The 72,089-nt window shown below is 37.9% G+C and overlaps 3 protein-coding genes across 3 annotated transcripts; 1 reads left to right on the top strand and 2 right to left on the bottom strand.

The window, feature by feature from the left end:
* Positions 1–1,147: 1,147 nt before the first annotated feature.
* On the bottom strand, positions 1,148–3,949 carry LOC121243014 (patatin-like protein 2). Its single transcript, XM_041141061.1, has 6 exons — positions 3,774–3,949; positions 2,622–2,808; positions 2,285–2,446; positions 1,881–2,183; positions 1,606–1,781; positions 1,148–1,486 (listed from the first exon to the last, which is right to left on the bottom strand). The coding sequence occupies exons 1-6, from the start codon at positions 3,872–3,874 to the stop codon at positions 1,441–1,443; spliced, it is 975 nt and encodes a 324-aa protein (XP_040996995.1). The 5' UTR covers positions 3,875–3,949; the 3' UTR covers positions 1,148–1,440.
* Positions 3,950–38,079: 34,130 nt separating this feature from the next.
* Positions 38,080–40,858, top strand: LOC121242185. The gene is made up of 5 exons (XM_041140079.1): positions 38,080–38,583; positions 39,172–39,348; positions 39,935–40,390; positions 40,508–40,624; positions 40,730–40,858. The coding sequence occupies exons 1-5, from the start codon at positions 38,080–38,082 to the stop codon at positions 40,856–40,858; spliced, it is 1,383 nt and encodes a 460-aa protein (XP_040996013.1).
* Positions 40,859–42,169: 1,311 nt separating this feature from the next.
* LOC121242184 (patatin-like protein 2) lies at positions 42,170–48,454 on the bottom strand. Its single transcript, XM_041140078.1, has 8 exons — positions 48,327–48,454; positions 44,842–44,932; positions 44,554–44,735; positions 43,402–43,588; positions 43,065–43,226; positions 42,658–42,960; positions 42,383–42,558; positions 42,170–42,263 (listed from the first exon to the last, which is right to left on the bottom strand). The coding sequence occupies exons 1-8, from the start codon at positions 48,347–48,349 to the stop codon at positions 42,170–42,172; spliced, it is 1,218 nt and encodes a 405-aa protein (XP_040996012.1). The 5' UTR covers positions 48,350–48,454.
* Positions 48,455–72,089: the final 23,635 nt, after the last annotated feature.

Raw genomic sequence — 72,089 nt, 5'->3', positions numbered from 1 at the left:
TATGCAAAAGAGCGAATATAATATCATTGATATTTTTATACATGTAATATGAAATGATTTGGATCCTTTTTTTTTTCAAATGGAAATAATATGAATATGTTTAGCACGTGTTTTGATATGATATGGATATGAAAAACCATTGGTATACTTATCTGTTTTGATTCTGATTCTGAGTATGGTTCTAATATGATGATATTGGTTCACGTGATATAGTTGGTACTATCATGATATGATATGATATGAGTGCACCCACTTTGGAAACAAAATAGTCTTTTATGTGTTCTTTCCTGTGTGCACACTCGGGGTTCCGAGATTGAAAAAGAGGAAGTTTCACAATATGATACTGTCTGGTTTGGCCACCGGGGATAGCCCAAAGTGGTCTTCATAATATTTTCAGATGATGTGGATAGTCCAACTGAGGACCGGGTTTAGTTTGGTGAGGATGATTAAGCCGAGGAGGGGATGTTAAGAGAATGAATTCTGATGTCCTTCAGATTTAATGTCTCTTAGATTTAATTTTATCTTGGGTTTGTAAGACTCGTTAAGTTATCAGTTTAGTTTGTTATGACTACCGGGAGATTGTGGATTCCTTAGTTTATTTTTGTTGCGGTAATGACTTTGTGGAGTTTTCAAAGTCTTTATTCGTTATTTAGAAGACATGAGATTGAGTTTTGCTAATAAAGTTTTGGAAATTTATTTTAGTTGTGCTGGGAAACATATTTATAAGTGACAGGTAGTAATTCTCCAAGCTACCCGGATTTGGGGCGTTACAATGTGCGCACACACTTGTTGTGGCAATGAATCAATCTATACATATTTTTTTGATCTTTAATTGATTATGATTGGCAACGGGCTTTTTCTTTCTCATCCCAATATATTATATGGGATCGTACCGTTCATGCATGGAGGTTGTGCTTGGAGCCAACCAGCACAGCGATCAACACATTAGGGTTGGTTTCCACCCCTAATTGAGGCTTTTTCCGAAAGGATAGAAATCCTTTAAAAATTCCTAAGCTATTTTAATTTATTATAATGTACAATTATTTAGATCTTTACGATAATAATTAACTTAAATAGCTTAAGAATTATGGCAAACATAAATTTCCAAGGAACTATGGCAAATTAACCATTATTTGAGATATGTAGCTAATTATATAGAGTAACACATGTTCATTTCAATATAAAATTTTCAATCAAATATAATATGATTAGTCATAATTTTTACATCAAACACGTATTAATACAAATTTAATACAAACACGCTTCAAACAATCAACGAACAATGGAATTCCTTTCATGGGTCGATCCGACACATTACAAGAAAATTATAGAATGAAAAGAATAAGCTGAATTACAAATAAAAGAACTTTGACTGCACATGTAGATTAGAGGAGATTAAGCACGTACGTGCTTAGCCCGACTTAAAGACGAGTGTCGACTTCAACCCTTTCGACACTTTCTTTCTTGTGAAAGTTTTTTTGCTAACCTGTAAGAAGAGTTTTATGTACAATTAGTTTCAAAATATTATGATCACAAACGCGATATTTTAACTAATTAATGACAAGTGCATGCATGAATGCACATTCAAAGCATGTTTCACCATACATTCTCAAAGCCTCCTCATTGGTGCCACAGTTTTTGGCTGGTTCTGACAAACCTGTCTTCAAATTCACTCTTGATACTGGTTTCTTCAACAGTTTCTCCCCTATCTCTACAAGTTTGTTCAAGTTCTCTTTCGTCGAGTTATCAACTGAAGCTGCTGTCCCAGTCAAGGTGTCATCCTAAACAAGTATTTCATAAAAATAGTAATTAATAACATGAAAGCGTAATCCCCTTGCAAGAATTCAAATTCAAACCCTGAATCAGAAGAAATTTCTTACTTGAATTCTAAGGTAATTCTCTTCTGAATGAAGGGTTTGGAAAACCACAGCTAGATTTAAATCAACCATATCTGCACTTGCTTGAGTAAACACATCCACTAATGGAACTGAACCTCCATGAATTAACCAATTCAGAAGGCCCCATTTGGCCGCCATTTTAGCATTGTATCTTTTCTCTATCTTCCCTGAGCCTGTTCCTATTGAGATCACCAGAAAACGACCGTAGTCTGTGGACTTCATTGGAAAGAAATCAGGATTTGCATCGAAGATCTGTTTGATCACTTGGTTTATGGCAACAAGAGCCTGGTCGACCATGGTTCCCAGAAGACATAAAGATCATCAACTTAAATTTTGGAGCTTTTAAGGTAAATAAAAAGCACATGAAAGATTATTATATATTATACCGGATTGTTTGCAACAACACCACCATCTATAAGATTGAAGTTACTAAAATTCCCAGCACTGGTTTGGTGGTTGAAGTGGTGAGCAGGAAGATAAGTTGGAGCTGCCGACGTGCCAATGCATATGTCGGACAGTTGAGCATTCAAACAAGAGTCATTTTTTGCCTGCGTGCATGAACTCAGATCATGATCAATATTTTAATAAAATAATTCTTTTCAATTTGTTGAGATCCTAAGAATTTAATGTTTAACGTAAATAACTTATATCATTCGGTCTAATTCTACATGAAAGGAAACTGACATCTGGATCTAGAGAGAGAGAGAGAGAGAGAGATCATACCTCATAGGACGAGAAAATGGTTGGCTGTAGGTGCTTGATATCAAACGTTGGTATAACGACATTGGTCAATGTGTTGTCTAGCCGAGTTTCCCCTAATTTCTCCTTTAGAACCCCATGAAGATATTTCCCATCATACTTTGGTCCTATAAGAGATCTGAACATTTTTCTGATTGCTCCAAACAAGCCACTGACCAGCACATGCATGGATGCTCATTTGTTAATATTTAAATATCGAGAGTTTTCAGAAACACTACCATATATGCACAAAACATAAATAGAGCGCTGCTTTTGTGTATGTGAAGGAGGGAGGGAGTTGTCAAAATAGGAGGAATTTTAGAACATACTATTAAGAATATGACATAAAAAATAAAATTTATATCTCCCAATCAACTTAAGTTTTTGGAATAAGTGGTGATTTCAAACGATATAAGAGCAGATGTTTTGAATTCGAGCTCTGACTTTACACTCTACCCCATTTAATTATGAAGTGAGTTGAGTTGAAGTGAAGTGAATTGAGTGGAGTTGAGTTGAGATGATAAAATATTGTTAGAATATTATTTTTTAATATTATTATTATTTTAAAATTTAAAAAAGTTGAATTGTTTATTATATTTGTGTTGAAATTTGAAAAAGTTGTAATGATGAGTTAAGATGAGTTGAGAGGAGTTGATGATCCAAACTAAACTAAATATCTCATGTGTTGGACTACTCATTAAAAGAGTCTGGCCCACATGTAAGGAAGAGTGCTAAGAAGATGATGAAAATAATAAAAAAACTAATTCTTCCTGTTTGCATAAATTTTTAAGACAAATGATGATTTCACTCGTATATACTTGGGCAGCTAAGCACAATACTTACTTTTTATGTTTATCTCAAATTCGAAAGTAGCTAATAATTGGTAGCTTTAATCTAGATAAGGCGGGACTGCCCAGCTTTAAGCTGACAATGATCTTCTTATATATGTCTCATTTTTAAGTTGTTAATAGTTCATACTTAGTTTATAGCTTATATACAAGCTTGGTTTTGGGATTTCTTCACGTAATCCTTACCAATATTTTACTTGAAAAAAGGTATTCTCCTCTGTTAAAACAGAGGGTAATTATATGAAATCGCTTACTTGTTCTTAAAAAAAGAAAATATGAGTAGCACTACCTGTTCTGTGGGAAAATTCGAGGACCATGCTCAAGATAGAAGGGCTTGATATCCTTAGCATCAAAGAGTGGTCGATTATTTTCATCTGGAGTAGCTAACATGGCAGTAACAAGACCCCCTGTGCTTGTTCCTGCAATCACGTCAAAGTAGTCTGCAAGCCTAGCTTCTTCTCCATCCAACTCCTATGCCATGTTTATATGAAATACTTGTTAGTACGTACATGGTAACATTAATATAACATAATTAAGAACTGAAACTTTCCTGCAAACCAAAGTATTGCACGTATACCTGAAGTTGTGATTCAAGGAAAGCAAGTATAGTAGCAGGGATGATCCCCCTGATACCACCCCCATCAATGCTTAGAATTGTGATCAAGTTCCTGTTTGTTGAGTGTTGAGCCTCATGAATCGGCATTGTTTTTTCCATGGAAAATCTGGGAAAGGGTGTGCAGGTGGTGGTCGTAAGATGAGAAGAAAAGATTGCCTTGCTGGTTGTTATGTGGAAGATCGAAGAAAGCTTAAGTTTCTGTTCTGGCATTTGATCCATCGACGAACCCCTATTTATAGAGAATAAATTATAGCCTTATTAGGTCTGGACTTGGCCATGCATGGCCATTCTCAAAATTTCAAATGTCCTTATCTTTTCCCAGTTGCATATGTTCATGAGTTGCATAACTGAACAAGAGAAATTGTACTAGTCTTGCGTTGAAACTTTCCAGGAAATTGTAGTAGTCTTGCGTTGAAACTTTAATATTCTACGTATAATATTCTATGATTTAATATTGTCGTAGAACTTTCCAATATGGTTCAAACATTCTATGATGACCCAAAAAAAAAGTTAGAAAAACGTAGTCTTTGCTTCTATTTAGAGGACAATTAATATATAATTAACTCAACATCATGTCTAGATCAGATCTGCAGCAAACTGCATATATTAGTACGGAAAATTAGTATTTTCAACGATCCTAAAGATCTCAGAATAGTTGATTTCCATCTTGGACGCGCTACCTCATGAGGCGCTAGACATGACTGATATTTTCCAGGAAATTCTGTTATGATATACTGGTTCATGACCCAGATTACTTCGGCCACCGCCAGGGGTGACCGACCCTTCATTACAGGATTTCATCTGCCCGGCCCAATATATATCTGCAATATGATCGATCTATCTGTAGTACTTTCAACTTGCAGCTAGCCCACTTCTAACACTGAGTAGAATAATAACTCAATTATTAGTTTAACAAGAATAAAATAAAAAAAAAAATATTTTATATAAGGTATATGGTATGAGATGATGAGTAACATCCTTCTCTCTCTATATATATATATGTGTGTGAGTGTGCGCGCACGTGTGCGCGTCTTAGGGGTCGTTTGGAAAGTGAGATGAGATGAGAATTTTGTGAATAGTAGTAAGATAATTTGTGAATAGTAATTAGATAATTTGAGTTGAATATTTTTAAGTTTTGGGAAAGGATAGAGAAAACGTTGAGTAAAAAATATTATAAAATTAAAATATTGTTAGAATATAGTTTTATAATATTATTTTTATTTGGAGATTTGAAAAAGTTAAATTATCTCTTATTTTTTGTTTGAAAGTTTTAGAAAGTTGTAATTATTAGTTTGAAAATTTTGTATTTGAATTATGTTTGAGAATGAGATGAGATGAAATTTTTGAAATGAAATCTATTTTCAAGTAAGTCCTAACTGTGTGCATGTGTGAAATATATATATATATATTTAATTATTTATATTATATTTTAGCATTACCCAACCTCATATGTGGGCCAAACTCTTCTACGAGCATTGGCACTAGTGTAGCCAAATGCAAATGCCAAATCATATGTTTTGGAGGTTACCTTTACCATTCAAGAAAGATTATCACACTGGATTATGTATATTTTAGCCAAAATAATAATAATATATTATTTTTATTATTATTATTTAATTTTGTTCCTATAATTAATTTTTTTATATATTTTACAATTAAAACCCACTATATAAGATCTACAAAACATTTTCACTTATTTATTTATCTCAAAAAATATATATTTTTATATTAATTCATATTTGAGTCTTAACAGCCTCTTTCGTTTATAGTAGGATTGTTTAGCTTGCAACACTTTGGTACAGTTAGAGTTGGTTGGCTCTTTCTTCCTATTGTTCCGCTTCGGTTTCTCTTAGTAGGCCTAGGTTTCAATTTTTTTTTTTCCCTTCTAATAAGGTTTATTTTCCAATTTGTCTAGATGATAACATAAAATCGTTTAAAAACGGAAAATCAAAACCCATTAAAAACATATTGAAATCATCACAGAAATCATCCGTGAAATCATCCCTATAAATAGAAAATCGAAACTCTACATTCATCCCTAAAATCATCCCTAAAATCAAAATCTTAATCTAGATTAAGTAAAGCTTCCAAACAACAATTACAATAAACTGAAATCTATGTAATAAAAAGCCCTACGAAAAACAGAGAAGATTTTTTTTACCCTAGCCATCAATAGAGAACATCAACCAAGCAAGTGTTTTGGGAGGGGTGATGAACAGTGATGTCAATGGAGGAAGTGTAGCGTCCTCATGGGAGATCGAAAACCTAGAAATCATAACAGAGGATTAGATTTTTGGGAGGGAGAGATAGGAAACTTCACTCGGTCAATCCAATGCAGAAGAAAAAGTGGGATTGTTAGCTAAATATGTGTTTGCATTTGCATTTGGCTACACCAATACCAATGCTCTAATGGGCATAATATAGGGAGTATATATATAATTAATAGGTGAGGTGTGAAATTATGATTTCGAATTCAGGACCTCTCATCTGATACCAATGTAATATCACTACTAGTTTAAAAAATTTAAACGGAAGAGAAGAGGTAAATTTAATTAATTATATTATATCTTAACAATATAGAGCCACCTCTTTTTCTTTCCTTGAGCAATTAATTTTGTTTCTTGCTACTTGTCTTTACAAACTGACTTGGAACAAATGTGACACCACATTTGCCGCTAAACTGGTGCACATAATCATCTTGCCATAATGCGCCACATCATCACTTAGGGGCCTTATATTAGACACATGAAATCTCAATTACAATATTTATTGCTCATTTAATATTATTTAAAATATTTATAAGGATGACAATAAATTGTGTATTGGCCATTTAATGTGTCTATATCTCCAAGTAAGGGTGTTCATCCGGGTTCCGACCCGGGAACCCGGGTATACCCAGACCGGAACCCGGGTTTCAAACCCGGACCTGGTTGGTCCGGGTAGACCCACAATGCACTTCCATTGACTCTTTTATATCAAAAGACTAATTTCTCTGCTTTAGACTCAAATGAAAAACAAAAAGCCTATAAAAAGCTAAGCTACCCATGCGTATGAATGGGATTGAGTGGACCCTAGGTAAACTACTCTCAGTAATTGATTGTCTCAACAATTACTGAGATGAAGCCCAACAAGACCTTCCATTGCAGCACCTATATCAAGGACCCCAACATAACTTCTAGTCAATACCATTTTCGCCATTTGAGTCCAGTCTCACAAATTCAATGACAATGCAATAAATTAGACATAACAAATGCAAATGTTTACCTTTAATGCCCAAAGAAGAGTTCTTTAAATCTTGGATTCTCTGAAGTTTTTCGATTGCCTCGCCAAAATCCCCTTTAAAATCCACCAAACTCAAATTTAATATAAATTTCTGAAACTAAAAATTTCACAGAAAAATAAAAGGAAAAGTTAAACCTTTCCAAGAATAAGGTAGACATAACCAGGAAAACCAATCCCCTCGAGTTTTTAGCATCTGGGACCTCACTTGACTGAGTGGAAAGACACTGTTTCAATATCAATAGACCTTGTGCATAGGATTCATCTGAAATGAAAATGGAAGAAGAAAGTGAAAGAGTAAGTATGCGTACATTTTTCAAGAAACCCAACAAAAGAAATAGAGAAATGGAATCATCCATTTTCTTCCCATATCTGCTACTCCTCTCCATCAAGTAACCATCGAGAGTCATCGATGGATACCCACCTGGCCAAGTTCGACACAGGGCAGTGCTTTGAATCGACTTCACCAAGTAGTCGCGGTCCCACTTTGAATGTAGTGAAAAAAGTAGCAAACCAGTCGATGGAGGAGAACGAGAAGATGGAGGAGGAGAACGCGAAGAGAAGATGGAGGAGCTAGGGTTCGATGCGAGAGAGAATGAGCGGCAGGAGCTAGGGTTTACTGTTTAGATGAGAGAGAGAGAGATCTTTTGGATGTAATTTTAGCCGTGGGTCAGATTTAAGTGTTATGTTTTGTTTTGGTTTTGAATAGAAACCGGGTACCAGGTTTAAAATCCGGTACCCGGATTGCATAACCGCATCCGGGCTGGATAGAATTGGATAAGTCAATCCGAGTTCCGGCCAGGATTATATCCGGTCTGAAAACAGCATCCGGAATCCGGTTATCTGGGTTCCGGACTGGGCCGGAAAAAGACTCAGGCTGGATGAACAGTGCTATCTCCAAGACTCTCAAATCCATGCAAGAATTTGAAAGGATATTTTAAATCCCCTTTCTTATTGCCACCTTCAAGCCCCTCCTTGTAATTAGGGGTACTGTGCATACAACCCAGAGGCCCGACCTACCGACTCGCCCAACTTGACCTAATTCGGCTGATATCGGATCTAATATTCAATCAGACTAATAAACTGTTGGGTCGGGTCTTATGGGTTGATGGATTGCATCATTTCAATGCCAGGAACTTATTTGTCTGTAAGTAGAAGAAGATCGAAAGGCAGTTCAGACGTTATGGAACCAATAAGGTCCATAGGAAGCTAAGTTACACACTATTATAATTAAAAACAATGTTAACATTTGAGGAAATTAATCTCTTCTAGTATTACCGTTGCAAGGAAGAACAAACAAATATACATACATGGATGGTAAATGGTTGTCTATGTGGGTATATATATATATATATATATATATATATATATATTTATATATTCTATTATAATAACTCGCAATCCAGCATTAATAGTAATGAACAGTAATTTTCTTGTCCTTCCGTGTATAATCCATATGTATTGTGTGGTTACTTCTTTATCCTTCTATTTTGTTCTTTTGTGTTTGTTTATGTGAGGATATAAATGTCTTTTGAGTTTTTTTTTCCTATTTGTGTCAGCGGGTCAGTAAGTGTCAGTGCATCATTTAGCTATGGGGAAGGGGATGGTTTTGCTTATGTCTCCGTCGAGTGCTTGTGTCTCTGTCGAGTGCTTGTGTCAGTGCAAATTTTTTTTATTTACTTATGTTTCTCTTCTTTTCATTATTATCTCTCTATTTTCAGGTGAGAGGATGTTTTCTCTACCGAGTCCAGTGATATTATCTAAGAATTTGAGAGTATACACAAGCCTTTCTCTCATTCTTGATTCCCTCACTCCTTTGCATTATCTCTCAACCTAACATCCTCTTCTCTCTCTCCACCTCCTGTCAGCAGCCATGGAGCACAGTAGCCCCTAGCGACGTTGTGTGTTGCCTCCAGCCACCAGTTGCAACCCCTCATCCCATAGTTCTCTCACTCATCTATTTCTCTCCTTTTCCCTGTCAGTAGCAGCTAGCGACGTCATGCGTCGCCTCCAACCACCAACTTAGCCACCCACAGCAGTAATGCTGCCAAACGCAACCCCCGAAGCCATCGAAGCCATGAGATCTAGCCACAACGCCTCTCTCTCCCTTTGTTTCTCTCGTCTCGATCACGAGCTAGGAGATTTCCAGCGCCACCACCAGGCAGCTGCCTCATGCCTGCAAGCTCCTTTCTATAGATCTCTTTCTGACAGCCTTGCCCTCTCCATATCTCACTCTCTGTTTCTCTCTCTCAGCTCTCAGCTCTCAGCTATCAACAACGTCACATGCCTCAGTGTTGTAGTAGCGGCTCCACCATACCAAGCCTTGTAGGCTCCCTTCTGCCGTGATCCAACCCCCTACTCAACCCCTTTTTCCTTACTCTCCACGCACAGCTAAAATATTGGACAATAATTAGTGTTCTCTAATATATTTATGTTCTTATTTTTGAAATTAATAGATAGTTATTGCTTTTTGCAATAGATTTGGACTCTTTGGTTTGAAGTTTATGCTGCTTTGAGGTTGTATGTCGTGGTAGATATTCTACTATGTATGAAGAAAAAAGATGCTTTTTAATTTTTTTTGTTAGAAGTTGCTATGTTATTTTTTTTATATATTTGGTTGGATTTGTATATTTTGAGAAATTGCCATATTATTTTTCTTTTATATATTTTGTTGGAATTGTATATTTTGTTAAAGATGCTTCCATCTAAAATTCTGTTTTCCAGCTCCAAATCTCTATGGCGTAATTGGTGCACTTTTACGGGCAGATGTTGAATCTTTGGTGGCTGTCATTTCCTCTACTCATGTTGATGTTATGCAGACAATTGGATCCTATAGAGTCTCTTTGCTTTCAAGGGTGAGATTTGCATTGTTGATACAACCATTTCTATTGCTTATATTATATTGTAGGTTCTATGTGTGAGTAAATTTCTCTTTACCCCACTTCTTTTTGTTACTGGACAAGTCTCATTTTTCACTCAATTGGTTTGTCCTATATGTGTGTGGGACTCAAAGTTACATGCCATAATTCAGAACTTTCATGTGTTTTTGTAAATTGATTGTTCCGATGTTTGTAGTTGGATAGTTAAGAGAATATATGAACCTAACTCGTAAGATTATAACCTGTTTTGGAATATTTGATTGCTCTTCTGTGTTTTGCCAAGTTTAATATGTAGCAGGAAAGGTTGATGATAAAGGTATCAGGTGCAATATTTGCCAGTGATTTCCTGCAATATGTTTTTATATCCAACAAAGCTTGATTTAGGGGGTTTCATTGTCCCAGCAACATTTCACGCTTTCACCTCTTGAGCCATCACACAAATGGCAAGACTAGTGCTACTCCTGTGTTTACAAGATGTCATGACTACTATGCTAATACGTGTTTTTCTTGCTTATTACTTCTCTTCTCTTCCATTTTCTTTGTTTACTTCTTTCTTTGTTTTTTGCTTTGAGGTTGTATGTCGTGGTAGATATTCTTCTGGGTATGAATAAGAACGATGTTTTTTAATTTTTAATTTTTTATTTTTGACTAAAAGAAGTTGCTATGCTATGTTATTTATATATATATATATATATATATATATATATATATTTTTGGTTGGATTTGTATATTTTGAGAAATTGCTATGTTATTTTTCTTTTATATATTTTGTTGGAATGGTATATTTAGTTAAAAATGCTTCCATCTAAAAATGTGTTTTCCAGCTTCAAATCTCTATGGCATAATTGGTGCAAAATAAAGATAAAGAAAAAAAGTATCTTTAAACTATGCTTTTAATGGTAGAGAAATATATAGGAGAGAGTAAGTGAAAAAAGACAACTTTTAAGAGTGAAAATGTAGCATTTTCAGTAATGACTCTATTTTTATATCACATCCAGGGAATCCTGCTACATGAGATGGGTGAGTTTGGTAGACTCTATTAGGAGTTTGTATTCTTTTTCTTTCACAACCCAAAGTTCTTTTATCATGAACTACATAAAAAAATTGGTGTTCTTTAATATGTTTATGTTCTTATTTTTTAAATTAACAAATGGTTATTGCTTTTTGCAGGAGCTATGACATTAATAGTTTCTAGAAAGAAAGAGATTTGGTTACCATACAAAAAAGGTACTGCCATTATTGATTAAATCCACTCCCTCCCTCCCCCTTCTTTTCTTGTTCCCCAGCTTGTCACTCTTCTTTTACTTTGAGATGTAGAAAAGAATATGATAAGCAGCGGAAGCGATGCCTGTAGATTTTGAAATGCAGTGTCGAGACTTTAAAGCTTTTGGGATTTGCAGCAATGAGGGCAGTGGGGATTTTAGTCAAGTTCTAGATTCTCCTAGCTTAGAAGATGTGGTCCATGCCAGTTAAGTCCCTTCTGATTGAGGTATTGTTTTTCCATTCTATAAATCATACATCATTCATTGGCATATAAGGATTGATTGGGGATTACGGTTTTATTTTTTGTGTCGGGATTTACTAATTATTGTATTGAGGTGATGATTAGTGATTTTTTTGTATTAATTTATACTTTGATGCAAAGTTAATGGTATTTTGTGTAAGGCTGAATCTAACATCTAAACACTCAACTCTTAAATTATTAAACTCATCTCAAGTCAAAATTTCCTTACACGTGAGACTCACAACTTTTTTCAACTTAACACATCTTTTTAGATGGGACTCACAACCTTTTTCAACTTCTCATAAAAAGTATTAAACTCATCTTAGCATCTAAACATATTTTAAACTCAATTTAGACGGGCTATACATAACTCCCTCCACTACTCAACTCATTATTATTCATAAAGAACTGAGTTTAGCTCAATATCCAAACGCAGCCTAAAGCACCTATGTTCTTGTTACAAATTTATTTATTTGTATTTAATTTATCCCTAAGTAGGGGACCAACAGCTGGTTGTCGTGACAAAGTTGTTCTTGCTTTTGAAGAAAATCATGGTAATTCAAAAATTGAGGTTAGATATGATAAATCAATTCCAGATTGGCAACAATCTCAGTGGCCTTTGTGAAGAAGACCATGGTTTTTTTGTTCTTGGCAAAAGGACTCAAGCCAAGAATGCTAAACCGTTGGGAAAAGCAATAGTATGTATGCAAAATGACAATGGCATTCATTTAATGTAGATATTCACAGTGTATGTATATTATTTGTAAATAGCGTATATTGAAGGACATAACGTTAAAGATGTCGTCATAGTGACAACATTGATTGCCCATTAATCTAATTCTTACGCAGAAATTATCATCTAAATAAAATATGTTAATAGTTTGCATTGAGAGCCGTGGCTATTTTTTCAAATCAGAAACGATATTTATAGTTATAGAGTGTGTTTATTTTAAAAAAAATAAAAAAATATGTGATCTATATGAAAAAATTAATTTTTAAAAAATAAATCTAATTTTTTTAAAAAATAAAAAAGAATACACGATGTTTGCACTAACCCATAACTATATCTAATATTACTTTATATGACTATTTAATATGACTATATCTAGTACTAATCCTTTCAAATATACTCTATCTAATATCACCAACATATTATTAAATACAAAAGAAGATATAGGTCAGTCTAACAATATAGAACACAGTCATCAACAACTAAAAGCCTCTAACCCGCATAATACGAGGATTATTGTACATGTTGTATATGAGAGAGACCAACTTTATAGTAAAAAAAATTTGAAATCGTTTATATGGCGATTTATTTGACTAAACAATATAAAGGATGAAATAGTGCATCTGAGTGAAGACTTGAATCGGTTTATATATTTATATGTAAGAAAAGATATGATACTTAAAAGTTACAATAGTTTTGTGAGGGAAGGCCCGCTCCTGAAGGGCCCATGTCTAAGAAAGCCAAGGCCCATTTCTGAAGGGCCCAAGCCTAGGAAGGCTTAACCACGAAGCTCGGGCCCGAGTAAGGAAGCCAAGGATTCGTGGTGAGAGGGTCGAGAAGTCAAGTAAGCGCAGGACCAGTCTATCCGGGCCTGCCAATTCAGGGTCTGGGAGGACCGGGTTCTGCAAATTAGCAAATCAAGTTATCGGGTCAGGTGGGCCACACATCATCATGCCCCCGACCCCAGAGTCCTGAATCCCAGGCACAAACCAACCCAGATTGATGTTAGGCCTGACATCTGACACGCTACGATCTCCCTCGACTGAAGGGCCCGACTCATATATAAATAGGGGATAACCTTCTTATGGGAGGACCTCGATTCAACTTAAATAACTCTTGTTTTGCATTGTGTTTTCCTTCTCCAAAGAGCAATCGACTAACTTAGGCATCAGAGTGATCTCAGAGGCCACGGGAGCCTCACTTTCTTCTTAGTTGCAGGTACCTGGAAGCTTGGGCTTTGTGGAACTGTTCGGGCTGCGAAACACGACATCAACAATGGCACCGTCTGTGGGATTAGTTTTCCATAAAAACGTGTACTTCGCATGCCGGCAGCGACGCGATCCCAGGCTACGAGAGGGAAGACCCCAAGGAAGAAACAATGGAAGCATGACTTGCAAGTATGAAGGAGACCATCAGGAAACTGACGGAGGAGGCCGGCATGCTTCACCCAGAAAATGCGGCCCTCAAGTTTGCGAATGAGGAGCTGGCGGGAGGCGCAGAGCCAAGTGGCAACGAGTAAGAGGGTTTGCGAAGAATTTCGGCAGACACTGCGGCAGAAGAAGAAAGGTGTGAAATGCACCTCAAAATCCGAGAGTTGGGAGACAAATGTGTAGAAATGGAAAAGAAGATGGACACCCCTTTAACCGTAGACCAGTTGCTAATCAACTCTGACCTCCCTTACAGTGAGGAAATCTTGGCTATGCCCCTTCCTCCCAATTCAAAGTTCCCCAGATGGAAGCCTACGACGTGTCCAAAGATCTGCTGGAGCACCTGGAAACTTTCAAAGCCCACATGACTTTACACGGATTCCCAGGAGAGGTCGCCTACTGGGCCTTCCCCCTAACACTGAAAGGAGCAGCCCAGAGCTGGTTTGGGGGGCTGTCGTGAGGAACAATGGGAAGCTTTGAGGAGCTTGCGCGCCTCTTCATGACACAGTTTATGGCCAGCCGTAAGAGGAGACGCCCCGCGGCCTACCTCCTAACGGTCAAGCAGCGGGACGACAAGAATCTGAAGTCGTACTTCTCGCGATTCAATCGGGAATGCATGACCACTGACGACCAGGACGAGATGATCACATTAGCAGCACTCCTGGGGGTATTTGGCCGTTGAATCCATTCATGACTGAAATAACACGGAAGACCCCCACCACGCTGAGAGAATTTATGGACCGGACAGATGAGTTTATCAATGCGGAAGATACTTTGGAGGCACTGACAATCCCTCGACAGGTTGAGATGGAATGAGCCGGCATAAAGGCCCTAGCGCAACGTCTCAACCGTGATAACCGCGGAGGAGAGAGGTGGGGAGCGCCAGATGTGAAGAGAAAGAGAGAAGCACTGACTCGGACTAAGGGAGCCAGCCGCGCCCACACAAACTTGGCAATAGAAGGAAACGTTTGGGTGGAACACCAAGGAGAATGCCTCTGTGGGGTGGAGAGCCACCCATTTTGTGAGTATTACATGAACAACAGACACAGCATGCGCGACTGCTACGCCTTAAAGAAGATTAAAGAAGAAAAGCAAAAGAACTGGGCGTGTTGGCCGGGGAATGAAAAGAACTGATCCGAAGATAGGCGCCTAAACTTCTGACATGGAGAAGTCCCGAGAAGACTGGATGTCAGGGATGGTAGGCAAAGAAGCTCCACCGTGGAGGATGGGCCGTTTAGGGAGATCAACACTATCATAAGGGGGTATGCAGGAGGAGGAGTCACTTCGTCGGCCCGAAGGGCGCACGCCCGGTAGGCGCGTTACACGGAAGTCTTTAGTGCGGTAAAGGGAGTAAGCAGACCGCAACGACGTACCGAAAGTGTTGCGATAACTTTCGACAAAAGAGATGCAGAAGCCATTCTCCACCCGCATGATGATGCATTGGTGGTGACAATGTAGATTGCGAACTTCCAGACTCGAAGAATCCTGATAAACAATGGCAGTTCGGCCGACATCCTATTTTGGGACGCTTTCATCAAGATGGGCATCAATCCAGATCAGTTACGCCCGGCCCCAATGCCACTCAAGGGTTTCAAGGGAGATGTCGTTCATCCGGTAGGTGTCATTACCCTCTCAATCTTGGCGGGAATGGCACCCAGGACCGCCACCACCATGATCGATTTCCTGGCTGGGGCCAACTCGTTGCTCCCAGAACCGGAGGCGGGCAAAGAGCTTCGCAGCCCCCCACGAGGTTTGGACCCCAGGAAGGCATCGTCTCCCTTGTCTCCACTTCCCCTGGGGGTCGGATTTTCGAAAGGAGGTAGCTAGGTCATTCGGAGCCAAGTCGGCGAGTCGTCTCGAGCAGACGCAGTAGCAGTCTCCTCCTGGAGAGTGTCTTCGAAGGAGGAGAAGGTTGTAAACAAGCTCGGCTCGTGGGGAAAGGGGTGCACCAGGGAGGCAAAGAAGGCCTCCTGAAGGTCGCAAGCCTCCAAGTCTTTCTCAAAGTGAGGCAGCGGGTTTTGAGAGGGCTCCGTGACGCAAGAGCTGGTGGAGGCGGAAGGACCATCAGTAAAAACGGGGCCCCTCAGGAAGGAGGTGGTCCCCCATGACGAGGGGCTAGAGCATTTGCTCGGGCAGATCCCTGCCACTGAGACGAGCGGGCGCGTGGTCCCTACTCGCCAACCTAGCTTGTGGTTGGAGTAGAATCCCTGGCAATGCTGCTCGATAGGGGAGAGTCGTGCTGCACCCGTGGCCGCTTGGCCTGGCCACCGGAAGGGCTTGCGGCTCTCTTTAGGTGAGGGGGGCGGACGTCTGAAGGGGGTCATTGCCCAGGAAATTCCTTCCCACGGCATACAAGCGGTCGAGGGATGATAAGTAGTCGTGGATGTTTTCATCGGAGTGGACGACGTCAGTATTCTATTCTCCGGGATGAACCTTCACCCAGGCCGTAACCAATTCATACCGGGCTCCTCCCTCCAGTTGAGTGTAAGGTTTCGGCCTTCGGCTGATGGAGGGTACCCCCAACTTGCCTGGACAGGGAACTCTTGGTGTGGAGCCTCCCCTTCAGGGTACTCCTAGCCCAGGCCAAACATGAAAAAGAACTTGTGCGACCACTCTTTGATACTCGAGTGACACTGCTTGAGTGAAGCTATCTTGCGAGTGGAAGATCGGGCTTGGAAGCTGACAATGTTGCCCGGGCGGTAGATGAGCCGATACGCATAAAATAATTCCCTTGGCGTCAAGTCGGGATATTCTTTGGGGGTCTGGCACAACACCATCCTGTAGATAATGCAACTAGAGATCAAAAGGTGCCACACATTGGGGTGCAGCTGTGCCGGGGCCAACCCGAGGAAGTTCAAGACTTCCCGCATAGGGCGGCAGAATGGGAGGCAGTGGCCGTTGGCGAACATCAACTGGAACAAAGCTACCCTTGTCGTAGTGCGGCCGGAACCCACTGCGTGTTCACTCCGTGGCATCTCCAAAACCACAGAGGAGGGTATCCTGTACTTAGAGCGAAACGCCCTAAGGTCAGCACCAGTAGCAGAGGATACCCAATGCCTCCCCCTAAAGAGCGGAGTAGCGATGTCCATGGAAGCTATCGAGTGTGCAAGGAGAAGGCTGTCAAATGAAAGGAAGTGAAGAAGGAAATAGTGGCTGGGAAACAGAGAACGAAGGAAGAAGACGAAGCAACAGGCAGGAAGGCAAAGGTAGAAGGAAGGAAGACTGGGGGGGATGAACGGCTTAAATAGTGAAGAAACAAGCGGGAGGAAGCTCGGGAAGCGAAACGACACCAAGGTCAGTGATGTCCGATAGTGCCACACGGCATAGATGGCAGTCAGAGTGGCGTAGGAGTACAAGACACGCACCAGAAAGGTGTTAGGCCAGTCAGGGGAGCAGTCCGCACGTCTCATCAAGCCTCGAGAAGTGGGACGGTTACAGGGGCGAAGAGACGCATTTACTAACCCTCGAGAACGAGGAGCCGCCTACGCTTCTCATCAACCCTCGGGAAGATGAATCAACAGACACTGAGCTGTCTCCAAAAAGCAACGGGAGAAGGGCTTCAGAAGACCCGAAGCGACGGGGATCAAAGGAACCGGCCGGGACGAGGAATGATGGAATTCTCACCACGTGTCCATAGTAGGAATTCTTGTGGTACTGTGAGAGAAGGCCCACTCTTGAAGAGCCCATGTCTAAGAAAGCCAAGGCCCATTTATGAAGGGCCCAAGCCTAGGAAGGCTTAACCATGAAGCCCGGGCCCGAGTAGGGAAGCCAAGGACTCGGGGCGAGAGGGTAGGGAAGTCAAGTAAGCGCAAGATCGGTCTATCCGGGCCTGCTAATTCAGGGTCTGAGAGGACCGGGATCTGCAAATTAGCAAATCAAGTTATTGGGCCAAGTGGGCCACACATCATCATGCCCCTGACCCCAGAGTCCCAAATCCCAAGCACAAGCCAACCCAGATTGATATCAGGAAATCCGGCACACTGTGGACCGTCCCACGAGCCAAGGACAGCTCGCCCGCAATTTGACATCTCCTGCCATGACAGAGAAGTGGTGGCCGTGCAGACGTAGGACAGCGGACCAGGTGCAATCCCTCGTTAGGCCACAGATTAGCCCCCACTAAGGCGACAGAGAATAGGTGGTGGCTGGCCTGACATCTGACACGCCACGATCTCTCTCAACGGAAAGGCCCGACTCAAGTATAAATAAGGATAACCTTCTTACGGTAGGACCTCGATTCAACTTAGGTAACTCTTGTTTTACATTGTCTTTTCCTTCTCCAAAGAGCAATCGACTGACTTAGGCATCAGAGTGATCTCAGAGGTCACGAGAGCCTCACTTTCTTCTTAGTTGTAGGTACTTGGAAGCTTGGGTTTTGCGGAACTGTTTGGGCTGCGAAATACGACATTAACAAGTTCATAATGAAATATTGTTTTTAAAATGATTATTGCTCCATAAACATAACACTTTAAGTTTAATGAGTATAATGCCTATTTTTATGGGTAGAATGTCACATCGAAGTTATATAATTTTACTTAAAATATTAAATAATATAAATGTTGAATTAGTACTTTTAGGTAGAGTTTTGAATCAGTTTATTTCTTTATATGTAAAAAATGAAATTTAAAAGTTTTAATAATTGATAATGAAACATTATTTTTAAAAAAATTATTGCTTTATAAATATAATACTTTAAATTTAATAAGTAAAATTTCTATTTTTATAGGTAAAATATCGGTCAGAATTATATGATATTTCAAATTTAATAAATAAAATGCTTATTTTTATGAGTTGAATGTCCCGTGAAAATGATATGTATCTACTTTTATATATACAGCGATATGTATATACTTTTATATATATAGCTATAGATGTCAAAGAATAAGGCAATGACTTTTTATTGGAATAGCCATGACAAGCTATGTCAGAAGTTCAGAAGTCCACTTAGCATGTCCTATCAAAAGATAATGTTTGGTGTGCCACGGCGAAAAGGATAATAATATCTTACTCTTATTTTATTATTATTTTATTATTTTAGTGTTGTTTTTGTTTTATTATTTGAATCTAGGTTAAAAGATTTAGAACATAACTTTTTTATATAATTTAAAGAAAAAAAATTCAACCAATTAATATAATCGTATAATTTAATTAAAAATAAATTTAATTTTAATTAATTTATATTATTACGATTTTTTTAAAATTTTATAAGAAAATTATGTTTTGAAATTTTTAATCTAATTTTAAATAAAAATAATAAAAATAAAAGAGGTGGAAGTGCTATCAATAGCCATCACAAAATTAAGAAAGAATGATGCTCGTATGCCTTAATAATTTCGTCAGTTTCTTTAGCATACACAGGCCTCACGAGGGAAGACGAATGACCCCAATCACGATGTGTTGACTATTTGATATGAATTTCTGACATTTTTGTAAAATTTATAAAAGAAAATTTATTATATATTAACTATTATTTACTTTTATATTTAATAATCTTTTTATTATTTATTTTATAATTTATAAAACGTGAGATAGAAAATAGTAATTAATAAGATAAATTATTTTTATAAAAAATAATAAAATTGAAACTTGACTTTAGGTATCGTGTAAAATCTTGCATGTCTCAATCATTGTTATTTTAGTCAATTAAACCCACGTCATTTTTTATTCATATAAATATATATATATATATATATATTCTATTATTTGACTAATGCTAGGTAGAATTCTAAGTTGTGCAAGTCATGTGAAGTGTCAATTTTAAAAAAGTGGAATTTTTTTATTTCAAAATCTTTTTTTTTTTAATGTAGATTTCATATTTATTCACTTTTTAAAATAAATACGTGATATTTGTATATTCTATAACTATAAATATCATTTTTATCGTTAATTACTACTACATATGCATGCAACAGTCCGTGATTGTTTATGGACATGTAGGAGATCAACATAAAAAAGAAGTTAAAATTGATTTATCTCAATCCATCATCATTAACGTTTTAACAAAATAAAAATAATATTATAAAATAACTTTTTTAACTTTATAATAATTTAATTTAATTTCATTTTTTCATTTTCTAAAACTAAACAAACAATATCTTAACCTAAATCATTTAATTATTATTCACAAAATATTTTACTATTATTCAAATATTTATGTTTAGAATACAAATTCACTGTTGGAGTATATGTGAAGACTGATTTTTGAGATGAAAAAGGATTTGTTGAAAGTTGGCACGATAATTAGCTCGAGCCAAGTTCGTTCAATGTCGCTCGATATACCGCTTGAGCGAAGATCAAGTCTGAGAGTTCTCTCGAGTACCACTCGAACGAAACACAAATCCTAGTGTTCGCTCGACGCTCTGCTAGAGCCAATGTTCATTTGGCTATTCGTCGAGTCGCGCTCGACACTCCGCTAAAGCGAAGTACGTAGATTTTGCCAGATTAAGTTTTCAGTGCCACTGACTATAAATATATCATATTAGACTTGTGTTAGAAGGCCTCAAGCATATTTTGAGAGAGAACAATTGTCTAATGAGTGCATATTATGTGAAAGAGTAAAAAGCTCTAGAGAATTTGAGTTGAGATTGAATGATTGTAATCTCTTCTGATTAATAAAATTTTTGTAGCTCATGTAGACGTAAGCAATTTGTCGAACTACGTATATTGTGCGTCGTGTTCTTGATTGTGTTGCTTTTATTTTATTTGTCATCGTTGTGTGTGTATTTTGCATAACATTTTACAATATTCACTTCAATCCATCTTAGATTAATTATTTGATAAAATTCATTATTTATTTTAAATTTTAAACTCATCTCAAATTATTCGTGCTATTGGTATCTACCTATCAGCAATATAATAAATTAATTGTAGCCACAGATTGCGTATCCAAGATGTTGGATCCAGGTCTTGGTCAGGCTGCCAATGCGTGCACCAGGAAAATGCTATGTTGTCCAATGTATTAGACCGACGCCAGTAATCAATAGTGTATTATATAAAACATAAACATGTAAATATACTATTAATCATTGGCGGCCGTCAAATACATCCATTGGTCCTATATAATAATTTCTTTATTAGGATAATAAAAAAAATAACTATTTTTTTGGAACATGTCAGCAATTCTAAATGAGTTTTGTTGTTTACCATTTTCAAACACATGTATTTTTACTTTTTTTTTTTAAATGTTTTTTATTTTATTCTTTCTACACTAATTAAATTTTTCTACTAATCATTCATAAACTACATATTTAGTAAGAAAAAAAATAAAATAAAAAATTATGTATAATATATGATGTGAAGATAATAAATAAAATTTTTCGTCAAATGATATATAATTTTGAAGAAAGACCGCAAGCTGAACCATTGTACTATACAAAAGAAGCATCATCATCACAGTTTTGTTACAGGCAACGGTGGGGAAGCCCTGGAAAATCAGATGACGTGGCATTATGCCACGTCAGCTGAGATATATTTAAAAAAAAAAAAAACAATTGGAAGCCGTATTTGTGAAACCAGAAAGATCCAAGCCAAACATAGAAAATTCCCTCTACTGAACCTGCTTTCTTTATAAAAATCCTACTTTTCTTCATCATGTAAAAATCCTACTTTTTCTTCATAAAAAATCCAAGCTAAACATATAAAACCAAAAAGAGCAAGCCACACATCGTCTCTCCCACATTGATTGGGTCAACCCCCTCTACTGGAACCTGCTACCTGCACTTGCATTCTCTACATTCATTGTAAGTGCAGGTTGGTACTGTGGATCCCATCATCAATCTCCTTGAATTCCTCGTCATCATTCTTTCATTACAAGCCTAAAGACTCCGAAAGGTATAAAGCAAGAGTTCAGCCTTAAAGGTTTCAAAAGCTCACAAATTTACTCCCGATAGCAGTTGTTTTGGAGCAAACCGAGTGGGTCTTCCAACTTGTAAGTAGATCTTGCGATGTTGTGATGTGCATGAATGCTAAACAATCGGATGTTTGTGATGTGCCGAGGAGAGGAATGTAGAGGGAGAATGAAAGGAGGAAGATGGTAGAAAAAGAATTGATAGAGAGAGAGGGGGGGGACGAAATGAAGAGGAAATGTAGAAGAACTTTGCTAGATACAACCGGCTCGTACAACCGCTGTGTAACCGGCTGATGTCATCATAAAATTAAAAGTAAAAAAACTAAAAAATCAATCGGCTGAAACTATGGGATTTGATGCATTTTGTTTCTTCTCCACTCACTATGCCCACTACCTCCAGAAGCTCGAAAGGCTTCAGTGTAATTTCAATTCCTTAGCGCATCAATGCTTCCAGAAGCTCCCAATTGCCAACAACAATTTCACCTACAACTGCGATGCCCACACCTTCAACAACAAGTTCAATATCGACGACCTAGGATCCGGCCACACCATGTCCGAGAAGCTCCTCCCCGGCAATTAAACTTTCGCAGCTACATGTTGTTACTAGAAGTTTCAAAATTTGAACTTACTTTGTATCCCGTTACAGTTTGCTTTGTAATCCAAAAATAATAGGGGAGCTAGCAATTATCCAAGGGTTAGAATCATTAAGAGACTTTTAATATTGTAATTTTTCTTAAAAAAATGAAAAGCTCAGGTGTTTTTGCAAAATGTGTGGAGTTCTAATTTGGAACTTTCTGAAATCTACAAAAATTTGATATTTTGAGATACAAGGAGTGTTGCAAATTCTGTTCTTAGAAACCAATTGAGCCTGTGGAGCTGCTATCCCAATGCAAGTAAGTATGCAGGCATCATTAGGTTGGGAAGCTCTTGCCAAAGAAAAGGGATTCGAAGGGAGGTAGGGGTCTTTTTCAGTTTCGAACACAAATTTGAGGGAGGATCGTTTCACTTCAAACATGAAAAATGAGAAAATTGCATAATCGAAGGGAAGGGGGGAAAGGGGATTTTGGGGCAAGACGAAGGGAGAAGGGAAAAGGGGATTTCGAAATGCTGTGCTTGGGGAAGGGGGATTTCGGGCGAAAGGAAGTTTTTCTAAATGACACCGTTTCTCCTATGCCACGAGGGTAGTGTTTACCCGGCGGTTCACCAGCCGGTTGTGTTTAGTATTTTACCATTTAGAAAATAAAAAAGTTTTCATCAAAATGAGCGCAGGTTACGCAGGGATTTTCCAGCCCCGTTGTCAGTAGAGTTTATCATTAATTAATTGAGGATTATAAGCTTGGATCCTAATTAATTGAAACGTGCGTGCATGCGCATCATGTGTTCAAACGTCTCAGATATCTTCGACGAAATTTAGGTACGTATGAAGTGGCTCAACAGAAGTAGCATGAGCAAATATAGGTTCTTATACTTAAATTTCAGAAATGTTTGGTGTTTCTTCACAAAATTAAGAAGAATGTTGTTCGTATGCATTAATTTGGTCGGTTTCTTTAGCATACACACGTCTCCACGACGGAAGGCAAATGGCACTCACGATATATGTTTTCATGACTAATGACTATTCTATATTGATTTCTGTGATATTTACAGAATTAATAAAACCATATGTGTTGACTATTAATTCTAGATATGAATTTCTGTGATATTTATAGAAAAGAATAAAATTGAAGGTTTTCACATATGTATCGTTTATATACTAAGAATATTTGACAATAGTAATAAAATAATTTATTATTAATAATAAAATATTTTGAATTAAGATATTTTATTAGATTTGAGTTAAGATATTTTGTTAGATTTTGAAAAGAATTCCTGTTTAACAAAATACGTAGTAAAGTCATGTTTTAAACCAACTAATAAAAAAGTGACAAGATTTTCTTTTCGGTTGGTGCCGCTGGTGAATATTCTCATCACCGGCCTCCACCACAGCGCACCTCAGATCAAATTTATACAGGTTACAAATTTTCTAAATCAGATTATAAAACTTACATTTTTCTTTTCAAGAAATCAAATAGAAAAAAAAAAAAGTTCATCGGCAAAGATAAAAGGCAAAAATAAAAAAAATAAAAGAAAACTTTGAATGCTTGGATAGCATAGCTAGAGCAAAGAAGGGAGGTGTGGCTCATGTTTTCCAAGCCAGCCAACTTAACGAAATTATAATAACAAATTATTCTTTGATTAACTCTATACCTATATACCAAATATCATGATCTAAAAGGCTAGGAAGACACTAGTGATTGTCCCCTTCAACGATTGATAAGTTTACGTCACTATTTGAGATTGAGCGGCTCTGTTAAGATTATAGCCTCGTTTATTTTTAGAGATGAGATGAGATGAGATGAGTTGAAATTAAAATTAAAAAGTTGAATAAAATATTGTTAGAATATATTTTTTAATATTATTTTTATTTTAAAATTTAAAAAAATTAAATTATTTATTTTATTTTGTGTGAAGATTTGAGAAAATTATAATGATAAGGTGGGATGAGATGTTTCCTGAAAATAAACGAGGCCTTAAGGGTATAAAGTTTTCTCTCAAAATAGTGCTATTTAAAGGTATTTACTTCATACATTATTTATATGATAACTTAATCTGATTTTATAGATTTAATTTTTAAATTAAATTATTTCAAGTGAATTGTGAATTTACCTGAAAATATAAATATAAATATATATATATATATATATATATTTATTGTAGTCTCAGAATATTGCGGGTCAAAGATGTTGGGTCAAGATCTTGGTCATATATATATATTTATTGTAGTCTCACAATATTGCGGGTCAAAGACGTTGGGTCAAGATCTTGGTCAGGCTGCCAATGGCCCAATGCATGCAAGCAAATTGCAATCCTAAATATATATTGGCTTGTTGAGAACAGACAAGTTGAATCATTGTACGCTAAATACAAAACAAGCATTAATTTCTCCGTACGTAGTACGTACTTCCGTCGCGCGCAGTGTTTGATTAATTAATAGAGGATTAGGATCCTTATTTGAAACGTGCGTGCATGCATGTCATATGTACAAACGTCTCAGATTTCTTCGACGAAATTTATTCTGACGTTGCATAGATATATATATATATATATATATATATATATATACACTAGCTATAAGCGTAATGTGCGCTGCACGTTTGTCTAATTGACAACTTTTGTAATGCTTCAAATTTTAAACTATAAACAGACAGAATTATGTCTAAATTATTAAAATTTTATCCTTGTTTACGACATATATCATACACATTACCTGCAAAATATCTACAACTATAATACAATGATCAACAAAAACTTATTAATAACTATATACAGATATTTTTTAAGTATATATTACAACAACGATAAGCTTTAAATGAGACATTTGAAATATTTATATTCCCACTTTAGGTACAACATTGATAGAGAGTGAGTTAAATTTGTTTTGGCGCAATTGTCCATATTCATTTATTTTCGCCCCTAAATTGATCATCCATTATTTTTTTGAAATTTGAGTTGCAATATTTTTGAAATATAGGAGGTGATCCTATAATGATCGATGGAAACGCATAAACAAGTAATGCATCAAATTTTTTAAACAGATTGATGAATAAACATTTTACCTCGCTTCCATATTCTAGATGATCCATCTATACAATAGATTATGTTAGAAATGAGAAATCATAAGCTGTGGAAAAAAATTCATAAAAACTTAAAAGATATAATGAATTTACAGAAATTAAAGTAAATCTAATAAGAAGTTAACATAAGTTATAGATTTAAAAAAGTTAATGTTTTATTTAGAAATATAAATACAACATTGGAAAGTTTGATAACAAGAGATTTCAAAACTTTATGCCGTTGTTTCACCGACAGGGCTGATGGAGAGAATGTTTAGTTTCTTTTGACGTAGTTGTCTAAGTTGATTTATTTCTATGCCAAGATAGATGATCCATTCATTTTCTAGAACTTTGATTGCAACATTTTGGACATTTTTTTTTTTATATATATAAAAGAGGACGGTATCCCAATTTTAATGATTGTCCTCACTTATGGCGGATCAATGCCGTGGTAACAATCAAGACACTTGGGATTTACAAAATAATGATAAAAAAACTATCCCAGGCATCAAAACCAATTAAAAATAAGAAAACAAACCTATACAATAAACTAAATAACCAATGCAAACAAGTGAAGAAAACAGATCAATGCACCTCAAAATTAAAATCATTAAACATGACCATTGCACCAAATAGCAGGAAGTCCCCATTTATCCACTCTGATCAAACCCCGCAACAAAGGAGGCAGATCACGCATGTAACTCCATTATGCATCTCCTTCCCTTGCACCAAATGTCGCTAACCAATCTACAACAGCGTTTCATTCTCTATAAGTGTAAGAAATCGTGTAGTCCATCGTAGGAAGCAGCTCTTGAAGTTCCTCCCAATAGTCCTCCAAATACCAGGTGCCGCATCGAGCTCTCTGCAACCAAGATAAAATCACATTTGAATCCATTTCAATGTCAACCGATAAGAAGTTAAGCCTCTTGCAATGCTTAACGCCCTCCAACAATGCCATTAGTTCTACTCGGGTATTGGCCCCATAGCCTTGCATGTCCCGAGTAACTCCACTTGCCCTCGAAGATCCTAAATTGCCCAAACTACACCCGTCTGTGTTTAGTTTCACTCTACCCAGTGATGGCTCGGACCGTGATATTAGTTGATTTTGCTGATGTTGAATAGGAATCGGAGATATGTTTAAGCTATTAAGTATGTAAGAGTCAGCTTGAGTAAACTTCTTTATCTTTGATATTCCTTGACAAAGCACACCTATATATCCAGTGTAACACCCCGTATTTTAGTGTATTTTTGCTGAAGAATTATTTTTATTTATTCAAAAATTTATCCTCTTATTTTAAAATTGGTGGATTTTTAGTGTGTTTATTTTATGATTTTTTAAAATTGTGAAAATTAAATTTGATATGTTTTCTTAATATTTATTATTGTGATGCATTTAAATTGTTCTTTATTTTAAATTAATTGATTGTTGGATTTAATTATTTTATTTTCATTGTATCAATACGTTTAAATTATTTTAATTGAGATATTGTTTTGAAATCATTTTCGTTGGATCATTTTTGTGACTCAAGATGTGAGGATTGTACCTCATTTCTTTCCCTTCACTTTTCTTTTTCCCCTTTTTCTTTTTCTTTCTTTTCTTTTTCTCCATTTCTTTCTCTTCCTTCTCTCTCCTCGCGCGTGAAGTCTCTGTACTCTCCCTACCCGTCTGTTTTCTCCTCCACCCAGCCTGCCGCCCGTGACCGACACCGCCCACCGCCGGCCATCATCCCCACCAATCTCAGCCCCTAACTCGCTATCGTTTCTTCTCACACACAACACCAAGCCGCTGCACTCTCTTCATTTCAGCGCCGCTTGCGTCGCTCGTGCCTGGCATTGCCCAGCCCACCAGCTCCCCCACCCTCCGGTGACCTTACCCCTTCAATCTCATCCTCCCTTGCGCCGCCGTTAGCCACCACGAGCTCCTCAAAGCTGCAGCCCATCTTGTGCTCCAGCGCCACCGTCACGCCACCTCCGGCCACCAACTTTTCACCACTTCATTCTCGACCTCATAGCAACCCAATGGACCCAACCACAGCTCCGATCCGTCACTGGTGAAGCACATCCAACCCCATTTCTGATTTGGATATTTTTGGCCTAAAACCACCATTTGCGCCGCCACCCACAACAAACCATTACCACCATTGGCTTCATCGACCTCTCTAAGCCCTACCTTATCAATTTCCGGTCTTGGTTTGTCTCCGTTCAAAAGTTAGTTTTTGAGACCCACGGCCACAGTGCATTTGGCACTGTTCTGTTGCTGTGTTGCTGTCTCTTGCACCTCCGTGATCCTTCAGAAATTATAATATAGTAGTGTAAGTATTTTCTCAAAGAACTTTCGTGATTTAAATGTATTTTTGTACTAACTCATTTTATCTGTGAACTGGTTGGTTATGCTGGACTGAGTCTGAGGAGTTCGGGGGTCGGATGGATTGTGGACGGAGTTGTTGTGTTTGGTTTGCATTGTTGGTTATTGTTATGGCGTTGTTCATGTACATGGCATATTGCACGCATGATCATGTTTGTAAGTGAAACTGAGTTTTCGTGTACATACATTCATGTTCATGTGTTTATTGAAAACTGAGTTTTCATGTGTTTGTTTGAAAATTGAATTTTCATGTAAAATGATTCTGAGTGTGTTTGAAACGACTGGATTGACTGGTTTGAGAAAAAGGAAAAGAGACTGTAGGGATGGTGGTAAGTAGGGATGGTGCTAAAGTCTCGCATGTGATTCCTACCTACGGTGTATGCGATAGGGATGGTGGTAAGCAGGGATGGTGGTTGTGTCTCCCCTGTGATTCCCGCCTACGGTGCACGTGGTAGAGATGGTGGTAAGCAGGGATGGTGGTATAGTCCTGCTTGTGATTCCCGCCTACAGTGCTCTGATAAGTATTCATTGTGTTTGATAAATATTCATTGTGTGGAAAGAAACTGTATGGATGGTGGTAGAGTCCCCCCTTTGATTCCCACCTACGGTGCACGCGGTAGGGATGGTGGTTGTGTCCCCGTCTGTGATTCCTGCCTACTGTGCACGCGGCAGGGATGGTGGAAAATAGGGACGGTGGTAGAGTCCCCCTTGAGATTCCCGCCTACAGTATCCGATAAATGGTTTGTTTTGTGTGAATCATTTTCTGGAAAAATGACGGACTATATTTTTGGGCCAAAATGAGATTTTGGCGTGTGTTGGAAATAATCATTTTTAAAAAAAAAATGGTATTTTATGGCTAAGTGTATTTTGTCATATGAATGCATGTTGGTTGCATTAATATGTTTTTATCCCGAGAGTTGTTTAGTTTATACTTACCTGTAGTACCATTTTATGGTATCGCAGATTTTGATGCAGATGTGGATGACGAGCCTTAAGCTTGGCTCTGTTGGTGGAGTGATCTGGGATTACTCCTGTTTATCGAAATTCGCTTTATCAATTATTTATGTATTTGTTTTGTAATATATTTTGGAATGACTGTATATCTTTTAAAGATGATTTGTTTTGAATATTTGTATTTAAAATTCTATTACTTAGTAGACTTATTTATATTATCCGCTGCGATTTTTATTGTGCATTTTTGTATGTTGCAAACACTTGAGCACATTTCGTTGGGATGCGTGACCCGTGTTGTCATCATCCTGACGTCACAATTTCCTTATTTTTTTGTAAGTGGGAGTCGAGGCTTCACATCTAGTGTTTGATAGAATGACACATAACATGTATTGATTCAAATTTCCTTCCATTCGTGCAGAACATATTCTACCCCATAATCTTTAAGAAATAATTGCAGGCAACAAACCCAGACTGACACTTATTTGTGAAGAATTTGAAGCTCTTCAAAACCAACCAAGGCATGTTTCACTCCATGTTCTACCAATCGACAAACCAAGAAGGGAACCACATTTCTGCCATACCTCAGCTGCAATTTTCCCCCTAAAATAAAACATGATTTTGATATTTATACATTCCTTCTCTACAACAGTCACATTTCGAAACTAGAGGAATCCCAATCCATCTTATTCTGTCATCCACTACCAGAGCACCATGCCATGCCTTCCACATTAGCACAAAGATTTTTTTACGAAGCATATTATTCCATATCCACTTATGCCTCTCCAAAGTAGGACCTCTTACCCAAATGCACTCCCAAGCTGATTTAGTGGTAAGAATACCACTATCAGCTTTGGTCCAAATTAACATATCTCTTCCCTCTTTACATTTTGCAAGCACACTGAGAGCAATATCAGCTGTTTCTATGCCCACCAGTCTTTCTAATAATGCCACATCCCAGCCACTTTCAAGATTGCATTCCTTAACTTTTAAGAGAGGTTGCTCACCCACTGGTAAGTTTTCAGCAAGAATCCTCTGTTCCAGCCACTTATCATACCTAAAGAATACATTTTCATCTTTAAGTTTCCGTTTAGAGTTACTCAAAATAATAGGAATACTTTTAACAATCATATGCCAAAATCTTGTACCCTTTTGAGGGCCTAATAGCATCAAAGGTTTATTCCCAACAAATTTTTTTCGAAAAAAGTTAGCCCAAGGAGAGTTCTCATGCATTAGTTTCCATGCAAATTTTAAATGGAGGGCTCTTTGCATCTCATCAAAATGTTTAAGTCCCAAACCACCTTATTCAGTTGGCTGACATATTTGCCTCCAAGCAACCCATTTCTTCTTTTCTCTTTCTTTACTTTCTTTCTAAAAGAAAGAGCTCATTAAACAATGTAATGAAGAAATAATAACTTTAGGAACCTGTAAAACTGCAAGGAGATGCAAGGCCATACTAGCAAGTACATGCCTCAATAAAATCACTCTCCCTCCTAGCAAGGACATATATGCCTCAATAAAATCACTCTCCCTCCTAGCAAGGACATACATATAGTAGATGATCCTATATGAAATAATGAGAGGATATAAATATATGAATATCAAAATTTGTTAATTTTTCATTTTTGTTGTTTTTTTTAAGTGTTTAGATACATAATATAGTATAGTTCAAATATTAAATATATAGTTTGTAGTTTCTTTGGATTGTGTATTTTATTGTAAATTTAAATATATTTTCTTTTGATGAAAATAATAATTCATTCATAACATTTATTATTTAATGAATATTGTTGTTATACTTAACTAATTATTTTTCTCTCTTTTTTTCCTTTCTATCTCTATGTCCTCTTATTCCCTTATGACCGACACTTTTTTCATTTCTCTCAACACCATTTCTTTCCCCACCTCTCTGTCTCTTTCATATCTCTCTCTCTCTCTCGCTATTTCTTTCTCCATCAGCCGATTACCCTCTCTTTTTCATTTATCTTCCATCAACCAAAACCACCGCTCTTTTTCTCTCTCCATCTATCTCAGTCGTCGCCATTTCCAGTAACCCACCACGACAACCCTTGGTTTCTCTCCTATCTGTTCTGTCAATATTTTACCCATAGTCGTCATCGTCCTCCACAAGATTTGTGAAGATTGATGTGAAGATTTGTTTGAAGATGTGAATATGTGGGTGCAAGAATAAGAGAGCGGAAATATTCACGGCTTTGGGTGAACATCCTCTGTGCGTGGTGGGCCTCATGACCAGATTTGGATCGTTTTGGTGGCTATCATTGTAAATAAGGCAGATCTGGTAGTTTATCATTGCAAATCTAGTGGGTCTCATGATCGGATTTGGGTGGTTTGCAGATCTAAAGATTTTTTTATTTTTTTTTTACATGTAGACATTTATTGCAGATTGTGTTTAGATTTAGTTTAGTTTCATGTAGATAGGTATGATTTTGTTAGTGAAGTTGTATAAATTGGAATAGATTTGGTTTGGGTTTGATTTTGTCTCATGCATGTGTATGATCTATTTTATTGAGAAAAGCATGTGCAAAACAGTCGGTGAGAGCAAGAGAAAATTCAAAAAGATGGGAATTTCATGAGAAAATATAGGGTAAAATTGGAAAGAAAATAAGGACATAAATGGAAGAAAAAGTGTCGACGACAACACTGTTCAAGGTCAATTGGTACTTAGTATATAATATATATATACACACTATATAAACATGCATGACCACCAACGATGGTAAACAAATAAAGAGCCACCATCAAGGGATCATGCGACACACAATTTAAGAAGTTCGAGATCGGGCCTACATCCACAGAGCTGCAAAAAGTTTATTAATTTAGAGGAGATTACAATCACACATCTCAACTCACTCTCTCTAGAGCGTTTTCTCTCACAATATGCACTTACACTTTGTCTCTCTTTGCCAAATTAGGGTTTCCAGTATCGCCTCTACATCTTGTTATGCTTTGGTCCTCTTGTACACAAAATTCAGCAGGTTTGGCAAACATAACATATAGGTTCTTCGCTCGAGCAGTGTGCCGAGCGCGTATCATGCAAACAACCAATGAACATTGCCTTGAGTGGTGTGTCAAGCGCAGCTCGAGCGAATACTAGGATTTGTGTCTCGCTTGAGCCCATTATCGAGCGCACATCAAGCAAACTCAAGGGTTGAGCTTCGCTCGAGCCTAATGTCGAGCACACCACGAGCAAACTCATGGGTTGACCTCCACTCGAAAAAACTCATGGGTTGAGCTTTGCTCGAGCCCGTTGTCGAGCGCACCTCGATTGAACTTAAGGGTTGTGCTTTGCTTGAGTACCAGGTCGAACGATAGTCGAGCGAACTTACGGATTGCGCCTTTTCTGGTCACGAACCAGGTTCCATATGCAACCCAACAATCTCCTACTTGGAGACTGGTTCTCCACATGCCAGCTATTGTTTCTAGTCAAGTCTTACTACCTTTGCAGCTCATAGCTCCTATCTTCAAGCAAGAAAACATACTGAAGTTGAGTCTGACTTCAGTCTCTCACATGCATCGCCCTTAGTTAGCACATCCACCTGTTGACTCACAATACCCACTACACTAGAAGTATCCGATCTCGAACTGATCATAGCAACCATAGCGAACTTCCCCAAGCTTACATGAGGAAGAGCAAAATTGAATTCCTTTTGCTTTACCATCTAATTCGCGTGACCAAGCCTGCCTTTTTGCACTCCTGTATTTTTTGTACATCACTAGACTCTAATGTTAAACACAAAGAGTTAGAGATCTCTTACCATGCGCCAAGACCAATGCACCCTCAATGATCTTCCATGCTTCTCTAAAAAATGCTACTGCATGCCCACTGTCATCGAGCTATCCCACAAAGATCAGCGGTCACCCACTCCCATTGACTTGTTGTAAATCCCACACACCCCTGTTCGCAAACAAATGAAGAGCAATGATCAAGCGATCACACGACACACAATTTATGTAGTTCGAAAATGTGTCTATGTCCACAGAGCTGCATAAATTTTATTAATTCAGAGGAGATTATAATCACACAATCTCAACTCACTCTTTCTAGGCTTTTTCTCTCACAATATGCACTCACACTGTGCCTCTCTTTGTTCACTCTGAAACTACTAAATTTCATGTACAAGAGGACCAAAACATATGTGTAGAAACGACATTGGAAATCCTAATTTGGAAAAAATTGGTTTTTTACTCGAGTGACGTGCTGAGTGCGCCTTGAGCGAATAGCCAATGAACATTAGCTTGAGCGGTGTGTTGAGCGCAGCTCGAATGAGCACTAGGTTTTGTGTCTCGCTCGAGCACATTGTCGCGTGAGACTCAAGCAAATTCATGAGTTGAGCTTTGCTCGAGCCCATTGTCGAGTGAACTCAAGGATTGAGCTTCATTCTAGCACTAGGTCAAGTGACAATTGAGCGAACTCATGGATTGTGCCTTTTCTGCTGACAAACCAAGCTCCACATGCAACTCAACAATCTCCCAATTGGAGACTGGTTCCTCACATGCTAGCCACTATTTCCATCCAAAATAGAAACTAATTAACAGAATTAGTTTTGGTGACTGGAGACTGGAGACTGGTCCTTTCGGTGAAAATAACTCCCAAATTTTATTTTTCTCATGAAGATAAATGTAACAGAATTAAATATACTTGATCTGGGATGCAGAAGAATGTGGCCTAAGTGATCCGAGATTTCAAGTATTAAATATACTTGAAATCATAGTAGTGAAGGAAGATCATTTACTAAAGAAAAGAAAGGCTGGATAGGGCCTTTGAGAATTCAGCCTGGTATACTTTATTTGAAGCCACCTTAGTTCAAAGCCAAGCAGTCCAAAGCTCAAACCATTGCCCTATTTTGATCTCAGTGAAAAGTAAGCATGATGAAAGGAGTATAATTAATATGTTTAGATACGAAATAAGCTGAGTATGAAGGGAGGATTGTCACTCTTTAATTACTAAAGAATGCAAGAAATATGCTAATCATCCAATAAGCTTTTCTCTGCTTCCATTGGCCTACAAAGATGCAAAGAGAGTTGATCAAGTGGAGTAAAGAGGCTAATGGTAAACAGAAGGATCTTATAAATGAGAAGTATAACCAGTTGCAGAAACTTTAGAATGCTAATAATGGGGATTTGAGCAAGGAAATCATAGTCTTGTAGTAGGAGATGGATAAGCACCTTGAAGAAGAAAACATCAAATGGAAGCGAAGAGCTAAGGTAGAGGTGGTTGAGGGAAGGAGATAGGAATACAAAGTTCTATTACATGTGTGCAAATCAGAGGAGAAATGCTAACACCATTAAAAGAATAGTTGATGAGGAGGGATTTGAAGTAACAGCACAAGAGCAGATCAACTTTCAGTTTCGAAAATTTCATAAAGATCTCTTTACTACCTCTCAACAAGAAGGGATTGAAGAATGCCTCAAACATATGGATTCCAAGGTGACTGAAGATATGAACTTTTACTTGTCGAGAAAGGTTACTGCTTAGGAAGTAAAGCAGACCATTTTTCAGATGAATCCTCTTAGTTCCCTAGGTCCAGATGGATTTCTAGCTGCTTTTTATTATAACCATTGGAGCATAGTTGGAAAAGAGGTATGTGCAGCAGCCTTACACTAATGGTTGGCTGGATAGCATCAATGAAACCTACATTGCCATGATTCCTATGATAAAATCCCCTTCAAAGGTTTTTGAATTCAAACCAATTAGCCTTTGTAATGTCATGAATTCCGACTTTGGCTTTGAACTCTGACTACTGGAGTCAGAGTAACTCCGACTTCGAATTCTGCTGATTCTGATGAAGTCAAAGTCAAAGCCTTGCCGGAACTCCAATGCACTTGAGGGCAGCAAACCACGGTAGCACATGGATAACCCTAGGAAAAAGAAATAAGGCGAGAGGAGGATAGAGGAAAAAAGGGTGGGATCTGAGGGATGGAGGTTGAGATCAAAGAGCACACCACGACTAATATTGGATGACAAGGCAAGCGATGGTGGAGGAGCTACGAGAGAGACAAAGGGAGAGTCACTACAGAGAAAGGAAATCAAAGGAGGGACCGAGGAACAGAGATATCCATGGACGACTTACCAACAGTGAGAGGCTCACAAGGGAATGCTCACTGTGGCCAGCGTTAAATGGGCATGACAGATGAGGTGTGGGGTCAAGGTGTGGTCGATGGCAACTGCAGCATGCTAGATTGACGATGAAGTAAAGGGGAGAGAGAGAGAGAGAGAGAAATCGGAGGGGGTTTGTTATACGAACGAAGTAGAAGAAGTGTAGTCGACGAGGTCATGAAAGGCGTGGGTCGCGAAGCAGAGCTCGTAGGTTGTAAGGATGATAGTATGACATGTAGGAGAAGGGAGGGAGAGAGAAGAAAAGAAGAAGAAAAATATAGTTAGGGTTTTTAACACTTAGATATGAAATAGCGCCATTTGGGAGTATGAGGGGAGATGGGCTTCAAGTCTTGGGTTTAGCTTCATATGGGCTGGGCTTCACACAATGTCTTACTTTATTCTCATTAATTATGTTCCATGAAATTCTTTTAAACAGACAAGAGGGATTAGACAGGGTGGCCCTCTCTCACCCTATCTTTTCATCTTGTGTTTTGAAGCTCTAAGTAATTTTCTTGTCAATGCAGAAATCTTAGGATCCATAACAGACATCTCTTTAGCTCAAGGACAACTCCATATAAAACACATTTTCTTTGTAGATGATAGTATTCTTTTATGCAAGGTAAACTCTTTGGAGTGGAGTAGAATGGTAGACCTGTTGGACACTTTTGTATGGGCATTTGGTCAGAAGCTCAATAAGGAAAAAACTCCCATTCATTCAAGTAGAAATACAAGCAAAAAAGTACAAGATATCGTCTTAAGCATAGCTGACATCTTATCTATAAATTCTTATGAGAAGTACCTTGGCCTTTCTGCCTGCCTTTCTGCCTTAATTGGAAAATCCAGGACCAAGTCTTACAAAAGCATTCTGGATAAAGTTAACCACTAGCTCGGTAACTAGAAAATGAAATTCCTATCCCAAGCAGGGAAGAAAGTCCAACTTAAGTCAGTCTGAGTAGGTGGAACAAGATCTGTCCACATACAACATAGGAGTTTTCAGACTTCCAAGTTCCCTTCTTAGGTAGATCAATAGACTGATGCAAAGCTTTTGGTGGGACTAGAAAGAAAATGAAAGGAAAATTCATTGGGTCAAATGGAATAAAATGGGGGAAGGTAAAGACAGCAAGAGGTCTGGGTTTTAGGGATTTGTAAAGTTTTAATCTTCCAATGTTAGCCAAGCAAGATTGGAGACTGATCCAAAACCCTAATTCCTTAGCTTCTCAAGTGCTAAGGTTGAAGTATTTTCCTCAAACCTCATTCTTCCAAGCACAATTTGGGAGCATACCTTCCTTCATGTGGAGGAGTATTCTAGCAGCAAGACCTTTAATAAAGGAGGGAACTTTGTGGAAGATACAATCAATGGAAAAGTTGCATATTGATGCAGATTAGTTAACTCGTCTCTAAAGTACTTGAGCTATTAATCGTATGCATTTCTACATGATGTAGTAGTCAAAGATTTGTTCATTTTGCACTTCAAAGTAATATTTTCGTCCTGGAAATAATTTAGTGCAATTTGTTCCATGAAAGGAAAGGAATTCATTGTTCAATGATTGTTAATTTTGGAGTTACAATGAACAGAAGTTGTCATAATCAATTTGAAAGTTAATTTGATGTAAAAGTTACAATGATCGTTATATGTAATTGAAAATGAGGAATTCAAATGATGTTTTACAATCTAATTTGCTACATAATATTGAATAATTTGCAAGAATCGCTTGACAAATTTATACGGGTGATAGAATTCCAAGCATTAATTTAATGACAATATTTTGAAAAAGTCTTTGAACCTTTTGAAAAAGCCTTGATAATTTATTTTTGTGCCAAAAATCTAACAATCCGAAAAATGTGATCCAAAGTCACTAAATTAATAGTTATTGATTTGCCTTATGCGCTTAATTGGCCAAGGGTACAATGAGGTCATGTGAGTCAAACCTTGATTGTATGTGTTAATATGACCAAGTCTTGAACACTAATATAAAGAAGATATTAATAAGCATACCAAACTTCAAATGGTGAAGTCCAATGATTCGCTTTTCTTATTTTGCTTTCACTTGCTACATTAAACTAATATGTGTGTGGTTATGTTAAGACTCATTATGATACTTCAAACATTTTTGCCTATGATAAATTTTTTGATATGAAGTATAACTTTCTATATGAGATCTTTGTTGGTGGTTTGGTTAGTTATTTTTGCATGTTTAAATTACATTCATCTAATATATGTTTTTGTCATCAATCAACCAAAGGGGGAGATTGTAAATGTAATTTATGTTTGGCTAGGATTAGGTGAGTCTGTATTTAAGTTCAAATTATGGATGAATTTAATTTTAAATAGGACTGTAGGATTGCATCCGATAATAATGAGTACTTGAATAGAAGTTATCTGATAAGGATAAGTGTTTGAATTGTAACTCTTATCAAATTTTGTTTACATTATAAGATAATAGTCTACAAGAGTCCTATGTATGTTTCTAGTCTAAAAATCAGATGAAGAGATAAAGATACAAGTTTTATTGAAGAAACTGAAGTTGATTTGAACTTGATGCAATCCAGATGAAGTGATCAAGTCTGAGATGTTCGCAAATTGATAGCAACGTATCTTACTGAGATTTTGGATAAACTTGTCAGCAGAGTTCTCCTCCAAATCAATCACAACATTGCCTATTTATAGAGGAGTCGGCTAAGGCTTTTAATTAACACTTGAACAACACATATTCACGAGCATTGAGAGCTTGAAGATCTGGGTAGAACTTCAAGAGGTCGTATAAGAGAGAATTCTTGAGAGAAGGATTTTAAAAAAACTTAGTCTGTGGGATTGAGTGAGAGCATACTCTAAGGGGAAGTTGCTGTGTTCGAGTTAACCATTGGAGGCTCTAGTAGGAAAGACAAAGATTGGAGAGCATCAGAGGTTCTCGCTACCTACTGCAGTAGAAGACAAGCGGGTCGCGTGTTTTTGGTAAACGTGTCTAGGTACAAAGGTTTTGTAAACATTTTACTTGTAATACTCTCAATCAATAAAATTGATTTTCTTAGGTTTGGTTGTCCCGTAGGGTTTTACATTTGATATGTTCTTTAAAAGGTTTCACTTTGTAACCAAATTATTGTGTTAATATTATTAATATTTTGGCTTTTGTTCAACATTAACGTGCATAATCAAGGGTACTTTGATAATTTCAATTAGCATCAGAGCATAATTCACTCAATCTGAGTGTGATCCGTTCCCCTGGAAGATCATGGCGACACTATCATCACCCCCACATTTTGATGATGATAACTATGCCTACTTGAAGGTAAGGATGAGAGCGTTTCTAAAGTTGCTTGATGAGAAAGTTTGGCTAACCGTGGAGTCAGGATGGACAAGGCCCACAACAGCTATAGAAGAGTCGATCAAAGAACAATTATGTAGCTATAATTGGAACAAAAAAGGTCTAAATGCCATTTTCATGGCAGATTCTCCTGATGAATTCAAGAGAATTTTCAAGTGTGAGAACTCCAAGGATACTTGGGATATTTTGGAAACCACACATGAAGGGACCAAAACAGTAAAAAATTTCAAATTACAAATGTTGACCTCAAAGTTTGAGGAGATAAAAATGCTGGCTAATGAGACTTTTAATGAGTTTTATGCTAAACTCAATGACATTGTTCATTCTAGTTACAATCTCGGTAAGAAGGTGGAAGAGGGACGAGTTGCGAGAAAAATCCTAACATCCCTGCCTGAAAGGTTTCGACCAAAGGTGACAGCCATAGAATAAAACAATGATTTAAACACAATTCGGGTAGAAGAATTGGTAGGTTATTTTAAAACTTATGAATCTACTCTTCCACAGCAAAAGAAAGGTAAGTCTATCGCACTCAAAACTGCTAATGAAGAAAATTAGTCTGATGATGAAGATTATGTAATGATGATTTAGCTCTTGTGTCCAGAAAATTAAAAGAAATTCATGTTTAATAAAAGGAATTTTGGTAAGATGAAAAAATCTACGAATTTCACTAAAAAGAATGAATCTGAAAAGTGGAATAAAGACAAAACTGATTCTAAAGATAATGTCCAATGTCATGAATGCTCTGGTTTTGGTCACATAAGAATAGAATGCCCAAATTTTAAAAGAAAGGTAAAAGCTTTGAATACTACTCTGAGTGATGATTCTAACTTTGAAAGTTTAGGTACATTCTTTGATAATGAAACTACCTTTATTGTTTTCTCTGTCTCTATTACTAATTGTGCTGACACAAGCAAACAATGTGTTAACAACAACATGGTTGTTTGTGAAATTGATTCTGATGTTGCCACATAAGTTACTGATCATTAATTAAGTGTGTAGGAAGCATATGAGGACTTATGTGAAGAGTTTATGAAAATTCAAAAGATAAATAAAAAGCTTTACAAAAACCTAATCACCATAGAGAATGAGAATGACACTTTGGTGGAGGCACTAAAAGTGACGGAATTGGAAGTGACAAGGCTGCGCACACAGAAAGAGGTGCTGGAAAAGAAGTTGGTAGCTTGTCAAGAAGTAAAAAAAAAAAAATTCTCCTACTCAAAAACTCAATGAACTACTAAAAGTTCAAAGAGATAGTTCCGATCGCACAGTGTTGGGATACAATACTTCCAAAGATCCACATTGTAAAGCATCTGTTGCCTCTACGTCCAAAGGTATTACCTTTGTAAAAGGAAGTAGTGTAGAAAATGTCTCAAAGAAACCTGTGAACCAAGGGGCAAGTCAACAATGACTTCTCCAGGTAAATCCAAATGTATGTTTGTCCCTACTTGTCATTTTTTGGAATAATTGGACATACTAGGACAAATTGCTTTAGATTTAGAAAAGAGAAAGAAAAAGGAAATAAAAATAAGTTTTCAAGCACGGATACGAACCTAGAAATTAAGGTGGACAAATTGAGCAATCAAATAAACACCATAGGTAAGAAACCTGGTGAACTATTCGAACTGTGTTTTCCTAAAAATATTAATAATATGAATATCAAGACCAAGTGGGTGGTGAAAGAAAATGCCATATGTCTAGTAGCACACCCAACACTTAAAACTATGGACATTAGCATGTGGTATTTGGACAATGCTTGTTCTAGACATATGTCAGGAGACAATGGTTGTTTAAAAAGATTGAGTCCACTAGTGGAGGATCCGTAACTTTCGGTGATGGGAGTACAACAACAGTGGAAGGAAAGGGAAGTGTAGATGTTCCTGGTTTACCTACTCTTCATAATGTCATTTTTGTTAATGGCCTCAAGGCCAATCTATTAAGTATTAGTCAGTTTTGTGATGATCATCTTTCTGTGCAGTTCTCAAAGGATGAATGCAAAGTCTACAATAGTGCTGGAAAATGGATCTTGAAGGGCACCAAAACTGCTGACAACTGCTATGGAGTCTCTCCTATAATCACGATGTATTGTCACAAAGTAGAGTTGGATGAAACTGAGTTGTGGCACTACCGTCTAGGCCATATCAACTATAGAGACATGCAAAAAATCTCTAAGAAGGAAGTTGTACGTGGACTGTCCAAAATTTTGAAAAACAAGAAGATGGTGTGCGGAGGTTGTTAGAAAGGAAAGCAGACCAAGGCATAGTACAAGAAGATAGTTGATATTCTGACCTCAAGACCACTTGAGCTGTTACATATGGATTTGATGGGTCCTACTCAGACTGAGAGTCTCGGTGGAAATAAGTATATAATGTTCATCGTGGATTACTATTCAAGATACATATGGATCATTCTGTTGAGAGATAAAACAAAAACCCTAGACCTTGCGAAGAAACTGGTCAGACGACTATAAACAGAGAAGAATTTACCTATCTCTCATATTCGTAGTGATCATGGTAGAGAATTTGAAAATACCATGTTCTCTTCTTTTTGTGATGAATAGGGGATATATCAAGAGTTCTCAGCCCCAGTCACTCCACAACAAAATGGAATTGTGGAGAGGAAAAATAGGACATTACAAGAGATGGCTCGCACCATGCTGAGTAGTAAAAAGTTGGTGTTATACTTCTGAGGAGAAGCTGTCAACATTGCTGGACACATCTTGAACCGTGAAGTCATTCGTCTAGGCATCAAACTCACTCTCTATGAGTTATGGAATGGAAAAAACCCACGGTAAAGGACTTTAAGGTTTTAAGGTGTTCAAGAGTACTTGTTACATTTTGAGAGATAGAGAGAATGCCCACGAATTCTATAGCAAGAGTGATAAAGGAATATTTCTTGAATATTTATCAAATAACAAAACTTACAGAGTTTACAATTTATACGGACTAAGACAATGATGGAGTCAGTTAACGTAGTTGTAGATGACAACTCTAAGGAAATGACCAAGAAGGAACTTGACAACCTTATCGGGAAGGTTGAAGAAAACTCAATCGATCAATAGGAGATAGATCCAGTGGAACCTGCTACACCAAGTTCAGGTTGAACCTAAAAGGGTGGAAGAAGCCTTATAAGATGAAAGCTGGGTCAATGCCATGCATAAGGAATTGCACTAGTTCAATTGAAATCAAGTATGAGAGCTAGTTCCAAGACTTGAGGATCACAACATCATTGGAACAAAGTGGATCTTCAAAAACAAGTCAGACGAACATGAAACCATTGTTCGAAACAAGGCCAGACTGGTAGCATAAGGATACACCCAAGTTGAAGGAATTGACTTTGACGAGATCCTTGCACCAATAGCTCGTTTGGAATTTGTTCGCATATTGCTAACATTTGCAAGCCATTTAAATTTTAAACTTTATCAAATGGATGTTAAAAGTGTTTTTTTAAATGGCATACTCAATGAAGAAGTATATGTAGAAGAATCAAAGGGATTTTCTAATCACTTGTTTCCTGACCATGCTTTCAGGTTGAAGAAAGCTCTTTATGGATTGAAGCAAGCACCTCCAACATAGTATCAGAGACTATCGAAATATTTGCAATGGAACTATGGCAAATTAGCCTCTATTTGAGATATGTAGCTAATCAGTTAGTGTAACACATCATTTCAATACAAAAGTTTTTATCACATTATATAACATTAGTCATAATTTTTACATCAAACATGCGTTGATACAAATTATTTATGATGATCATCAACAAACACGCATCGATTGTTTGCTCTAGCTTCAAACAATCAACGAACAGTGGATCAATTCCTTTCATGGGTCGATCCACACATTACAAGAAAATTAAAGAATGAAAAGAATAAGCTGAATTACAAATAAAAGAACTTAGACTAACACACATTACAAGAAATTTGAAGAATGAAAAGAATAAGCTGAATTACAGATGAAAAAAACTTGAAAGCAATCAAGCATGTACGTCCTTAATAGCCCGGTTAAAGACGAGTGTTGACTTCAAATTTCAGGTTCTCCTTGTATGCAAGTTTTCCCTTTCGACACTTTCTTTCTTGCGAAAGTTTTTTTGCTAACCTGTAAGAAGAGTTTTATGTACAATTAGTTTCAAAATATTATGATCACAAACGCGATATTTTAACTAATTAATGACAAGTGCATTCATGAGTGCACATTCAAAGCATGTTTCACCATACATTCTCAAAGCCTCCTCATTTGTGCCACAGTTTTTGGCTGGTTCTGACAAGCCTGTCTGCAAATTCACCCTTGATACTGGTTTTTTCAACAGTTTCTCCCCTATCTCTACAAGTTTGTTCAAGTTCTGTTTCGTAGAGTTATCAACTGAAGCAGCTGTCCCAGTCAAGGTGTCATCCTAAACAAGTATTTCATAAAAATAGTAATTAATAACTTGGAAGCTTAATCCCCGTGTAAGAATTCAAATTCAAACCCTGAATCAGAAGAAATTTCTTACTTGAATTCTAAGGTAATTCTCTTCTGAATGAAGGGCTTGGAAAACCACAGCTAGATTTAAATCAACCATATCTGCACTTGCTTGAGTAAACACATCCACTAATGGAACTGAACCTCCATGAATTAACCAATTCAGAAGGCCCCATTTGGCCGCCATTTTAGCATTGTATCTTTTCTCTATCTTCCCTGAGCCTGTTCCTATTGAGATCACCAGAAAACGACCGTAGTCTGTGGACTTTATTGGAAAGAAATCAGGATTTGCATTGAAGATCTGTTTGATCACTTGGTTTATGGCAACAAGAGCCTGGTCGACCATGGTTCCCAGAAGACACATAAAGATCATCAACTTAAATTTTGGAGCTTTTAAGGTAAATAAAAAAGCACATGAAAGATCATTATATATTATACCGGATTGTTTGCAACAACACCACCGTCTATAAGATTGAAGTTACTCAAATTCCCAGCACTGGTTTGGTGGCTGAAGTGGTGAGCAGGAAGATAAGTTGGAGCTGCCGACGTGCCAATGCATATGTCGGACAGTTGAGCATTCAAACAAGAGTCATTTTTTGCCTGCGTGCATGAACTCAGATCATGATCAATATTTTAATAAAATAATTCTTTTCAATTTGTTGAGATCCTAAGAATTTAATGTTTAACGTAAATAACTTATATCATTCGGTCTAATTCTACATGAAAGGAAACTGACATCTGGATCTAGAGAGAGTGAGAGAGAGAGAGATCATACCTCATAGGTCGAGAAAATGGTTGGCTGTAGGTGCTTGATATCAAACGTTGGTACAACGACATTGGTCAATGTGTTGTCTAGCCGAGTTTCCCCTAATTTCTCCTTTAGAACCCCATGAAGATATTTCCCATCATACTTTGGTCCTATAAGAGATCTGAACATTTTTCTGATTGCTCCAAACAAGCCACTGACCAGCACATGCATGGATGCTCATTTGTTAATATTTAAATATCGAGAGTTTTCAGAAACACTACCATATATGCACAAAACATAAATAGAGCGCTGCTATTGTGTATGTGAAGGAGGGAGGGAGTTGTCAAAATAGGAGGAATTTTAGAACATACTATTAAGAATATGACATAAAAAATAAAATTTATATCTCCCAATCAACTTAAGTTTTTGGAATAAGTGATGATTTCAAACGATATAAGAGCAGATGTTTTGAATTCGAGCTCTGACTTTACACTCTACCCCATTTAATTATGAAGTGAGTTGAGTTGAAGTGAAGTGAATTGAGTGGAGTTGAGTTGAGATGATAAAATATTGTTAGAATATTATTTTTTAATATTATTATTATTTTAAAATTTAAAAAAGTTGAATTGTTTATTATATTTGTGTTGAAATTTGAAAAAGTTGTAATGATGAGTTAAGATGAGTTGAGAGGAGTTGATGATCCAAACTAAACTAAATATCTCATGTGTTGGACTACTCATTAAAAGAGTCTGGCCCACATGTAAGGAAGAGTGCTAAGAAGATGATGAAAATAATAAAAAAACTAATTCTTCCCGTTTGCTTAAAGTTTTAAGACAAATGATAATTTCACTCGTATATACTTGGGCAGCTAAGCACAATACTTACTTTTTATGTTTATCTCAAATTCGAAAGTAGCTAATAATTGGTAGCTTTAATCTAGATAAGGCGGGACTGCCCAGCTTTAAGCTGACAATGATCTTCTTATATATGTCTCATTTTTAAGTTGTTAATAGTTCATACTTAGTTTATAGCTTATATACAAGCTTGGTTTTGGGATTTCTTCACGTAATCCTAACCAATATTTTACTTGAAAAAAGGTATTCTCCTCTGTTAAAACAGAGGGTAATTATATGAAATCGCTTACTTGTTCTTAAAAAAAGAAAATATGAGTAGCACTACCTGTTCTGTGGGAAAATTCGAGGACCATGCTCAAGATAGAAGGGCTTGATATCCTTAGCATCAAAGAGTGGTCGATTATTTTCATCTGGAGTAGCTAACATGGCAGTAACAAGACCCCCTGTGCTTGTTCCTGCAATCACGTCAAAGTAGTCTGCAAGCCTAGCTTCTTCTCCATCCAACTCCTATGCCATGTTTATATGAAATACTTGTTAGTACGTACATGGTAACATTAATATAACATAATTAAGAACTGAAACTTTCCTGCAAACCAAAGTATTGCACGTATACCTGAAGTTGTGATTCAAGGAAAGCAAGTATAGTAGCAGGGATGATCCCCCTGATACCACCCCCATCAATGCTTAGAATTGTGATCAAGTTCCTGTTTGTTGAGTGTTGAGCCTCATGAATCGGCATTGTTTTTTCCATGGAAAATCTGGGAAAGGGTGTGCAGGTGGTGGTCGTAAGATGAGAAGAAAAGATTGCCTTGCTGGTTGTTATGTGGAAGATCGAAGAAAGCTTAAGTTTCTGTTCTGGCATTTGATCCATCGACGAACCCCTATTTATAGAGAATAAATTATAGCCTTATTAGGTCTGGACTTGGCCATGCATGGCCATTCTCAAAATTTCAAATGTCCTTATCTTTTCCCAGTTGCATATGTTCATGAGTTGCATAACTGAACAAGAGAAATTGTACTAGTCTTGCGTTGAAACTTTCCAGGAAATTGTAGTAGTCTTGCGTTGAAACTTTAATATTCTACGTATAATATTCTATGATTTAATATTGTCGTAGAACTTTCCAATATGGTTCAAACATTCTATGATGACCCAAAAAAAAAGTTAGAAAAACGTAGTCTTTGCTTCTATTTAGAGGACAATTAATATATAATTAACTCAACATCATGTCTAGATCAGATCTGCAGCAAACTGCATATATTAGTACGGAAAATTAGTATTTTCAACGATCCTAAAGATCTCAGAATAGTTGATTTCCATCTTGGACGCGCTACCTCATGAGGCGCTAGACATGACTGATATTTTCCAGGAAATTCTGTTATGATATACTGGTTCATGACCCAGATTACTTCGGCCACCGCCAGGGGTGACCGACCCTTCATTACAGGATTTCATCTGCCCGGCCCAATATATATCTGCAATATGATCGATCTATCTGTAGTACTTTCAACTTGCAGCTAGCCCACTTCTAACACTGAGTAGAATAATAACTCAATTATTAGTTTAACAAGAATAAAATAAAAAAAAAAAAAAATATTTTATATAAGGTGTATGGTATGAGATGATGAGTAACATCCTTCTCTCTCTCTATATATATATATGTGTGTGAGTGTGCGTGCACGTGTGCGCGTCTTAGGGCTCGTTTGGAAAGTGAGATGAGATGAGAATTTTGTGAATAGTAGTAAGATAATTTGTGAATAGTAGTAAGATAATTTGTGAATAGTAATTAGATAATTTGAATTGAATATTTTTAAGTTTTGGGAAAGGATAGAGAAAACGTTGAGTAAAAAATATTATAAAATTAAAATATTGTTAAAATATAGTTTTATAATATTATTTTTATTTGGAGATTTGAAAAAGTTAAATTATCTCTTATTTTTTGTTTGAAAGTTTTAGAAAGTTGTAATTATTAGTTTGAAAATTTTGTATTTGAATTATGTTTGAGAATGAGATGAGATGAAATTTTTGAAATGAAATCTATTTTCAAATAAGTCCTAACTGTGTGCATGTGTGAAATATATATATATATATTTAGTTATTTATATTATATTTTAGCATTACCCAACCTCATATGTGGGCCAAACTCTTCTACGAGCATTGGCACTAGTGTAGCCAAATGCAAATGCCAAATCATATGTTTTGGAGGTTACCTTTACCATTCAAGAAAGATTATCACACTGGATTATGTATATTTTAGCCAAAATAATAATAATATATTATTTTTATTATTATTATTTAATTTTGTTCCTATAATTAATTTTTTTATATATTTTACAATTAAAACCCACTATATAAGATCTACAAAACATTTTCACTTATTTATTTATCTCAAAAAATATATATTTTTATATTAATTCATATTTGAGTCTTAACAGCCTCTTTCGTTTATAGTAGGATTGTTTAGCTTGCAACACTTTGGTACAGTTAGAGTTGGTTGGCTCTTTCTTCCTATTGTTCCGCTTCGGTTTCTCTTAGTAGGCCTAGGTTTCAATTTTTTTTTTTCCCTTCTAATAAGGTTTATTTTCCAATTTGTCTAGATGATAACATAAAATCGTTTAAAAACGGAAAATCAAAACCCATTAAAAACATATTGAAATCATCACAGAAATCATCCGTGAAATCATCCCTATAAATAGAAAATCGAAACTCTACATTCATCCCTAAAATCATCCCTAAAATCAAAATCTTAATCTAGATTAAGTAAAGCTTCCAAACAACAATTACAATAAACTGAAATCTATGTAATAAAAAGCCCTACGAAAAACAGAGAAGATTTTTTTTACCCTAGCCATCAATAGAGAACATCAACCAAGCAAGTGTTTTGGGAGGGGTGATGAACAGTGATGTCAATGGAGGAAGTGTAGCGTCCTCATGGGAGATCGAAAACCTAGAAATCATAACAGAGGATTAGATTTTTGGGAGGGAGAGATAGGAAACTTCACTCGGTCAATCCAATGCAGAAGAAAAAGTGGGATTGTTAGCTAAATATGTGTTTGCATTTGCATTTGGCTACACCAATACCAATGCTCTAATGGGCATAATATAGGGAGTATATATATAATTAATAGGTGAGGTGTGAAATTATGATTTCGAATTCAGGACCTCTCATCTGATACCAATGTAATATCACTACTAGTTTAAAAAATTTAAACGGAAGAGAAGAGGTAAATTTAATTAATTATATTATATCTTAACAATATAGAGCCACCTCTTTTTCTTTCCTTGAGCAATTAATTTTGTTTCTTGCTACTTGTCTTTACAAACTGACTTGGAACAAATGTGACACCACATTTGCCGCTAAACTGGTGCACATAATCATCTTGCCATAATGCGCCACATCATCACTTAGGGGCCTTATATTAGACACATGAAATCTCAATTACAATATTTATTGCTCATTTAATATTATATAAAATATTTATAAGGATGACAATAAATTGTGTATTGGCCATTTAATGTGTCTATATCTCCAAGTAAGGGTGTTCATCCGGGTTCCAACCCGGGAACCCGGGTATACCCAGACCGGAACCCGGGTTTCAAACCCGGACCGGGTTGGTCCGGGTAGACCCACAATGCACTTCCATTGACTCTTTTATATCAAAAGACTAATTTCTCTGCTTTAGACTCAAATGAAAAACAAAAAAGCCTATAAAAAGCTAAGCTACCCATGCGTATGAATGGGATTGAGTGGACCCTAGGTAAACTACTCTCAGTAATTGATTGTCTCAACAATTACTGAGATGAAGCGCAACAAGACCTTCCATTGCAGCACCTATATCAAGGACCCCAACATAACTTCTAGTCAATACCATTTTCGCCATTTGAGTCCAGTCTCACAAATTCAATGACAATGCAATAAATTAGACATAACAAATGCAAATGTTTACCTTTAATGCCCAAAGAAGAGTTCTTTAAATCTTGGATTCTCTGAAGTTTTTCGATTGCCTCGCCAAAATCCCCTTTAAAATCCACCAAACTCAAATTTAATATAAATTTCTGAAACTAAAAATTTCACAGAAAAATAAAAGGAAAAGCCAAACCTTTCCAAGAATAAGGTAGACATAACCAGGAAAACCAATCCCCTCGAGTTTTTAGCATCTGGGACCTCACTTGACTGAGTGGAAAGACACTGTTTCAATATCAGTAGACCTTGTGCATAGGATTCATCTGAAATGAAAATGGAAGAAGAAAGTGAAAGAGTAAGTATGCTTACATTTTTCAAGAAACCCAACAAAAGAAATAGAGAAATGGAATCATCCATTTTCTTCCCATATCTGCTACTCCTCTCCATCAAGTAACCATCGAGTAGTTGCGGTCCCACTTTGAATGTAGTGAAAAAAGTAGCAAACTAGTCGATGGAGGAGAACGAGAAGATGGAGGAGGAGAACGCGAAGAGAAGATGGAGGAGCTAGGCTTCGATGCGAGAGAGAATGAGCGGCAGGAGCTAGGGTTTACTGTTTAGATGAGAGAGAGAGAGATCTTTTGGATGTAATTTTAGCCGTGGGTTAGATTTAAGTGTTATGTTTTGTTTTGGTTTTGAATAGAAACCAGGTACCAGGTTTAAAATCCGGTACTCGGATTGCATAACCGCATCCGGGCTGGATAGAACTGGATAAGTCAATCCGAGTTCCGGCCCGGATTATATCCGGTCTGAAAACAGCATCCGGAATCCGGTTATCTGGGTTCCGGACTGGGCCGGAAAAAGACTCAGGCTGGATGAACAGTGCTATCTCCAAGACTCTCAAATCCATGCAAGAATTTGAAAGGATATTTTAAATCCCCTTTCTTATTGCCACCTTCAAGCCCCTCCTTGTAATTAGGGGTACTGTGCATACAACCCGGAGGCCCGACCTACCGACTCGCCCAACTTGACCTAATTCGGCTAATATCGGATCTAATATTCAATCAGACTAATAAACTGTTGGGTCGGGTCTTATGGGTTGATGGATTGCATCATTTCAATGCCAGGCACTTATTTGTCTGTAAGTAGAAGAAGATCGAAAGGCAGTTCAGACGTTATGGAACCAATAAGGTCCATAGGAAGCTAAGTTACACACTATTATAATTAAAAACAATGTTAACATTTGAGGAAATTAATCTCTTCTAGTATTACCGTTGCAAGGAAGAACAAACAAATATACATACATGGATGGTAAATGGTTGTATATGTGGGTATATACATATATATATATATATATATATATTCTATTATAATAACTCGCAATCCAGCATTAATAGTAATGAACAATAATTTTCTTGTCCTTCCGTGTATAATCCATATGTATTGTGTGGTTACTTCTTTATCCTTCTATTTTGTTCTTTTGTGTTTGTTTATGTGAGGATATAAATGTCTTTTGAGTTTTTTTTTTCCTATTTGTGTCAGCGGGTCAGTAAGTGTCAGTGCATCATTTAGCTATGGGGAAGGGGATGGTTTTGCTTATGTCTCCGTCGAGTGCTTGTGTCTCTGTCGAGTGCTTGTGTCAGTGCAAATTTTTTTTATTTACTTATGTTTCTCTTCTTTTCATTATTATCTCTCTATTTTCAGGTGAGAGGATGTTTTCTCTACCGAGTCCAGTGATATTATCTAAGAATTTGAGAGCATACACAAGCCTTTCTCTCATTCTTGATTCCCTCACTCCTTTGCGTTATCTCTCAACCTAACATCCTCTTCTCTCTCTCCACCTCCTGTCAGCAGCCATGGAGCACAGTAGCCCCTAGCGACGTTGTGTGTCGCCTCCAGCCACCAGTTGCAACCCCTCATCCCATAGTTCTCTCACTCATCTATTTCTCTCCTTTTCACTGTCAGTAGCAGCTAGCGACGTCATGCGTCGCCTCCAACCACCAACTTAGCCACCCACAGCAGTAATGCTGCCAAACGCAACCCCCGAAGCCATCGAAGCCATGAGATCTAGCCACAACGCCTCTCTCTCCCTTTGTTTCTCTCGTCTCGATCACAAGCTAGGAGATTTCCAGCGCCACCACCAGGCAACTGCCTCATGCCTGCAAGCTCCTTTCTATAGATCTCTTTCTGACAGCCTTGCCCTCTCCGTATCTCACTCTCTGTTTCTCTCTCTCAGCTCTCAGCTCTCAGCTATCAACAACGTCACACGCCTCAGTGTTGTAGTAGCGGCTCCACCATACCAAGCCTTGTAGGCTCCCTTCTGCCGTGATCCAACCCCCTACTCAACCCCTTTTTCCTTACTCTCCACGCACAGCTAAAATATTGGACAATAATTAGTGTTCTCTAATATATTTATGTTCTTATTTTTAAAATTAATAGATAGTTATTGCTTTTTGCAATAGATTTGGACTCTTTGGTTTGAAGTTTATGCTGCTTTGAGGTTGTATGTCGTGGTAGATATTCTACTGTGTATGAAGAAAAAAGATGCTTTTTAATTTTTTTTGTTAGAAGTTGCTATGTTATTTTTTTTATATATTTGGTTGGATTTGTATATTTTGAGAAATTGCCATATTATTTTTCTTTTATATATTTTGTTAGAATTGTATATTTTGTTAAAGATGCTTCCATCTAAAATTTTGTTTTCCAGCTCCAAATCTCTATGGCGTAATTGGTGCACTTTTAGATCTTTACTTTTACGGGCAGATGTTGAATCTTTGGTGGCTGTCATTTCCTCTACTCATGTTGATGTTATGCAGACAATTGGATCCTATAGAGTCTCTTTGCTTTCAAGGGTGAGATTTGCATTGTTGATACAACCATTTCTATTGCTTATATTGTATTGTAGGTTCTATGTGTGAGTAAATTTCTCTTTACCCCACTTCTTTTTGTTACTGGACAAGTCTCATTTTTCACTCAAGTGGTTTGTCCTATATGTGTGTGGGACTCAAAGTTACATGCCATAATTCAGAACTTTCATGTGTTTTTGTAAATTGATTGTTCCGATGTTTGTAGTTGGATAGTTAAGAGAATATATGAACCTAACTCGTAAGATTATAACCTGTTTTGGAATATTTGATTGCTCTTATGTGTTTTGCCAAGTTTAATATGTAGCAGGAAAGGTTGATGATAAAAGGTATCAGGTGCAATATTTGCCAGTGATTTCCTGCAATATGTTTTTATATCCAACATTTCACACTTTCACCTCTTGAGCTACTCCTGTGTTTACAGGATGTCATGACTACTATGCTAATACGTGTTTTTCTTGCTTATTACTTCTCTTCTCTTCCATTTTCTTTGTTTACTTCTTTCTTTGTTTTTTGCTTTGAGGTTGTATGTCGTGGTAGATATTCTTCTGGGTATGAATAAAAAAGATGTTTTTTAATTTTTTTTTTTTTTGACTAAAAGAAGTTGCTATGCTATGTTATTTTTTTATATATATATTTTTGGTTGGATTTGTATATTTTGAGAAATTGCTATGTTATTTTTCTTTTATATATTTTGTTAGAATGGTATATTTAGTTAAAAATGCTTCCATCTAAAAATGTGTTTTCCAGCTTCAAATCTCTATGGCATAATTGGGGCAAAATAAAGATAAAAAAAAAAAAAAAAATCTTCAAACTATATTTTTAATGGTAGAGAAATATAAAGGAGAAAGTAAGTAAAAAAAGACAACTTTTAAGAGTGAAAAGGTAGCATTTTTAGTAATGGCTCTATTTTTATATCACATCCAGGGAATCCTAAGTAGGGGACCAACAGCTGGTTGTCGTGACAAAGTTGTTCTTGCTTTTGAAGAAAATCATGGTAATTCAAAAATTGAGGTTAGATATGATAAATCAATTCCAGATTGGCAACAATCTCGGTGGCCTTTGTGAAGATGACCATGGATTTTTTTGTTCTTGGCAAAAGGACTCAAGCCAAGAATGCTAAACCATTAGGAAAAGCAATAGTATGTATGCAAAATGACATTGGCATCCATTTAATGTAGATATTCACAGTGTATATATATTATTTGTAAACAACGTATATTGAAGGACATAACGTTAAAGATGTCGTCATAGTGACAACATTGATTGCCCATTAATCTAATTCTTACGCGGAAATTATCATCTAAATAAAATATGTTAATGGTTTGCATTGAGAGCCGTGACTATTTTTTCAAATGAGAAATAATATTTATAGTTATAGAGTGTGTTTATTTTGAAAAAAAGTAAAAAAATAAGTGATCTACATGAAGAAATTAATTTTTAAAAAATAAATCTAATTTTTTTTTAAAAAATAAAAAAGAATACACGATGTTTGCACTAACCCATAACTATATCTAATATTACTTTATATGACTATTTAATATGTCTATATCTAGTACTAATCCTTTCAAATATACTCTCTATCTAATATCACCAACATATTATTAAATACAAAAGAAGATATTGGTCAGTCTAAAAATATAAAACACAGTCATTAACAACTAGAAGCCTCTAACCCGCATAATGCGAGGATTATTGTGTATATTGTATATGAGAGAGACCAAGTTTTATAGTAAAAAAATTTGAAATGGTTTATATGGCGATTTATTTGACGAAACAATATAAAGGTTGAAATAGCGCATTTGAGTGAAGACTTGAATCGGTTTATATATTTATATGTAAGAAAAGAAATGAAACTTAAAAGTTACAATAGTTTTGTGAGGGAAGGCCCGCTCCTGAAGGGCTCATGTCTAAGAAAGCCAAGGCCCATTTCTAAAGGGCTCAAGCCTAGGAAGGCTTAACCACAAAGCTCGGGCCCTAGTAGGGAAGCCAAGGATTCGTGGCGAGAGGGTCGAGAAGTCAAGTAAGCGCAGGACCAGTCTATCTGGGCCTGCCAATTCAGGGCCTGGGAGGACCGGGGTCTACAAATTAGCAAATCAAGTCATCGGGTCAGGTGGGCCACACATCATCATAACCCCGACCCCAGAGTCCTGAATCCCAGGCACAAACCAACCCAGATTGATGTTAGGAAATCTGACACATAGTGGAGCATCCCACAAGCCAAAGACGGCTCGCCTGCAATCTAACATCTCCTGCCATGACAAAGAAGTGGTGGCCGCACAGAGTTAGGACAACGGACACGGCGCAATCCTAGTTAGGCCGCAGACTAGCCCCCACTAAGGTGACAGAGAATAGGTGGTGGCAGGCCAGGCATCTGACACACTACGATCTCCCTCGACTGAAGGGCCCGACTCAGGTATAAATAGGGGATAGCCTTCTTATGGGAGGACCTCGATTCAACTTACATAACTCTTGTTTTGCATTGTGTTTTCCTTCTTCAAAGAGCAATCGACTGACTTAGGCATCAGAGTGATCTCGGAGGCCACGGGAGCCTCACTTTCTTTTTAGTTGCAGGTACCTGGAAGCTTGGGCTTTATGGAACTGTTCGGGCTGCGAAACACGACATCAACAGTGGCACCGTCTGTGGGATTAGTTTTCCATAAAAACGTGTACTTTGCATGCCGGCAGCGACGCGATCCCAGGCTACAAGAAGGGAAGACCGCGAGGAAGAAACAATGGAAGCATGACTTACAAGCATGAAGGAGACCATCAGGAAACTGACAGAAGAGGTCGGCACGCTTCGCCAAGAAAACGCGGCCCTCAAGTTTACGAATGAGGAGCTGGTGGGAGGCGCAGAGCCAAATGGCAACGAGCAAGAGGGTTCGCGAAGAATTTCAGCAGACACTGCGGCAGAAGAAGAAAGGCGCGAAATGCACCTCAAAATCCGAGAGTTGGGAGACAAATGTGTAGAAATGGAAAAGAAGATGGACACCCCTTTAACCGTAGACCAGTTGCTAATCAGCTCTGACCTCCCTTACAGTGAGGAAATCTTGGCTATGCCCTTTCCTCCCAAATTCAAAGTTCCCCAGATGGAAGCCTACGACGGGTCCAAAGATTTGCTAGAGCACTTGGAAACTTTCAAAGCCCACATGACTTTACACGGATTCCCAGGAGAGGTCACCTACTGGGCCTTCCCCCTAACACTGAAAGGAGCGGCCTAGAGCTAGTTTGGGGGGCTATCGTGAGGAACAATAGGAAGCTTTGTGGAGCTTGCGCACCTCTTCATGACACAGTTTATGGCCAGCCGCAAGAGGAGACGCCCCGCGGCCTACCTCCTAACGGTCAAGCAGCGGGACAACAAGAATTCTGAAGTCGTACTTCTCGCGGTTCAATCGGGAACGCATGACCACTGACGACCAGGACGAGAAGATCACATTAGCAGCACTCCTGGGGGTATTTGGCCGTTGAATCCATTCATGACCGAAATAGTACGGAAGACCCCCACCACGCTGAGAGAATTTATGGACCGAACAAATGAGTTTATCAATGCGGAAGATACTTTGGAGGCACGGACGGTCCCTCGACAGGTTGAGATGGAATGAGTCGGCATAAAGGCGCTAGCGCAACGTCTCAACCATGATAACCGCAGAGGAGAGAGGTGGGGAGCGCCAGATGTGAAGAGAAAGAGAGAAGCACCGACTCGGACTAAGGGAGCGAGCCGCGCCCACACAAACTTGGCAGTAGAAGGAAACGTTCGGGTGGAACACCAAGGAGAATGCCCCCGTGGGGTGGAGAGCCACCTGTTTTGTGAGTATTAAATGAACAACCGACACAGCATGCGCAACTGCTATGCCTTAAAGAAGATTAAAGAAGAAGAGCAAAAGAACCGGGCATGTTGGCTGGGGAATGAAAAAACCGATCCGAAGATAGGCGCCCAAAATTCTGACATGGAAAAGTCCCGAGAAGACTGGATGCCAGGGATGGTAGGCGAAGAAGCCCCACCGTGGAGGATGGGCCAAGGAGATCAACACTATCACAGGGGGGTATGTAGGAGGAGGAATCACCTCGTCGGCCCGAAGGGCGCATGCCCGGTAGGCTAGTTACATGGAAGTCCTTAGTGCGGTAAAGGGAGTAAGCAGACCTCAATGACATACCGGATGTGTTGCGATAACTTTCGACAAAAAAGATGTAGAAGCCATTCTCCACCTGCATGATGATGCATTGGTGGTGACAATGCAGATTGCGAACTTCCGGACTCGAAGAATCCTGATAGACAATGGCAGTTCGGCTGACATCCTGTTTTGGGACGCTTTCATCAAGATGGGCATCAATCCAGATCGGTTACGCCCGGCCCCGATGCCACTCAAGGGTTTCAAAGGAGATGTCGTTCATCCGGTAGGTGTCATTACACTCTCAATCTTGGCGGGAATGGCACCCAGGACCGCCACCACCATGATCGATTTCCTGGTTGGGGCCAACTCGCTGCCCCTAGAACCAGAGGCGGGCAAAGAGCTTTGCTGCCCCTCATGAGGATCGGACCCCAAGAAGGCATCGTCTCCTTCTTCTCCACTTCCCCCGGGGGTCGGATTTTCGAAAGGAGGTAGCTAGGCCATTCGTAGCCAGGTCGGCGAGTCGTCTCGAGCAGACACAGTAGCAGTCTCTTCTTGGAGAGTGTCTTCAAAGGAGGAGAAGGTTGTACACAAGCTCAGCTCGTGGGGAAAGGGGTGCGCCAGGGCGGCAAAGAAGGCCTCCTGAAGGTCGCAAGCCTCCAAGTCTTTTTCAAAGCGAGGCTGCGGGTTCTTAGAGGGCTCCGCAACGCGAGAGCTGATGGAGGCAGAAGGACTGTCAGTAGAAACGGGGCCCCTCAGGAAGGAGGTGGTCCCCCATGACGAGGGGCCAGAGCATCTGCTCGGGCAGATCCCTGCCACTAAGACGAGCGGGCGCGCGCTCCCGACTCACCAACCTCGCTCGTGGTTGGAGTAGAATCCCTGGCAATGCTGCTTGGTAGGGGAGAGTCGTGCTGCACCCGTGGCCGCTTGGCCTGGCCACCGGAAGGGCGTGCGACTCTCTTTCGGTGAGGGGGCGGACGTCTAGAGGGGGTCACTGCCCAGGAAATTCCTTCCCATGGCATACAAGCGGTCAGGGGATGACAAGTAGTCGTGGATGTTTTCATTGGAGAGGACGACGTCAGTATTCTATTCTCCGGGATGAACCTTAACCAGGCCGTAACCAATTCGTACCGGACTCCTTCCTCGAGTTGAGGGTAAGCTCTAGGCTTTCGGCTAACGGAAGGTACCCCCAACTTGCCTGGACAGGGAACTCTTGGTGAGGGGCCTCCCCTTCAGGGTACTCCTAGCCTAGGCCAGACACGAAAAAGAACTTGCGCGACCACTCTTTGATACTCGAGTGACGCTGCTCGAGCGAAGCTATCTTGCGAGCGGAAGATCGGGCTTGGAAGTTGACAATGTTGCCCAGGCGGTTGATGAGCCGATACGCATAAACGAATTCCCTTGGTGTCAAGTCGAGATATTCTTTGGGGGGTCTGGCTCAGCACCATCCTGTAGATAATGCAACTGGAGATCAAGAGGTGCCACACATTGGGGTGCAACTGTGCCGAGGCCAACCGAAGGAAGTTCAAGACTTCCTGTATAGGGCGTCAGAACAGGAGGCAGTGGCTGTTGGCGAACATCAATTGGAACAAAGCTACCCTTGTCGTAGTGCCGCCGGAACCCGCTGCGTGTTCATTCCGTAGCATCTCTGAAACCACGAAGGAGGGTATCCCGTACATAGAGCAAAACGCCCTAAAGTCAGCACCAGTAATAGAGGATACCCAATGCCTCCCCCTAAAGAGCGGAGTAGCGATGTCCATGGAAGCTATAGAGTGTGCAAGGAGAAGGCTATCAAATGAAAGGAAGTGAAGAAGGAAATAGTGGCTGGGAAACAGAGAACGAAGAAAGAAGACGAAGCAATAGGCGGGAAGCCAAAGGTAGAAGGAAGGAAGACTGGGGGGATGAACGGCTTAAATAGCGAAGAAACAGGCGAGAGGAAGCTCGGGAAGTGAAACGATGCCAAGGTCAGTGACGTCCGATAGTGCCAAGCGGCATAGATGGCAGTCGGAGTGGCGAAGGAGTACAAGACACGCACCAGAAAGGTGTTAGGCCAGTCAGGGGCGCAGTCCGCACGTCTCATCAAGCCTCGAGAAGTGGGACAGTTACAGGGGCGAAGAGACGCATTTACTAACCCTCGGGAACGAGGAGCCGCCCGCGCTTCTCATCAACCCTCGGGAAGACAAATCAACAGACACCGAGCCGTCTCCAAGAAGCAGCGGGAGAAGGGCTTCAGAAGACCTGAAGTGACGAAGATCAAAGGAACTAACCGGGACGAGGAATGATGGAATTCTCACCACGTGTCCATAGTAGGAATTCTCGGAGTACTGTGAGGGAAGGCCCACTCCCGAAGGGCCCATTTCTAAGAATGTCAAGGCCCATTTGTGAAGGGCCCAAGCCTAGGAAGGCTTAACCACGTAGCTCGGGCTCGAGTGGGGAAGCCAAGGACTCGGTGCGAGAGGGTAGGGAAGTCAAGTAAGCGTAAGACCAGTCTATCCGGGCCTACTAATTCATGGTCTGAGAGGACCGGGATCTGCAAATTAGCAAATCAAGTTATTGGGCCAGGTGGGCCACACATCATCATGCCCCCGACCCTAGAGCCCCGAATCCCAGGCACAAGCCAACCCAGATCGATATCAGAAAATCCGGCACACTGTGGAGCGTCCCACGAGCCAAGGACGGCTCACCCGCAATCTGACATCTCCTGCCATGACAGAGAAGTGGTGGCCGCGCAGACGTAGGACAGCGGACACAACGCAATCCCTTGTTAGGCCACAGATTAGCCCCCACTAAGGCGACAGAGAATAGGTGGTAGCAGGCCTGACATCTAACACGCCACGATCTCTCTCAACTGAAGGACCCGACTCAAGTATAAATAGGGGATAACCTTCTTACGGTAGGACCTCGATTCAACTTACGTAACTCTTGTTTTACATTGTCTTTTCCTTCTCCAAAGAGCAATCGAATGACTTAGGCATCAGAGTGATCTCGGAGGCCACGGGAGCCTCACTTTCTTCTTAGTTGCAGGTACTTGGAAGCTTGGGTTTTACAGAACTGTTTGGGTTGCGAAATTCGACATTAACAAGTTCATAATGAAATATTTTTTTAAAAATGATTATTATTCTATAAACATAACACTTTAAATTTAATGAGTATATTGCCTATTTTTATAGGTAGAATGTCACTTTGGAGTTATATAATTTCGTTTAAAATATTAAATAATATAAATGTTGAATTAGTACTTATAGGTGGAGTTTTGAATCAGTTTATATCTTTATATGTAAGAAATGAAATTTAAAAGTTATAATGATTCATAATCAAACATTATTTTTAAAAAATTTATTACTTTATAAATATAATATTTTAAATTTAATAAGTAAAATTTCTATTTTTATAGGTAAAATATCCGTCAGAATTGTATGATATTTCAAATTTAATGAATAAAATGTTTATTTTTATGAGTTGAATGTCCCGTGAAAATGATATCTATCTACTTTTATATAAATAGCTATAGATGTCAAAGAATAAGGCAATGACTTCTTAATGGAATATGCATGACAAGCTATGTCAGAAGTTTAGAAGTCCGCTTTGCATGTCCTATCAAAAGATAATGTTTGTTGTGCCACGATAAAAAGGATAATAATATCTTACACTTATTTTATTATTATTTTATTATTTTAGTATTTTTTTTGTTTTATTATTTGAATCTCGGTTAAAAGATTTAGAACATAACTTTTTTATATAATTTAGAGAAAAAAAATTCAATCAATTAATATAATCATATAATTTAATTAAAAATAAATTTAATCTATATTATTACGATTTTTTTAAAATGTTATAAGAAAATTATGTTTTGAAATTTTTAATCTAATTTTAAATAAAAATAAGAATAATAAAATAAAAGTAAAAGAGGTGGAAGCGGTATCAATAGCCATCACAAAATTAAGAAAGAATGATGTTCGTATGCCTTAATAATTTGGTTAGTTTCTTTAGCATACACAGGCCTCACGAGGGAAGAAGACAAATGGCACCAATCACGATGTGTTGACTATTTGATATGAATTTCTGATATTTTTGTAATATTTATAAAAAAAAATTTATTATACATTAACTATTATTTATTTTTACATTTAATAATTTTTTTATTACTTATTTTATAATATATAGAACGTGAGATAGAAAATAGTAATTGATAAGATAAATTATTTTTATAAAAAATAATAAAATTGAAACTTGACTTTAGGTATCGTGTAAAATCTTGCATGTCTCAATTATTGTTATTTTAGTTAATTACACCCACGTCATTTTTTATTCATATATATATATATATTCTATTATTTGCAAGTGTCCATTTTAAAAAAAGTGGAATTTTTTTATTTCAATTTTTTTTAATTTAGATTTCATATTTATTCACTTTTTAAATAAGTACATGATACTTATATATTCTATAAGTATAAATATCATTTTTACCATTAATTACTACTATATATGCATGCAACGGTCCATGATTGTTTATGGATATGTAGGAGATCAACATAAAAAAGAAGTTAAAATTGATTTATCTCAATCCATCATCATTAACGTTTTAACAAAATAAAAATAATATTATAAAATAAATTTTAAATAAATTTTTTAACTTTATAATAATTTAATTTTTTCATTTTCCAAAACTAAACAAACAATATCTTAACCTAAATCATTTAATTATTATTCACAAATTATTTCACTCTTATTCAAATATTTATGTTTAGAATACAAATTCACTGTTGGAGTATATGTGGAGGCTGATTTTAGAGCTGAAAAAATATTTGTTGAAAGTTGGCTCGACAGTTAGCTCGAGCCAAGTTCGTTCGACGTCGCTCGACATGCCGCTCGAGTGAAGATCAAGTCCGAGAGTTCGTTCGAGTACCGCTCGAATGAGACACAAACCCTAGTATTCGCTCGACACTCTGCTAGAGCCAATGTTCATTTGGCTATTCGTCGAGTCGCGCTCGACACTCTGCTAAAGTGAAGTACGCAATTTTTGTCAGATTAAGTTTTCAGCGCCACTCACTATAAATATATCATATTAGACTTGTATTGGAAGGCCTCAAGTATATTTTGAGAGAGAACAATTGTCTAGTGAGTGCATATTGTGTGAAAAAATAAAAAGCTCTAGAGAGTGTGAGTTGTGATTGAGTGATTGTAATCTCTTCTGATTAATAAAATTTTTGTAGCTCATGTAGACGTAAGCAATTTGTCGAACCACGTATATTGTACGTCGTGTTCTTGATTGTGTTGTTTTTACTTTATTTGTCATCGTTGTGTGTGTTTTACATAACATTTTACAACATTCACTTCAATCAATGTTAGATTAATTATTTGATAAAATTCATTATTTATTTTAAATTTTAAACTCATCTCAAATTATTCGTGCTATTGGTATCTACCTATCAGCTATATAATAAATTAATTGTAGCCTCAGATTGCGTATCCAAGATGTTGGATCCAGGTCTTGGTCAGGCTGCCAATGCGTGCACCAGGAAAATGCTATGTTGTCCAATGTATTAGACCGACGCCAGTAATCAATAGTGTATTATATAAAACATAAACATGTAAATATACTATTGATCATTGGCGTCCGTCAAATACATCCATTGGTCCTATATAATAACTTCTTTATTAGGATAATAAAAAAAATACTATTTTTTTGGAACATGTCAGCAATTCTAAATGAGTTTTGTTGTTTATCATTTTCAAACACATGTATTTTTACTTTTTTTTTTTAAATGTTTTTTGATTTTATTCTTTCTACACTAATTGAATCCTTCTACTAATCATTCATAAACTACATATTTAGTAAGAAAAAAAATACAATAAAAAATTATGTATAATATATGATGTGAAGATAATAAATAAAATTTTTCGTCAAATGATATATAATTTTGAAGAGAGACCGCAAGCTGAACCATTGTACTATCAAAAGAAGCATCATCATCACAGTTTTGCTCCAGGCAACGGTGGGAAAGCCCCAGAAAATCAAATGACGTGGCATTATGCCACATCAGCTGAGATATATTAAAAAAAAATATCGATTGGAAGTCGTATTCGTCTTCGTGAAACCAGAAAGATCCAAGCCAAACATAGAAAATCCCCTCTACTGGAACATGCTTTCTTTATAAAAATCCTACTTTTCTTGATTGGGTCATCCCCCTCTACTGGAACCTGCTACGTGCACTTGCATTCTCTACATTCACTGCAAGTGCAGGATGGTGCTGTGGATCCCATCATCAATCTCCTTGAGTTCCTTGTCATCATTTTTTCATTACCCGCCTAAAGACTCCGAAAGGTATAAAGCAAGAGTTCAGCCTAAAAGGTTTCAAAAGCTCACAAATTTACTCCCGATAGCAGTTGTTTTGGAGCAAACCGAGTGGATCTTCCAACTTGTAAGTAGATCTTGCGATATTGCAATGTGCACGAATGCTAAACAATCAGATGTTTGTGATGTGCCGAGGAGAGGAATGTAGAGGGAGAATGAGAGGAGGAAGATGGTAGAAAAAGAATTGATAGAGAGAGAGAGAGAGAGGGAGAATGAGAGGAGGAAATGTAGAAGAACTTTGTTAGATACAACCGGTTCGTACAACCGCCGTGTAACCAACTGATGTCAGCATAAAATTAAAAAAAAAAAAAAAAAAAGCAATCGACTGAAACTTTGGGATTTGATGCATTTTGTTTCTTCTCCACTCACTATGCCCACTACCTCCAGAAGCTCCAAAGGCTTCAGTGTAATTTCAATTCCATAGCGCATCAATGCCTCTAGAAGCTCCCAGTTGCCAACAACAATTCCACCTACAACTGCGATGCCCACACCTTCAACAATAAGTTCAATATCGACGACCTCGGATTCGGCCACGCCATGTCCAAGAAGCTCCTCCCCGGCAATTAAACTTTCGCAGCTACATGTTGTTACTAGAAGTTTCAAAATTTGAACTTACTTTGTATCCCGTTACAGTTTGCTTTGTAGTCCAAAAATAATAGGGGAGCTAGCAATTATCCAAGGGTTAGAATCATTGAGAGACTTTTAATATTGTAATTTTTCTTAAAAAAAATGAAAAGCTCAGGTGTTTTTGCAAAATGTGTGGAGTTCTAATTTGGAACTTTCTGAAATCTGCAGAATTTTGATATTTCGAGATACAAGGAGTGTTGCAAATTATGTTCTTAGAAACCAATTGAGCCTGTGGAGCTGCTATCCCAATGCAAGTATGCATGCATCATTAGGTTGGGAAGCTCTTGCCAAAGAAAAGGGATTCAAAGGGAGGTAGAGGTCTTCTTCAGCTTCGAACACAAATTTGAGGGAGGAACGTTTCGCTTCGAACATGAAAAATGAGAACATTGCAGAATCGAAGGGAAGGGGGGAAAGGGGATTTTGGGGCAACACGAAGGGAGAAGGGAAAAGGGGATTTCGAAATGCTGTGCTTGGGGAAGGGGGATTTCGGGCAAAAGGAAGTTTTTCAAAACGACACCGTTTCTCCTATGCCACGAGGGTAGTGTTTACCTGGCGGTTCACCAGCCAGTAGTGTTTACCATTTTACCATGTAGAAAACAAAAAAGTTTTCATCAAAATGAGAGCAGGTTACGCGGGGATTTCCCGGCTCGGTTGTCAGTAGAGTTTCTCATTAATTAATTGAGAATTATAAGCTTGGATCCTAATTAATTGAAACGTGCGTGCATGCGGGTCAAAGATGTTGGGTCAAGATCTTGGTCAGGCTGCCAATGGCCCAATGCATGCAAGCAAATTGCAATCCTAAATATATACTGGTTTGTAGAGATCGGACAAGCTGAATCATTGTACGCTAAATACAAAACAAGGATCCTTAATTTCTCCGTTGGTACTTCCGCCGCAATGTTTGATTAATTAATAGAGGATTAGGATCCTTATTTGAAACGTGCGTGCATGCATGTCATATGTACAAACGTCTCAGATTTCTTCGACGAAATTTATTCTGACGTTGCATATATATATATATATATATATATATACACACACACTAGTTATAAGCGTAATGTGCACTGCACGTTTGTCTAATAGACAACTTTTGTAATGCTTCAAATTTTAAACTATAAACAGACAGAATTATGTCTAAATTTTTAAAATTTTATCATTGATTACGACATATATCATACACATTACCTGTAAAATATCTACAACTATAATACAACGGTAAGTTTTAAATGAGACGTTTGAAATATTTATGTTCCCACTTTAGGTGCAACATTGACAGAGAGTGAGTTAAATTTGTTATGGCGCAATTGTCCATATTCATTTATTTTCGCCCCTAAATTGATTATCCATTATTTTTTTGAAATTTGAGTTGCAATATTTTTGAAATATGGGAGGTGATCCTATAATGATCAATGGAAACACATAAACAAGTAATGCACCAAAATTTTTAAACAGATTGATGAATAAACATTTTACCTCGCTTCCATATTCTAGATGATCCATTTATACAATAGATTATTTTAGAAATGAGAAATCAGAAGCTGTGGAACAAAATTCAAAAAAACTTAAAAGATGTAATGAATTTACAGAAATTAAAGTAAATCTAATAAGAAGTTAACATAAGTTATAGATTTATAAAAGTTAATGTTTTATTTAGAAATATAAATACAACATTGGAAAGTTTGATAACAAGAAATTTCAAAACTTTATGTCGTTGTTTCACCGACAGGGCTGATGGAGAGAATGTTTAGTTTCTTTTGATGTAGTTGTCTATGTTGATTTATTTTTATGCCAAGATAGATGATCCATTCATTTTCTAGAACTTTGATAGCAACATTTTGGACATTTTTTTTTTTTTATAATAGAGGACGGTATCTCAATTTTAATGATTGTCCTCACTTATGGCGGATCAATACCGTGGTAACAATTAAGACACTTGGGATTTACAAAATAATGATAAAAAAACTATCCCAGGCATCAAAACCAATTAAAAATAAGAAAACAAACCTATACAATAAACAAAATAACCAATGCAAACATGTGAAGAAAACAGATCAATGCACCTCAAAATTAAAATCATTAAACATGACCATTGCACCGAATAGCAGGAAGTCCCCATTTATCCACTCTGATCAAACCCCGCAACAAAGGAGGCAGATCATGCATGTAACTCCATTATGCATCTCCTTCCCTTGCACCAAATGTTGCTAACCAATCTACAACAGCGTTTCGTTCTCTATAAGTGTGAGAAATCGTGTAGTCCATCGTAGGAAGCAGTTCTTGAAGTTCCTCCCAATAGTCCTCCAAATACTAGGTGCCGCATCGAGCTCTCTGCAACTAAGATAAAATCACATTTGAATCCATTTCAATGTCAACCGATAAGAAGTTAAGCCTCTTGCAATGCTTAACGCCCTCCAACAATGCCATTAGTTCGACTCGGGTATTGGCCCCATAGCCTTGCATGTCCCGAGTAACTCCACTTGCCCTCGAAGATCCTAAATTGCCCAAACTACTCTCGTCTGTGTTTATTTCACTCTACACAGTGATGGCTTGGACCCTGATATTAGTTGATTTTGCTGATGTTGAATAGGAATCGTAGATATGTTTAAGCTATTAAGTATGTAAGAGTCAGCTTGAGTAAACTTCTTTATCTTTGATATTCCTTCACAAAGCACACCTATATATCCAGTGTTTGATAGAATGACACATAACATGTATTGAATCAGATTTTCCTTCCATTCGTGCAGAACATCTTCTACCCCATAATCTCCAAGAAATAATTGCAGGCAACAAACCCAGACTGACACCTATTTGTGAAGAATTTGAAGCTCTTCAAAACCAACCAAGGCATGTTGCACTCCATGTTCTACCAATCGACAAACCAAGAAGGGAACCACATTTCTGCCATACCTCAGCTGCAATCCCCCCTCAAATAAAACATGATTTTGATATTTATACATTCCTTCTCTACAATAGTCACATTTCAAAACCAGAGGAATCCCAATCCATCTTATTCTGTCATCCACTACCAGTGCACTATGCCATGCCTTCCACATCCCAAAGATTTCTTTAGGAAGCATATTAGTCCATATCCACTTATGCCTCTCCAAAGTAGGACCTCTTACCCAAATGCACTCCCAAGCTGATTTAGTGGTAAGAATACCACTATCAGCTTTGGTCCAAATTAACATATCTCTTCCCTCTTTACATTTTGCAAGCACATTGAGTGCAATATCAGATGTTTCTATGCCCACCAGTCTTTCTAATAATGCCACATCCCAACCACTTTCAAGATTGCATTCCTTAACTTTTAAGAGAGGTTGCTCACCCACTGGTAAGTTTTCAGCAAGAATCCTCTGTTCCAGCCACTTATCATACCAAAAGAATACATTTTCATCTTTAAGTTTCCGTTTAGAGTTACTCAAAATAATAAGAATACTTTTAACAATCATATGCCAAAACCTTGTACCCTTTTGAGGGCCTAATAGCATCAAAGGTTTATTCCCAACATATTTTTTTCGAAAAATGCAAGCCCAAAGAGAGTTCTCATGCATTAGTTTCCACGTAAATTTTAAATGGAGGGCTCTTTGCATCTCATCAAAATGTCTAAGTCCCAAACCACCTTATTCAGTTGGCTGACATATTTGCCTCCAAGCAACTCATTTCTTCTTTTCTCTTCCTTTACTTTCTCCCCAAAAGAAAGAGCTCATTAAACAATGCAATGAAGAAATAATAACTTTAGGAACCTGTAAAACTGCAAGGAGATGCAAGGCCATACTAGCAAGTACATGCCTCAATAAAATCACTCTCCCTCTTAGCAAGGACATACATATAGTAGATGATCCTATATGAAATAATGAGAGGATATAAATATATGAATATCAAAATTTGTTAATTTTACATTTTTGTTGTTTTTTTAAGTGTTTAGATACATAATATAGTATAGTTCAAATATTAAATATATAGTATGTAGTTTCTTTGGATTGTGTATTTTATTATAAATTTAAATATATTTTCTTTTGATGAAAATAATAATTCATTCATAACATTTATTATTTAATGAATATTGTTGTTATACTTAACTAATTATTTTTCTCTCTTTTTTTCCTCTCTATCTCTATGTCCTCTTATTCCCTTATGCACTGACACTTTTTTCATTTCTCTCAATACCATTTCTTTCCCCACTTCTCTGTCTCTTTCATATCTCTCTGTCTCTCTCTCTCTCTCTCTGTTTCTTTCTCAATCAGCCGGTAACCCTCTCTTTTTCATTTATCTTCCATCAACCAAAACCACCGCTCTTTTTCTCTCTCCATCTATCTCAGTTGTCGCCATTTCCAGTAACCCACGACAACCCTTGGTTTCTCTCCTCTCTGTTCCGTCAATATTTTACCCATAGTCGTCATCGTCCTCCACAAGATTTGTGAAGACTGATGTGAAGATTTGTTTGAAGACATGAATATGTGGGTGCAAGAATAAGAGAGCGGAAATATTCACGGCTTTGGGTGAACATCCTCTGTGCGTGGTGGGCCGCATGACCGAATTTGGATCGTTTTGGTGGCTATCATTGTAAATCAGGCAGATCTGGTAGTTTATCATTGTAGATCTGGTTTGCAAATCTAGTGGGTCTCATGATCGGATTTGGGTGGTTTGCAGATCTAAAGATTTCTTTTTTTTTTTTTTTTTTACATGTAGACATTTATTGCAGATTGTGTTTAGATTTAGTTTAGTTTCATGTAGATAGGTATGATTTTGTTAGTGAAGTTGTATAAATTGGAATAGATTTAGTTTGGGTTTGATTTTGTCTCATGCATGTGTATGATCTATTTTATTGAGAAAAGCATGTGCAAAACAGTCGGTGAGAGCAAGAGAAAATACAAAAAGATGGGAATTTTGTGGCGCCCCCAATCCCCCTTCTATAAATACACAGGGATCGAGACGCTAGGATGGTGACAACACGGTCACACATCCCAACGAAGTGCCAGTGTGTGTACATGCAACAGTGTTCAAATAAAATAACGCAGCGGATAGTCAACTAAGTACCAGAATTTAATTACAATCAAACATCAGTAAAGATTTAAATAGCAATTATACAGTCATTCATAAAATAATTTACAATAGTTTAAAAGCTACAAACGAGTGATCCCAGATCACTCCTCAGGCGGAGCCGTCTTCTCAGGCTCGCCCTCCTCCTCCTCATCAGCATCAAATCTGCGACACCACAAAATGGTCTCGCAGGTAAGTATAACCCAAACAACAACGTAATACAAAATGCATTAAATGCAACTAACATGCATGCACATGAAAACATGCATTTTTCCACAAAACATCATTTTCCCCGAAAATGATAAATTTCCAACACACACCAAAATCCCATTTTGGTCCAAATTATCCGTAAATCATTTTCCCAGAAAATAATTTACCCAAAAATCAACTCGCACTATTTTCCCAGAAAATAGTGCATTAATCCCAAATGCACCATGCATTATTTCCATATGCACCATGGTCTCCCCTATGGACCATCCGCACGTCCTGGCTTCGCAGCGGTGCTCAGTTCCGCGCCCAGCGCGTACGTGGCCAAGCACTCACACTGCGCAACGAGCGATGCCCAGTTCCGCGCCCAGCGCGTACGTGGCCAGACATCCTCTAGTCCCCGCCAGCAGAAGGACCACGGAGTCGGCACGAGACCATCTCGTCCGATCCCATTGTCGCCCGGCGACAACCCAGGGGACGTTACTCAGTATATTCCGCTCCCGAGTAACCAGAGGAGCTCCACCGAGTTAATGCCCCATCTCGGCTTGGGGTCGTGATACACACGCACCAAAAATATCATCACATAAAATCATAGCTTTTCAAAGCACATGAACATGAATGCAATACACGAAAACCCAGTTTTCTTTTACAAACATGATCATGCATGAAATGATGAAATGCACATGTACCAACACAATATCCAAACCAACAAATCCAAACAACCCATCAACAACAAATATCCAATCGACCAAATCAACCAAACAACCCCAATCACATATCCATCCGACCCCCGAACTCCTCGGACTCAGTCCGGCATGCCAAAAACACAGTGAAATGGGTTAGTGCAAAAATACATTTAAATTACGAAAGTTCTTTGGAGAAATACTTACAGTGCAATATAATAATTTTCCGAGGATCGCAAAGTAGGAAAAAGGCGACGTTTGAGCAACACCACAGTGTAAAATACACTGTGGCCGTGGGTCACAGATACCCATTTTTCAACGAGGACAAACGAAGACCCAAGATTGATAGGGTAGGGCCTAGGGAGGTCGGTGAAGCTAGTGGTGGTGGTGGTTTGCCGTGGGTGGCGGCGCAAGGGGCGGTTTTAGGCCCGAAAAGTGCAAATCGGAGATGGACTTGGTGGGGCTTCACCGGTGACGGATCGGAGCTGGGGTTGGGTCCAATGGGTTGCCAAGAGGCCGGGGATGAAGTGGTAGGAAGATGGTGGCCGGAGGTGGCGCGACGGCGGCGCAATGGAGGAAAATGTGCCGCGGCGTCGTGGGTTTCGTGGAGGCTAACGGCGGCACGAACGGCGGTGATATTGGTGGGGTGGGACGGCCGGCAGCTGGGGAAGCGGTGGAGCCGGGCGGTGTCGACCACCGCCGGCGGACGGCGGCGCAGCTGGTGGACAAGGGAAACGGGCGGAGGAGAGGGGAGGAGAGAGAGAGATCGCGCGGGAGAATGAAGCTAGCCGGAGAAAAAAAAAAGAAAAGAAAAAAAAAAAAAGAAAAGAAGAAAAGAAAAAGAAAAGGAAAAGAAAAATAGAGGGAAAAGAAATGAGGTCCAATCCTCATAACTTGGGTCACAAAAATGATCCAACGGAAACGATTTTAAAACCACAAGTTAAATAAAATAATTTAAACGTAATGGTAAAGTCAAATTGAAATAATTAAATTCCACAGTAATTAATTTAAATATTAAAAGCAATTTAAATGCATAACAATAAATAAATATTAAGAAAGCATATAAAAATAATTTCCACCAAATAAAAATCATAGAAATAAACTCATTCAAAATCCAACCAATTTAAAATAAGAGAATAAATTTTAATTACATGAAAATAATTCCTTCAGTAAAAATACACTAAAATACGGGGTGTTACAAATTTCATGAGAAAATATAGGGTAAAATTGGAAAGAAAATAAGGACATAAATGGAAGAAAAACTGTCGACGAAAACACTGTTCAAGGTCAATTGGTACTTATTATATAATATATATATACACACTATATAAATATGCATGACCACATACGGTGGTATTAATTAAACAGGTCTCTTTTTTTAGGCTGGTCCTTGATAGTATGTATTTGCAGAGACGACTATATATATGACAAACAACAAATTAGACAACTTATGATTGTACATTATATATATATATATATATATATATATATATATATGTATAACATATCCCACTTGAGATAATTCAAGGTCTTATATATGCAGTAGCTATCTAGCTGGTGTTGAAAAAAACAAACACCAACGATGGTAAACAAATAAAGAGCCACCATCAAGCGATCATGCGACACACAATTTAAGAAGTTCGACATCGGGCCTACATCCACAGAGCTGCAAAAAGTTTATTAATTTAGAGGAGATTACAATCACACTTTCTCAACTCACTCTCTCTAGAGCGTTTTCTCTCACAATATGCACTCACACTTTGTCTCTCTTTGCCAAATTAGGGTTTCCAGTATCGTCTCTACATCTTGTTATGCTTTGGTCCTCTTGTACACAAAATTCAGCAGGTTTGGCAAACATAACATATAGGTTCTTCGCTCGAGCAGCGTGCCGAGCGCGTATCATGCAAACAACCAATGAACATTGCCTTGAGCGGTGTGTCAAGCGCAGCTCGAGCGAATACTAGGATTTGTGTCTCGCTTGAGCCCACTATCGAGCGCACCTCAAGCAAACTCAAAGGTTGAGCTTCGCTCGAGCCTACTGTCGAGCACACCACGAATAAACTCATGGGTTGACCTCCGCTCGAAAAAACTCACGGGTTGAGCTTTGCTTGAGCCCATTGTCGAGCGCACCTCGATTGAACTTAAGGGTTGTGCTTTGCTTGAGTACCAGGTCGAACGATAGTCGAGCGAACTTACAGATTGCGCCTTTTCTGGTCACGAACCAGGTTCCATATGCAACCCAACAATCTCCTACTTGGAGACTGGTTCTCCACATGCCAGCTATTGTTTCTAGTCAAGTCTTACCACCTCTGCAGCTCATAGCTCATGTCTTCAAGCAAGAAAACATATTGAAGTTGAGTCCGACTTCAGTCTCTCACATGCATCGCCCTTAGTTAGCACATCTACCTTAGTTAGCACATCCACCTGTTGACTCACAATACCCACTACACTAGAAGTATCCGATCTCGAACCGATCATAGCAACCGTAGCCAACTTCTCCAAGCTTACACGAGGAAGAGCAAAACTGAATCCCTTTTGCTTTCCCATCTAATTCGCGTGACCAAGCCTGCCTTTTTGCACTCCTGTATTTTTTGCACATCATTGGACTCTAATGTTAAACACAAAGAGTTAGAGATCTCTTACCATGCGCTAAGACTAGTGCACCCTCAATGATCTTCCATGCTTCTCTAGAAAATGCTACTGCATGCCCACTGTCATCGAGCTATCCCACAAAGATCAGCGGTCACCCATTCCCACTGACTTGCTGTAAGTCCCACACACCCCTGTTCGCAAACAAATGAAGAGCAATGATCAAGCGATCACACGACACACAATTTATGTAGTTCGAAAATGTGTCTATGTCCACAAAGCTGCATAAATTTTATTAATTCAGAGAAGATTACAATCACACAATCTCAACTCACTCTTTCTGGGCTTTTTCTCTCACAATATACACTCACACTGTGCCTCTCTTTGTTCACTCTGAAACTACTAAATTTCGTGTACAAGAGGACCAAAACATGTGTAGAAACGACATTGGAAAAAATTGATTTTTTACTCGAGTGACGTGCTGAGTGCACCTTGAGCGAATAGCCAATGAACATTAGCTTGAGTGGTGTGTTGAGTGCAGCTCGAATGAGCACTAGGTTTTGTGTCTCGCTCGAGCACATTGTCGCGCGAGACTGGAGCAAACTCATGAGTTGAGCTTCGCTCGAGCCCATTGTCGAGAGCACCTCGAGTGAACTCACGGGTTGAGCTTCATTGTAGCACTAGGTTGAGTGACAATTGAGCGAACTCATGGGTTGTGCCTTTTCTGCTGACGAACCAAGCTCCACATGCAACTCAACAATCTCTCACTTGGAGACTGGTTCCTCACATGCTAGCCACTATTTCCATCTAAAATAGAAACTAATTAACAGAATTAGTTTTGGTGACTGGAGACTGGTCCTTTCAGTGAAAATAGCTCCCAAATTTTATTTTTCTCATGAAGATAAATGTAACAGAATTAAATATACTTGATCTGGGATGCAGAAGAATGTGGCCTAAGTGATTCGAGATTTCAAGTATTAAATATACTTGAAATCATAGTAGTGAAGGAAGATCATTTACTAAAGAAAAGAAAGGCTGGATAGGGCCTTTGAGAATTCAGCCTGGTATACTTTATTTGAAGCCACCTTAGTTCAAAGCCAAGCAGTCCAAAGCTCAAACCATTGCCCTCTTTTGATCTCAGTGAAACGTAAGCATGATGAAAGGAGTATAATTAATATGTTTAGATACGAAACAAGCTGGGTATGAAGGGAGGATTGTCACTCTTTAATTACTAAAGAATGGAAGAAATATGCTAATCATCCAATAAGCTTTTCTCTGCTTTCATTGGCCTACAAAGATGCAAAGAGAGTTGATCAAGTGGAGTAAAGAGGCTAATGGTAAACAAAAGGATCTTATAAATGAGAAGTATAACCAGTTGCAGAATATTTAGAATGCTAATAATGGGGATTTGAGCAAGGAAATCATAGTCTTGTAGTAGGAGATGGATAAGCACCTTGATGAAGAAAACCTCAAATGGAAGCGAAGAGC

The sequence above is a fragment of the Juglans microcarpa x Juglans regia genome, chromosome 8D (genome assembly GCF_004785595.1).
Source record: "Juglans microcarpa x Juglans regia isolate MS1-56 chromosome 8D, Jm3101_v1.0, whole genome shotgun sequence".
NCBI lineage: Eukaryota > Viridiplantae > Streptophyta > Magnoliopsida > Fagales > Juglandaceae > Juglans > Juglans microcarpa x Juglans regia.
Note: the sequence above shows the minus strand (reverse complement) of the source record. Positions and strands in the feature narration are given on the sequence as shown.

Bases quoted from the DNA above. Each gene is read 5' to 3' on its own strand.
- LOC121243014 (XM_041141061.1), bottom strand. From the start codon at position 3,874: ATGTTAGCTACTCCAGATGAAAATAATCGACCACTCTTTGATGCTAAG. The intron at 2,809-3,773 runs GTAGTGCTACTC...TGTGCTGGTCAG, and splicing joins CGAATTTTCCCACAGAACAG to TGGCTTGTTTGGAGCAATCA. The intron at 1,487-1,605 runs GTATGGTGAAAC...CTCTTCTTACAG, and splicing joins AATGAGGAGGCTTTGAGAAT to GTTAGCAAAAAAACTTTCAC.
- LOC121242185 (XM_041140079.1), top strand. From the start codon at position 38,080: ATGGCGACACTATCATCACCCCCACATTTTGATGATGATAACTATGCC. The intron at 39,349-39,934 runs GTAGCTTGTCAA...TGCTTGTTCTAG, and splicing joins AGGTGCTGGAAAAGAAGTTG to ACATATGTCAGGAGACAATG. The intron at 40,391-40,507 runs GTGTGCGGAGGT...GGTCCTACTCAG, and splicing joins TTTTGAAAAACAAGAAGATG to ACTGAGAGTCTCGGTGGAAA.
- LOC121242184 (XM_041140078.1), bottom strand. From the start codon at position 48,349: ATGTCTACCTTATTCTTGGAAAG. The intron at 43,227-43,401 runs GTATGATCTCTC...TCATGCACGCAG, and splicing joins CCATTTTCTCGACCTATGAG to GCAAAAAATGACTCTTGTTT. The intron at 42,961-43,064 runs GTATAATATATA...ATGGTCGACCAG, and splicing joins GTGTTGTTGCAAACAATCCG to GCTCTTGTTGCCATAAACCA.